Below are 72089 nucleotides of genomic sequence, written 5' to 3'. Positions count from 1 at the left end.
AATGTTAATCCCCAGGACCATGGGAAAATGTCTCCAGGCCATGTAAGAGACCTTCACCGTAGCCCCTCGTATCACAGGCTTGGAGACCCAGGAGGAAAAAGTGGTTTCATAGGCCGGTCCCAGTGTCCCCATGCTGTGTGCAGCCTAGGGACTTGGTGTTCTGGGTACCAGCTGCTCCAGCCATGGCTGAAAGGGATCAACATACAAATCAGGATGTGGTGTCAGAGGGTGGCAGCCCCAAGCCTTGGCAGCTTTCATGTGGTGTTGAGTTTGCAGATGCATGGAAGTCAATAATTGAGGTTTGAGAACCTCCACCTACATTTGAGAAGATGCATGGAAATGCCTGGATGCCCAGGCAAAAGTTTACTGCAGGGGCGGGGCCAGCATTGAGAACCTCTCCCAGGGCAGTGCTGAAGGCAAATGTGGGCTTGCAACCCTCACACAGAGTCCCTACTGGAATACTGCCTAGTGGAGCAGTGAAAAGAGGGACACTGTTCTCCAGACCCCAGAATGGTAGATCCACCTACAGCTTGCATCATGTGCCTGGAAATACCCCAGACACTCAATGCCAACCCGTAAAGCAGCTGGGAGGAAGACTGCACCCTGCAAAGCCACAGGGGCGGAGCTGCCCAAGACCATGAGAACTCACCTCTTGCATCAGCGTGACCTGAATGTAAAACAAAGAGTTAAAGGAATTATTTTGGAGCTTTAAAATTTGACTACCCCACTGGATTTCAGACTTGCATGGGCCCTGTAACCCCTTTGTTTTGTCCAATTTCTCCCATTTCGAACAGTAGTATTTACCCAATACCTGTACTCCCATAATAGCTAGGAAGTAACTGGCTTGCCTTTGATTTTACAGGTTTATAAGTAGAAGGGACTTGTCTCAGTTGAGACTTTGGGCCATGGATTTTTGAATTAAAGCTAAAATGAGTTAAGACTTTGGGGGACTGTTGGAAAGGCATGATTGGTTTGGAAATGTGAGGGCATGAGATTTAGAGGGGCCAGGGGCAGAATGATATGGTTTGGCTGTTCCCCAAAACAAATCTTAGCTTGAGTTGTATCTCCTAGAATTCCCACATGCTGTGGTGGGACCCAGGGGGAGGTACACGAATCATGGGGACAGGTCTTTCCCATGCTATTCTCACAATACTGAATAAGTCTCACAAGATCTGATGGATTTTTGAGGGGTTTCTGCTTTTGCTTCTTCCTTATTTTTCTCTTGCTGCCACCATATAAGAAGTGCCTTTAGCCTCCCACCATGATTCTGAGGCCTCCCCAGCCATGTGGAATTGTAAGTCCAATTAAACCTCTTTTTCTTCCCAGTCTCATGGGGGTATATCTTTATCAGCAGCATGAAAACAGACTAATACACTGGATTAATTTTAAAAACCTGTCTTCCAGCACTGAAATTCTTTCTTCTGCTTGCTTTATCCTACTGTTTAAAACTTTCAGTTGAATTTTGTAATTCATTCCATATATATATTATATATTACTTATATAATATAATATATAATATATATTATTTTCCTGATACGTTAGAATTTTCATTTTTGTAATAACCCATTGCATTAGAGCTGATGTAATCCCTTGGTGGGTCTCATAATACCATTTGTTACTACTTTCAGAAATTTTACACTGTTTTTCTCTCATCTGGAGAAACTTTCACTTCTTATTTTTCAATTTACTTTTACTTGGACAGAACATTTTGTCCTCCCTTGAGGATATTACTGAAATGTATGTTCTGTATGGTTGTTTGGCTTCAGTTCTAGGTACTTTCAGGGGGCCAGTTCTTTGGTTATAGATAGCCTTTGTTTGGTGGCTTTCTAAAATGCTGAATATAGTAGCAATGTACTGAGCAGATGAGCAGGCTCACACCCTTCTGTGGGACTGGGATTGTGGAGGTCTCAGGAAGCTTATACTTTTCCCCAACATTGTGCACTTCTGTTAGCAGCTTTGTATTGGGTTGTGCAGTTCAAGCTCCAGGCCACTAAGTTATACTTTGGGTAAGAACTGGCTGCAGCAGAAGCAGTTGGAAATGTACTTGACCTCTGTATACCGGGAGGTGCTGTATATTATTTCAGATGATGGGCTGGTCTGTGGAGTGCTTGGTGCCCTGAGTCCCTGGTTCAGCCCAAATGCTGGAGGGAACAAAGCTGAGCAGAGTACACCCTTGAATATTTCAATGATGAGTGTCTTCATGGAGGTCATGGAAAGAGCTCCTCATTAATTGTGCTGAGCTGCTCTAAGTGGGGGAGGGAGCTGCACCAGCTTGACATCCTAGGCTTGACATCCTAGGCAGTCAGGAATACCATTTATTTCCTTATCACACCACTGTCTTGGGGCTCGTGACTCCCAATTCATTTTATCTGCAGGCCACAATGTGACTGAGAGCCATAGATAACACTTGCCCCCTGGTTCTTTGTGGAAATGGTTTTGGCAAAGAACCTCTTACTTCAGTTTAAAACAGGCAGGTTTATGACTTGCCTGTTCTCTGGTGCAGGAATGCTGCTGCTTCTCTTAGAGAGCTGTGGAGCTCTGTCTTTCAGTGAGTGTGGGTGAGTGCCATCTCTGGTGGTGTTGGTCGGCTGGGTCAACTGGACCTTAGACTCTTGGAGGAGTGATCAGGTTCCAGTAGGGGTGGACAAGGCTTGTCAATTCCATGTTCCCCATCTAGGGCCTCGATGACCACTTGGTTGGCATGCAGTAGTCCTGGAGGGACTAGACTGGTATCAGACCTGAAGGCTTGTCATCAGTACCTCAGGGTTGAGGTGCTGGCTATGATAGGGAGGAGCAGGTTGGTCCCCAGGTCACCAGTGGAATGCTCAGTTGGATGCAGAACAGGTGAACTGTGAGCCTGCAATGAGGGAGTGTGGGTAATTCTCAGCAGGAGCAAAACAGACAGGCACCTGAGTGGTTCATGGCCTTCTTGTGCCTCCATCCCACAGCAGCAGCAGCTTGGCATGAAAAGGTGCCTGGTCTCTCTCCCTGTCTCTCCCTGGCCCACTGGTGGCAGTGGCAGTAGCAGCATCCACAGCTCCAGGGCAGAAAGCAGGCCTCCAGGAACTGGGCTTTTAGAATAATGCCAGGCTGCAGCTGAAATGCTGAGGTTGTGGCAGAACAGTTGTACTGTGACCCTGACAGTGGCGATGGTGTGGCCCCTCAGCAGGAGCAGTGCAGACAAGCAATCATGGAGCCATGGAGCATTTTACCTATTTTTAATAAAACCATATTTTTTAAAAAAAGAATTGCCCATAGTACAAAAATAATTTCAACAAAAAGTTAAAGCTAGATTTTCTGAACTTTTGTTCATAAAAATGTAGGGGTTCAATAAAAGTAAGATAATACAGATAAAATATATGAACGATTTTAATGTTTGTACAGAAAGGTCATAATCAAATTTTGATGTAATTACCTTCCAACATGTATTTCTAACTTCAAATTCCATTGTATCTTTTGGTGAAGTTTCACTTCATCCTTAGACTGAATTATGTTTTCCTTCCTCCTTTCTTATATCTATGTCTTTGTGCTGTCCCCTTCCCATCAATTCCCCCATTACAGTATATCTTAGCTATAAACAGTAACAGTATCTGAAGAAAATAGTTTAATCATCAGGGTCAAGAACAAATAGCAAAATATTAAGTATAAGACATTTAGTAAAGCTACAAAATCATTTTAGGTTTATTTATTAATCACTATATAAAACACGAAACTATAACCCTACTTTTATTTTAAGGGAGAATTAAAGTCACATAGACAATCGGTATAACAAATACAACTGAAAATAATGATTGCAATTTATGCTTAATGCTCATGACATTCTAGAATAATTTCAGGTTTTTAAAAATATATTAACTCATATCATCTCTGCAATAACTAATTCAGTAAGCAGTAGATCTATCCCAAGTATATGAATGAGAACACAGAGACAAAACAGGTTAAAAAAAATAATAATAACTAAGCTTCATCCAAATGTATGTGGTCCCTGCAGTTTGGCTGTAGAGTCCTCTCCTGTTGGAATACTAATAAGTACATTAGTTAAATAAAGCCATTATATTTTATTGCTACTGCTAAGATAAATTAGCAGTATTAACCATGCTGAAGTTTCAGTCATGAGACAGAAAATAAAGACAACATATATGCAGTGAAATTGTGGAAAACAATGTAAATTATAAAATAAAATGAAAAAAGCTGAACAAAAAATGGTGCTTTTAGAAGCCCATATTATCATGAATTGAAAAAGAAAAATATGAGAAAAGTAAAAGGTCAAAATTACAGAGCTCACTGTCTTAAGGGAATTCAATGCTACTGTATTTGGTTAGAATTATATGTAGGGATAAATTATAATTAGATATATTGGTAGAATGATTAAAGCAGCATGCATCCTTTTCCAAATCTATATGGCATATGAAAAAAGTGAAGCAGTATTTGTTGAGTGACTATAATCTGTCAGAACTATGAAATTTACTAAGATAGCAATTCAAATAATAGCAAGAGTATATGTGTGAATACCCATATGCATGTATATGACTATCTATAAAGAGATAAAATTTTAAGGGTGAAATCTTTCTTTTCCTGTCCTGATCATTTATTAACTAATTTTATACTTTACAGATATCCTCATTTTTAGTCAAAAAATAATTTCCAAATACATTATTATAACTCTAGTAGTAATTTTAATTAGTATCTTCAAATAAATGCAGATTTTACTTGAATGTATATTGACATCTCACAATTATTACATTTATTAATAATTCCTATGAATCCAACAGCATTCCAAAGAATAATGAGCAATGAATGGGTACATTTTAGATATTTTCTAAGAGATCTTAAAGAATTTCCATAACTCTCTGAGATAAAAGAGTAAGTAGTAGAGGATTAAAATGTAGAATTGTTCAATAAATTACATTTTGGGTATTCTTATCTCCTGAAAACAATGTATAAAATGGCTTTGGAATTTGAACCAAAATGAACCTCCATACCTCTCCTTTCATCTCACCCTTATTACTGCTGTATATACTGTATCTATTGATGCATAACAAATTATCCCAAATTTATCAGTTTGAAAAAAATGCCTTTTATCTCATGGTTTCTGTAGGTCAGAAGTCCAAGTCACACTGAAATAAGTTCTTTACATTAGAGTTACTTTGAAATTCTGAATGAGGGTTTTAAATCCTGAAATAAAAGTGTCATTGGGCCTACCTTTCTTTCTGGAGCTAAGAGCCTATCTTCCAGTTTATGTGGCTGGAGGTAGCATTCAGCATTTTGCTGCTGCAGAACTGAGGCCCTGTTCTCTGGTTGGCTGTCATACAGGGGCTACTCCAGCCCTTGTGGGTTCACCACATACAACTCCTTCTCACGTCACCCCTTCCACAGTCCCTTTCACACTACTAAAGTCTGACTTCTTTTACAAACTTTCACAAACTTTAAAAAGGCATATCTGACTAGGTCAGATCTGCTAAAACCATCTTCCTTTTGATTAATTCAAATTGGGCTGATGTGCAATCCAATCAAATAAATGATAGTCTATCATGTCCACTACACCAGGAGGTGGAAACTTTGGGAGCAACTTTAGATTTTTGCCTAATACACAGTTCAAGCATCTTTGCTATTTTTTGTTTTGACCTTCATGACTTACCCATTTGTGCCATTATATCCTATAGATTTTAGGTAATGTGAACGTTAGCAAGAATTACAGATGGTAAAAAGAATGAAATAATAGTATCTTTAATATCATATGCTTTACCAGCAAATAAATTGAACACATTAAAACATTAATTTATTTTGAAGTGTTGGTTTCTATAAATTATCTTTGAAAGCATCATAGGGTAGAAGTCTTTAGAGCAGAGTCCAAACATCCTTTTCTTTAAGATTATAGTAAGAAGTCAATAACAAAAAAGTTTTTAAGCTTTATAACAATGTTTATAAATTTTAGTTTATATTATTTCTTTCTTAAAGGGATATTAAAATCTTAAATTAAGCTGAATATAATTCTTTTGTTAAGTCCATAAATAATAAAAAACAATCGTTCTCTTTTTATGGATCTTCATTTTTCTTATAAAGCCAAATGAACAAAATGTTTTAAAAGGTTATGACAGAAAAGAGGTTGGATTTCCTAATTAAATGCTGCTCCATGTTCCTAGAGTTTTATATGTCAAAGCAGATGGCATTTGGCATGCAATTGCCTGAAACTTACATGTGTTCACCAGAGGTTCTACTAGAAATATTTCTGTGAGTGCAGAGGGAGAGTCACTTGTTCACGACAGCTATTCCACCGTAAGATCATGTTAGTCAGCAAATCGTACATGAAAGGGTACTAAAGAGGTTAATAAGCAGAATGTCTGTGAGATCCCCCGAGGAATATATCTATAAGAATATGAATAAGAATAAGAAAGGCATAGTGTGCCTCGACTTTCAAAAGACTGCCAAAGGAGAGTTAGTTACTATATCCTGAATTATACACAATTACTTTAACACATTTCTACTTTTACTTTTTTTCCTCTGAAACCATATGCCTTTTGCTCGTACTCTCTAGAATTGTCATTTACCTTTTAGCATTTTTGCAAAATCTGTGTTGATATTTCATAAAAATGCTCATACCTTTTTCTTTTTGCTTATGTATAGATCAGTCAATACATTTTTATTCTTAAAATACAAAATATGCTTATAAGATAAACAGTTCCAACTACCATCCTCTTTGGAGATTATTTTGATTCTAACTTTTGGTACTAGCACAAAAATGTTATTACACAAACTAGAGAGCAATAATAATGATATTATGTTTACAATGCTTAATCTACATAGAATACCCAGAAGTATCATTAAAATAATCTCATACAGTCCTCTAGGTCTCCTTCAAATACAGAGGTTCAACCAATAGAAATTATAATACAAGTCATAATTTAAATGATTCATGATATTTAGACACATTTTTGATCTCCAAACAAAACTGCACCTGTATTACAAAACACATTCACCAGACCAAATGAATACCACCAGTGATGTTGAAAATATAAGTGAAATTTAAAAACAAAATCTTAATACTTGAATTTTAATCAATTAAAATTTAATCTTAGCCATGTTTAGTCATAAGTGTATATTTTTCATTTATTTAAGAGAGATTCCAAAAATAAATTAAATAAAAGGCTTATGTTCCAAGAATATCAACATAATATCTCTATTTATATCTTTGCTTATGCCTATTTATACATAATCACTATGTATATTTAATTATATGTCAACTATTTCTATATAAAATACTTTTATACTCAGATGGTAATTCAAAGAAAAAAAAGCAATGAAGTCCATGCCCTGAGGCATCAGCCAAATACAATGGCACTAATGATTGTCATTTCTAGAGGCAGTCTTTGAAAGGTTTAATATGGATTCCTATCATATGAAGGTTCCATATCATACCATGGGCATAAGGATAGCTGAGTCACACCAGGGGTTCACATCAACAACTTCTATAAATCAATAGAATATTGGAAATATTAGAATAAATCAATGATTAATTTGCTATAACTTGTCACTTCTTAAGCATGTTTTAAAAATAAATATATATAGTGTTTCAGTAACAAGAGGAGCCATATTGTTATTTTATTTATATGTTGGTTTATATTAAAATACTGACTGAATTATTTTTATTTTAAAATGTACAATGTGTATTGTAGACTATAGTCACCCTCTTGTACTGTCAAATACTGGGTCTTATTCATACTATCCAGCTCTATTTTTGTAAATATTTTGAATATTTGTGAGTTTAAAAATTGAGTTTGTAACTTGACCCTATGTCTGTTAACAATTTATAAAGTCGTGGAGAAAAATGAAATCTTGGAAATATATTGCAACTCCTGTGTGTAAATTTGACAATTCTTCCAACAATCTTGAAATAACTCGGTTATGAGTGAATTGTTTTCCATACAATTTTACCATACATTGTGTTTTTATATAACTAGTTTCTAATTATCTTCTTAATATAATCATGAAATTAATATCTTTGTGAATTCATAAGTATAAACATTGATGTATTTACTAATATCAACAGAACTGAAAAAATGTTTTTCTCAGGACAGATAACAAATTAACAAATCTTAATTTCTTTGGATGATGAGAAAGACATACAAATATAAAAAATGAAAACAATTTGTCCTCACTGTAGCTTTGTTTACTCATTTTGCTTTTATATTATGTCTTTTTTTCTCTCTTATTTTTGGTTTCAAAACTACTGAAAATCCATTACATAAACCAAAAATAAGAGACAACAAAAAGACACAACATAAAAGCAAAGAAGACAGGAAAATAAATTGATATAACTGTAACCAGGTCTATTATCTAGAGAGTTTCAAAATGGTTTGTTACTTGCATTTATCTATCTTTTCATTTTGGTCTTAACTTCAAAGTTTCATCCTCATGTAGGCTCAAGGAGGAGGTCAAGTCTTGATTGAATACCTTTCTGAAATGGGTTGGTCTAGGGTCATCCATTGTTCAAGGATTCCCAGAGAATTTATTCTTGTCTGATATAAAGTCTTGCTCTATTTTTTTACGGTCATAGTCAAGCTATCACATTTTGTCCCACAGCAGGTATAAGTTGGCATTCCTGGACTAATTTCTTACCTACCAGAGGTTGTTTCCTGCCACCCTTATTCTAAGACTAGAACAGGTTATTTGATAAATGCGTATGTAAGAATACTTTGATCCTTTTTTTTCTAGAGCACTTAAATTGTTTAACATGATTAGTTTTTAGTATTTGACCCTGACACCAAGGCCGAGTCAGGTTTTACTATATAAAATTCTCTGTGCTAAGGATTTTTAACTCATATAATGCCATTGTATTAGTCTGTTCTCACACTGCTATGAAGAAATATCCAAAATTGGGTAATTTATAAAGGAAATAGGTTTAATTGACTCACAGTCTGCAGGGCTGGAGAGGCCTCAGGAAACCTACAGTTATGGCAGAAGGTGAAGCAAACATGTCCTTCTTGACATGGTGGCAGCAAGGAGAAGTGCTGAGCAAAAGGGGGAAAAGCCCCTTATAAAACCGTCAGATCTTGTGAGAAGTCACTCACTATTACCTATACGGCACAGGGGTAACTGCCCCCATGATGAAATTACCTCTCACCAGGTCCCTCTTATTTCACGTGGAGATTATGGGAACTACAATTTTGGATGAGATTTGGGTGAGGACACAGGCAAACCATATCACCCAACAAGTGGTAATTTTAGCAGATCAGAAAACTGAGGAAATAAAAAGTTAAGTTACCAGCCCAACATCGCGGAACTAAATGATGGAGTTGGCTGGCTGAGACAACAACATTAATCTTCATACTACACTGGCTTGATCCTGAGCACTCAGTTTCAATGGGCAGGATTCTTGTATTTTTGTTTGCATTATATCCCAGTATATATCATGGTGTGTACATTTAACAAGCAGTAAATAAACGTTTTTGTTGAGTAAACTAATAAATGATATTGTCACAATTTTCTACATTAAATACAAATATCATTACTTATTATACATTTTGAGTTCCTAAGAAAAACCATGAGGGACAGCCTAGAAAAGCAATTAAGAATGAAAGATTCAGAGATAGACTGCCAGGGGTTGTATGTCTCCTCTACCAGTTGCTAATCATGTGATCTTATGCAGTTTGCCTATCTTATGTCTGTCTACATGTCTCATATGTAACTTGGATATGAGGACATAAATATAACTTACTTTATAGCATTGTAGAGGAAATCAATATTCACAGTGTCTGACATAGATTTTGTTCCCAATTGATGTTGAATACTATTTTTGTTGTTAATGACAAACTTATTTATTTTAAGACCCCCAGAGGATGCCTAAAACCATGGATACCACCAAAACCTATATGTGCCCTGTTTTTTCCTATATATACCTACCTATGATAAAGTTTAATTAATCAGGCATGGTAAGAGATGAACAACAATTAATAAATACAATAATTATAACAATTTTCTTTAATAAAAATTATGTGAATGTTCTCTCAAAATATCTTATTGAACCAAATTCAACTATTTTCAGGTAACTAATTCTTGAGAAAGCAAAACCACATGTAAAGGGGTATGACTGTATTTAGACTGTCTTTTGGTAGCATAGCAAAGTTGAATTCTCTACGAAATAATTTATTTGTATATATTTAATGTAATCCTTTATTCATTTAATCTACAAATATTTATCAATCACTAATCATATTCATAGGCATTTTGTTACTGAGACATCAAAGTGAGAAAAATATCCATTCTGGACCATAGAGTCTAGTGGAATAGCAATGTGAATATGTGTTACAAAATCAATGAGACATAGGACAGCAATTGTGGGGACAGGTACATTATTTATGTCGTTAAAATATATTAAAAGTTACAATTACTATAATATATTAAAAGTTACAGGAATAATAGACTACCTGTATGTTTCCAGAATACCATATAAGAAAAGCAGTAATATCAATTTAAAAGAAAACTCTATAAGAAGACAGGGCCAGATCACTAGGGTCTTACAATTTATGTAAGCATTCTTGACATTTATTTCAAATGCTCTGAGACATTACCAAAGTCAAGGAGGAAACTGAGACCTTAACAACTTCAAGTTTGCCCTGGCTCTTGTGTTAATCTTAGATTATTCTGATTAACAGAGCCAGAAACAAGCCCTTTTTTAAAAATTAAAAATGAAATATATCTATATTCTCTGACTTATCCATTTTATTTTCTTGAAAAGTATAATTTGAATAAAACTATATGAAAATTATTTGTATGCCTGATGTTCCTTTTTCTTTACCTTCTAAATCTATTATCATATCATCAATAAATGGACCTCAGCCACTTCACATTTTCAACTGCTCAGCATTTCAATACCCACTTCCCCAGGCAACATTGCTGACACAAATTTTCCTGACTACATTGCAGATTCAGTTATCCTCTGTTTTCTGATCTCTCCTCAATTAAGGGTCCAGTGTTTCATTAACTATATTCCTTCTCTTAGATTCTCCCACTGTAAATTCAGTTGTTTACAGAACTAATCATACAGAGCGATTCTACCCTGCTCCCAAATCTCCTTAAAGATGTGCATATTCATAGCTATCACTGCATGTAGGAAAAAACCCTCTCGTGCCCCCTAATAATGTCTTAGAAACTAGTGAAAATTATAGATCATAATTTATTATTACACACATAGAGACATACACACAGACACACACAATGCAGATTTGATTCTATCATTCAGACAAAATAGTTGTGTTGTACGAAGTATAAAATACAAGATTGTCAATTTCCTTGTTATTAGAATGGCCTCTATTTTTTCATAGTAATTATTTGGGATATTAGATTAATATTTGCTTTGCATTTTAACTAGAGAATAGTCAAAGGATATTACTATTTTAAACTCTCAGACCACCTTAATGTTTATAAATATTTGTAAAAAAGGGTTTGTTTAAGCTACTATATCAGAAGTGCTAAAAAGTAGCTGCAGGCATTGAACATTGATAACTAGACATATATTGCTCTGAAATAGCCCTTGGTTACAATTGACTAATTAGTCTGTGACTGATTACACTCCTCTAAATAGTTTATTTAGACATGTCTTACAGATTAGATTCTGTTAAAACATTTCAAATAAAACTTGTTTTCCCTAAGTTTCAATAAGTTTTTTTTTCATTAATAACAACCTTAGAGTAAAAAAATGTGCAGGTTTTATCTAAGGAGTAATGAAGGGAATACGTAGAATTAACTATAAAGCCGATGCCCCATTAATCCAAATAACTATCATTCCAGATACCCAGAGACACAAAGACAATTATTTTAGGAACATCACATTTTAATATTTCCTCAATCTACGGTTAATGGTAGAAATGAGATAGCAATTCCCCAGAAGAAACCTGAAGTGCAGGTAGAGTGTGATCATGAACTTTTTTATGCTTATCATTAACTGTAATATACAGAACACCTAAAACGTACTAAAAGATTCTGAAAGATCTTTCCCTTTGGAAAATAAACATGATCTTATTTCACCAATCATTGAACAAGCAAACAAAAACAAATCTTTATTAAGCCCTTTGACCTTACCTAAAGTTACATCTCTTTCATTTCTTTGACCTTTAAGCTTTGTGCTAGTGTTTCACATTAAAATTCTGTTTTGTTTCTCTTCTCTTTCTCTATCTTCCCATTGACCTCTCAACTCATCACTACTGAAATCTTCTTTCAGAGAATTTCAAAGATGAATATATTATCAAATTTATTAGATAATTTTGGGTTTTTATCGCTTTGAACTTTCTGAGAATTTTGGTAATAATTCGAACCATCCCTCTTGAAATTCTCTTTTCCCTTAAAGCACCAATTTCTTCTGTTCTCCTGATTGTCTTCTATCTCTATATTCTCTTTTTCCTTACAATATTTTGACTTATTTTTCTTTTCTTTTCTTTTCTCTTTTTTGTTTTCATAACGTTTAAATGATTTTATAAAAACTATTTAATAGTCCTTGGCAAATTGCTGTTGTTTTTACACTCTCTCAAATTAAATGCCTTTACTACTTCTCATTTCTTCCCCAGATCCACTTTGGATGCTGAGATGTAGGACTTTATTCTCAGTGCATCCATATTCTTTAGAGACCCTCAGCCATTTCACAAAGTTAATTACCACTATTGTACTCACTCCAATCCACCTTCCATCAAGCTGTAAAAGTAGAATAATTATTTTGTAATGTGAAAATCACCTAGTCAAAATTCAAGAGTTTCACATTTTTCAGGAAAGATTTCAAACTCCTTACCTTTGTATGTACGAAATTCAGACCCCTTCCACCAGTTCTACATATTTTTTCTATCCATAAAAAGCTCTTTAATAAAATCACATGATTTTTCTTCTTTATATAACATTATTATATCCAGTATTAAATTGAGTACCACATGTTTGTCAAGCACCTTTTTCAAACTCGGGTCAACAAAGAGGAATACAACATAAATTCTTTATTATTTTATTTTATTTTTTACAAGAGGGCTCTCCATCTTCTAGAGTGAAGATGCCAAGTAAAAAGATAATAGCAATACTGAGTGTTAAGCATTATAATGATAGAGAGAGGTGCATATAATACATAAAAGAGGATAGCTTAATTTAAACTGGCTTGGGCCATGGAAAACTTCTAAGAGAAGAATGTCTTAAGTCTTAAAGAATTCAAAACTTTAGGTGAAAAACAAGGTGAAAAATGAAGTATTGAATGTCAAGAACCATTTTAAAACATGTTTTCCAACTGTCTAGCAATGTATGTTGCTAAATGTTATCTCCAGGCTTAGACTTTCCCTGATCTATGGTTTTTGTTTTTAACAGCTTTCTCAGTATCTACACTTGACTGTCTAATATTCATCTAATTGTTTACTATACATCTTCTCCCACTAAAATGTGCTTAGGAAGTGACACATATTATTTACTTAATAAATATTTGGTAATCAGCATCATAAACATAGGATTTCATTTTCAAACCATATAAGTCTTTTGTAAATGCCAGTACTATTGAGAATTTGGAAAGTCAAATGTGGTATAAAAGAAGTAAAAAATGCACTGTAATTTTTTTTTTTTTTTAACTATTCTAAAATAACTAAATAGGTGCTAATACAGTTCTCCCATTAATAGGAGACTTTTTGGATCTTGCGCTGTTTTTTCTTCGGAATAAAGATTAAATAATCTTTATCTTCATATATTTGTTTTCTTCAAAAACTTTTAACCCGGGACTATGTTAAAATGTTTACGTATCATTACATGTAATGTTTGCAACTAACATCTAAGATAAGTTCAGTCATTTGACTCAAGATTTAGTGAGATTAAAAAGCATGGCTAAATTGGAAGACAGAGTGAAGATTTGACACTGAGAAGCCTAATCCCACATCATACGTTTTAAGCTACTCTCCTCTCCATAGTTTGATGGATGTAAAAGAATTTAATAAATAAAGAGATCTTTATTCTTTCTTTTAAAATTAAACTAATTTGGATTATTTCAAAACCTCAATTCTGTGAAAGATAACCAAATAGCCAGACTTGTTTTTTTAACATAAGTAGATTTGATCTAGTATCAGAGAAAATGCAGACCAGTGTTGTATAACAAAATTACATATATGAGTGTATGTGTTATACATATATATCCACACAAATACATAAAAACATATCTATAAATATTTGTAAGTATTTGATGAAAAATATTTATCTACAAAGTCACAGTTATTCCTTTTGCTCTCTTTGATAATGTTGTGCAAGTATTTGTTGATTAATTTTTAAAAGACACACAATGTATATTTCAGTGCAGGTAGACTAGCTTCCTTCATTTAGTTTTCCTCAGTAATTTATACCAGCTCTTTGCTACCACACTTGTTATTAATTAAAAATGTCCCTAGTCATGTTCGACCTCTAGTTTTAAATAAAGACATTTTAATGGAATGAATTTAAAGTTTACTCTATAAAAATATTCAACCTCTCTTTTTTTCCTTTGTCTTTGTAATTCGTCTTCTAAAACTCCTTTGATAATCTCTGATGCTAGAGCGCTATGTAGGTTTATTATTTCTAACTGTTTCAAAGAGGTGAACTTGTCTCCTCTGGCCCGGATTTAATTAAATACAGGTATAATTTCTAATTTCCCATTAAACTTGTTTAGCAATGTTATATTCCTGAGGGGTAGTTTGATTTCTCCCCCGCCCCTCGCCGCTTTTTATGGACAGTTTGTGTCAAAAATTAATTCTGATTTCAAACAGATGAAAGTTTCTCTTATCCAGTGTCCTGAACTATCCCAAGACCTGCAGTGGGCAAGATGCAGTTAACTCTTCTTTCTGATGATTCTTGTCTTAAACATTTCAAACAAAAAAGTTCCCTCCTGAGAAAATTATGTTCAGTCACTATAACCTTTAAGAGAAAGGATTTGACTTCAAATGTTCTGGGATCTTTTTTTTCTTCTTTGTGAACAGTAGATTATTATTCTTTGTACTAAATTAATGTCTGAGCAAAGTGAATGTCAGAAATTTGGCCCATACATATTCCATTTTCTTGTCAGTATATACCAGGTCTTTTGGCAGAAGCAGAAAGGAATAGCAAGCCACTTTGAATAAAATGTGCTGAAATAATCAAAGGGAAACACCAACACATTAATTTTGCTGCTAAATTGTTAAGTTATAGCCATAGCAAAATATGGACTTAAAACTCTGCTTTATAACAATGTCTTAATAGAACCAGTGCTTTACCGAAATGTTAAACCTCTCATGTTTGTAATTAAGCAGCATACTTATATCGAGGTACTCTAAATTATTTTTCATTTATAAGCAATGAAGACTTTTAAGTACTTCTATTGAGTTTCCCCATAGAAAATAACTAAAACATGTACAGGCAGATGGTAAAGCATATTTTGAAGCCAGAATGAGAGAGTATTGAATCTCCCACATTTTCTGATAATTTCAGCATTGTACATGTGTATACAATACATAATAGGGTGTACTGACTTGTTGTTGCACTGCAGGCTAGCTCCATTTTTCCCACCTACAGAAAAGTGTTAGGAGTTTATTTGTTAGGTTAATTTTGTATCTTGGCTATTTTGAATAGTACTGCAACAAACATTTCTTTTCACTTCGATTTATCTCATGGTTAATTCAGTTTACATAATCTTTTGAGAGTTATAATGCATTGAAAAAAGGTTATCTCTTTAAAGTAGTTCAGATGAATTGAGCAAACCTTGAGGCAACCAGTGTAGGTAGCAATCAATGAAAGGCCCTCAACTCATGGATTTACTATAAACCCCAAACATAAGTAATGAGTGATTGCTCACCCGCATGGAGATGAACACACTGCCTAACTTGATTTGTCTTCTATTAAGTCTTTACTGGTTAGCTTTTGACACACATACACACATACTTTCTCTCTCTCTCTCTTTCTCTCTCTCTCCCTCTCTCTCTCCTCTCTCTCTCTGTCTCCAAAATTTAGTAGCTTGAAATACAAACCTTTTATTTTATTTTATTTTTTAGTAATACATAATAATTGTACCTATGTATGGGGTAAACTTTGATATTTCAGAACATGTAGAGAATGTGTAATGATCAAATCAGGACAACTAACTTACACATTACCTCATTTATTATTTATTTGTGTTGGGAGCATTCATAATCCTCTCTTTCAGCAGTTAAAAGATACATGATGAATTATTGTTAACTATAGTCTCCCTACAATCCTATAGAAAACCAGGAGTGGATGCTCCTATCTAGACGTAGTCTTCTATCTGTTCATTAACCACTCCATATCATCCTCTCCCTCCTACCATTTCCATCATCTAATAACCACAATTCTACTCTCTTATTCCATAGCTCAACATTTTCAATTCCCACTTTGATATGGTTTGGCTCTGTGTCTCCATCCAAATCTCATGTTGAATTGTAATCCCCAGTGTTGTGAGTGGGGCCTGATGGAAGGGGATGGGATCATGGGGGTGGTTTCTAAGGATTGATCACTATCCCCCTAGTGCTATTTCATGACAGAGTTCTCACAAGACCTGGTTGTTTAAAACTATGTAGCACTGTCCTCTTTGCTCTCTCTCTCTCTCATGCTCTGCCATGTGAAGATGTCCCTGCTTCTCCTACACCTTCTGCCATGATTGTAAATTTTCTGGGGCCTCCAAAGCCATACTTTCTGTACAGCCTGTGGAATTATGAATCAATCAAACCTCTTTTTCTTCATAAATTACCCAGTTTCAAGTAATTCTTCATAGCAATGTGAGAACAGACTAATACACACGTATGGGTGAGAATGTGAAGTATGTTTTTTTTTGTAACTGGCTTATTTCACTTAAGAAAATGAGCTCCAGTTTCATTCATGTTTTCACAAATGAAAGGATTTTATTCTGTTTTATGGCTGAATAATATTGCATTGTGTATATACTATATTTTCTTTACCTATTGATCTGTTGATGAACACTTAGGTTAAATTCATATGTTGGCTATTGTGAATAGTCTGCAGTAAACATGGAAATGCATACATCTCTTCAGTATACTGATATTTTCTGTGGTAAAAAAATTCAGTAGTGGATTGTTGGATCACATGGTATTTTTAGTTTTAGTTTTTTGAGGAACCTGCATACTGTTGTCCATAATGTGTATGCTACTTTACATTCCCAACAACAGTATATTAAATTCCCTTTATCTTTTTATCCTTGCCAGCATCTGTTACTTTTGTCCTTTTGATAATAGCCAGGTAGGTGGTTGAGATGATACCTCATTGTGGTTTGGAGTTGTATTTCCGTGATTAGTGATGTTGAACATTTTTCATACATTTGTTGACCTTCTATGTCTTCTATGTCATATATCATATGTCTTCTATGGAGAAATGTCTATTCATGTCTTTTGCTCATTTTTTTTTTTTCAATGTGTTTACTTGCGGGGAGGGGGTTGGTGTTTAATTGTTTGATTTATTTTTATATTCTGGATATTAATCCCTTCTCAGATGGATAGTTTGCAAATATTTTCTCCCATTCTACAGTTGTCTCTTCACTTAGTTGATTGCTTTCTTTTCTGTGCAGAAGCGTTTATGTTTGAGGTAATATCATTTGTCTATTTTTCCATTAGTTGCCTGTGCTTTTGAGGTTTCATCAGTAGAATCTTCAGCCAGACCAATGTCTTGAAGCACTTACTCTATGTTTCCTTCTAGTAGTTTTATAGTTTCAGGTCTTACGTGTAAGTCCTTAATCTATTTTGTTTAATTTTATAAATGGTGAGAAATAGGGTTGTAGTTTCATTCTTCTGCATATGGTTATTCAGTTTTCCCAGCACCATTTATTGAAGTGGTTATTCTTTCCTCAATGCAGATTCTTTACACCTTTGTCAAAAATAAGTTGACTTTTAAGTGCACGGATTTATTTTTGGATTTTCCATTGAATTCTATTGGTCCGTGTATTGGTCTGTGTGTCTATTTTTATGCCAGTATCAAGCTGTTTTGGTTAATGTATCTTTCTATACAATTTGGAATCAGGTAGCATGATGCTTCCATCTTTGTTCATTTTGTGTAGCATTGCCTTAGCTATTTGGAATTTTTTTTTGTTGTTCCATAAGAATTTTAAGGTTTTTTCTATTTCTGTGAAAAATGTCATTGGTATTTTGATAGGGATTTCACTTAATCTATAGATTGCTTTAAGTAATATAGATATTTAAACAATATTATTTTTTTTCTAATTAATGAGCTTGGGATAATTTTTAATTTTTTGTGTCTTCAATTTTTTTATCGGTGTTTTCTAGTTTTCTTTGCAAAGCTCTGTCACTTCTTTGGTTAAATTTATTTCTAAGTATTGCATTTCTTTTACATAACTATGGTAAATGGGATTGATTTCTTGATTTCTTTTTCAGCTATTTTGTTGTTGGTGTGTGGAAACACTAACATTTTTAGAATGTTGATTTTGTATCCTGAGAAATATCCTGAATTTGTTTGTCATTTCCAAGAGGTAGTTTGGGGAAACTTAAGGTTTTATAAAATATGAGATCGTGTACTTTGCAAACAAAAATAGTTTGACTTCAAGGTGCATATTACCCATTTGATTCTTAACCTGTGATACTTTGGATAGTTTTAGGTGTGTTTCTCCTGAAACACTATCTTTTATTGAGAAAGGGTTCATACTTCAGAGCACTTTGTTTATCCAAAGTCGGCCACAAGGCCCTAAACCTGAAGATAGTCAACCTGTTTGATGACTATTTTTGATTATAATAGTCCATAATCTCAATATTATAGCATGTAGAAAGTTATTTACAGTACAGTGTAAGTGAGGAGTAGTGATGAAGGGTAGAACGATAAAGCTGGTAATGTTAATACTTGTTTCAGTATTAGCATCTTCTGATTTTTTTCATTTTTTCTAGAGTAAGGCAAATAGGCAAATGTTATATTATAGTTTATTCCTTCCATTCCTCCATCTTCCCCTAAATAACTGAGCTATTTGTGGACTAGCAATGTAACACCCCATCTTAGCCCATCTTACAGGAGAGAAATCAAAAGCATAAAGAAGGAAAGAATACATAATTTGCAAAAGCACTCATTTTTCTTGAGCTTCCCCATTATTTCCAAGCAGCCAAGGATTGCTTACTCTTCCTATTAATTGTTTTGAGCACTATTTTGTATTAATAGTCAAAACTCATAAGGTTTGAATAGAAATAATACTCTTCAATGGAAGAATCAAGTTATGGCAGAAAATTAATCGAATCATGTTCTAAATTAAAGATTTTGGTGCCCTTGATTCTGTTCTCCTTAAGACCTTGGGAAGGTTCAGCTGACAATCTGGTTTCTATTTCAAAGCATTAAAAATGAAATCCTAGGGGAGAAATTCTGTGACTTGATTTGTTCTTGAGATTAAAATAAGCATGGAAGGAAACAGAGCAGTATATGCAAAGAAGAGTTTAAATTAACAAATAATTGCAATAATAATAACACAGTGTAAAATAAACACAAAAGTATTACCTGATAATTGTTCTTGATGAAAAGCACAGGTTTCATATCATCAAAACACTTTACATTCCGATGCTGTTTGGAATTAATTGTATATCCTAATCAGAAAAGAATTGCAAAGTAAATACATATTAATTTAATTTGTTAAATGTTAAAAATATATGTTTTAGTAAGTACTAAAGTTATGGGTGCATTAAAAAAATGCAGCTCATTCAGCACAAAGTGTGATTCTTTGCATAAATACCAGAATAGCTAGTGGGTAAATCTGACCTGTTACTAGAAATAGCTGGTTTGAAAGCTAATACTAGGGCTTGGTAATGTGCCTTCCTCAAAGCACAATGCAGATTTATCATGCTTTTCCTTTGGGGTAGATGAAGTGCTGACATAACAGTTCATTGTAGAAATCAGCCTGTTCAAATCCAAAAGGACAAACTACTTCAGAAACACTTTACCTCTTTAAAGGCAGTTTTTAGAGCTGTTGTACTCTGGAACTTTGTCCGAAGTATTTCCTCGTTTAAGAAACCACCTTAAATAAATATATCTTGTGACCTTCACTTCTCATCCCCTCTGGCATATATAACATGTTATTGAGAGAGAAAAAAGTCTCCTCTTTTATTTAAAATTGCGTGTATATATACTTATATCTACCTTATTATAATTTCTAACTAACTATCTAAATGTGCTTTACATATGACCTCTTTCGGGAAAACAGAAAAAAAACAGAAAACTAAATAACACCAGATTTATCTCTGTATCTTTTGGAGAAAATATTGTTTCAAAAGTGTACACCCATGCATCCGCGCATACACGGGCACACATGGACACACACACATACACACATACACACACACAGACACACATACTACTTTAAAGTTATTCTCTTTGATATCCTTCCAGGCTACGCCAGCATTCTATTTTCTTAGACTAAAGCAATTGACTTATGCTGATCCTTCTGTCTTCAGCAGTTTAATTACTATTTTGAATTCTCTAAACCCACTGTTAAATATTTTCACCAAAATCTTGGTGAAAGCACAAAAGTGTTATTTTTGCACAAATATATAATGCAGTGATATTTCTGTTTAGAAATGTTTACTCACGTTGTTACAGTTTCTTACCATTTAACATAGAATTCAAAAGCCTCCAGTTTTCCTGTATGCATCTTCTGAAAGGCAGTGTAACTTTGTTTTTGGAGAGCTCAGGATCTGTAGCCTCACTGTATGGAACCAAGGCACAACACTGATGCTTACTTATGAAAAGTTAGACAAATAATTGTATAGTGCTGGGCCTCATTTTCCTTATCTCTAAGATAGGGATAATAATCACATTTTCCCTTTATACTTGTTTTAAGAATTAAATGTGTTAATATAGGTAAAACACTTAAATGGTACCTGGAATATAGAAAATGTTATTTATTATTTGCTATAATTAAACACTATATATATATAAACACTATATATATATGTATATATATATATTCAGATAACACTGGTTTATTTGCTCTAATTTTATTATACTCCAGTTTCTCCAAAATTTGAAATTTTTGTAAACCCACATTGCAACCTCCCACACTTTCTTTTGACATCTATAAAATGTTTTGCACGTTTCTAAGTATGTTCTGTACCACATACAGTTGTAAGTGCTTCAACTAACCAAACCAGACAGGTGTGCAGGAAATATTGTGAAAACTAACCTATCAATTTTTCAGTGGTGACAATGAGAGTTGACAAGAGGAGAGTGATTATTTTTAATGATGCATCTGGAGCTTCTTTGAAAATTCTAAATGTTAATTAAAATAACATGTTAAAAGTTATGGAAAATGTATAAATGCCTAAAATTCATAAAAACAATAATTTAGAAAGCAACAAAACTCTTGAGAAACTGTAGAAGAGATATCAAGGAAGAAAGACCAAATCAAAGAATAAAACTCTAAAAGCCAAATCTATTAAAATGTTAAAACATGACAAAGGGCCAGGTGTGGTGGCTCACTCCTGTAATTCCAGCACTTTGGGAGGCTGAGGCAGGCAGATCACCTAAGGTCAGGAGTTTGACACTAGCTTAGCCAATGTGTTGAAACCCCGTCTCTACTAAAAATGCAAAAATCAGCTGGACATGGTAGCGGGCACCTGTAATCCCAGGTACTCGGGAGAATGAGGTAGAGGAATTGCTCGAACCCTGGAGATGGAGGTTGCAGTGAGTCAAGATTATGTCACTGCATTCCAGCCTGGGCAACAGAGTGAGACTTCATCTCAAAAAAAAAATTAAAAAATGACAAAGAACAAAAAGAGAATATACAGCAAGTGGGAAGGGAGCCATGCATAGTCATGTAAAATGTACATATGCATAGTCATGTAAAATGTACATAATTAGCAAGATGTAATCACCTTGGAAAACCACAACTTCAGAAATAGTTATTACACTTTTGACTATTGTAAACCTATATATTGTCAATAAGAGTAAAAAGATAGAGGTAAGTTCTATTGTACCTCATTGACAATTATTGGCTAGAATAGTGTATATATCTAGGAGTTTATCATTATTACTTATAGATTTTTATAGAATGCTTTGTAAACATATAGTAAACAAAAATATATGTTTCCACTCTCATTATGCTGTGAATTGTTAAATATTTGCCTTAGCAATTGTTCCTGATATGAGGCACTTAAAGATTCATTGAATTGAACTGAATTCTAGCCTTTTAGTTACAATGTACAAATTACTACTAAAAGAAGTTAGTAGCACAATCTTCAAGGAGATTTCTGCTCATGGAAATACCTCTGATTAACTGATATACCTTGATACTCTGATGACTCATATACCCTTGACGGCAAAATGGTGGGACAAAATCTGGAGGGGCATAAAGGAGTGATGAGTGAAACTGCCTTTTACTAATGATATTACATATTTTCTATACCATAATTTAAAGAGGGAGTCAATTATTTTTAAGATTTATATTAATTTTAATTACTTTTGGATGTCCTATGAGGAATTTTCTGGTTCTTGAATTGTTATGCTGAGTTTTTCATTCATCTCTTTAATTTAGAGCTAGAACATTAAAAAAATAAATATTCGAAAGAAATGCAAATCTCTTTCAACAGAAGAAATCTTTGTACTCAAAACAAGCACTGATTTAGGAATTTGAGAGTCTCCAATATTTTATTGCTGAAAGGAATTTTTATATATCAAAATATCTGAGCACTTCAGATCCTTGGTATTAATGTAAATCTGAATAGACAAATTATTTTTGAAAATAGACTAAATTTTCCCAGCAATGAGACAAAGTTTACTTTTCTTAAAACTTTTCAAGATGGCATGCATATTAACAAACTTAATAGAACTTGATTGTAGTAGGACAACCCTTTTAATCTTCTTTGAAGCCACAAAAGAATCAAATCTCCTCGCATTAAGGTGGTATCTCGTTTCATGTGTTGGAGAAAAATACACTTTTTAATGAAATGTTTGACTAGACAATTTTCATTCCTCTTTGAAAGTAACTTTTGAACAGAAACTCAAATTCTTGTTCTATGCCCACAGTACTACACATTTTGTAACTATTACATCAAATTCTCTTTTGTAATTTCTACCTTGATGAACGTGGCCTTCCTTTTATCCAAATGGAATGTTTTGAAGCCTGAGGAATGTTACATTAACTTACAGATATTGTTATATAATATATCATATCATATTATATTATATTATATAATAATATAATATTTATATTATATGATATATTATTTTAATATCTTTATATATTATATTATATTATATTAATATTATATTTATATATTATTACATAATATATGTTACATAACCTTATGACCTACATGTACTTGTATATATATAAATTTAGAATTCTGACCATTATACATTTGGAAGCAAAATTTCACATGCATGATATGTGTCATTTGCAGTTATCCAGACTCTTTTTAATTGTGTTTAAATAAAATCTTCTATGCATAAACATTATATAACATTAATTTCTTGAGATTATTAGTAAAAATATTTCTGACGTTACTTCTTTGAGTCACAATTTTGTTGTCTTATTTCCAGAGTTCATAGAAGCTAAATTCTCCTAGGAAGTGCATCTTTTTTTCACCTTGTCTACTTTTCCCTTTTTTGAAAGACAGTACTCCACGGTCAAACCCCAATGGATGTATTATGAAACTGTAATTTTTGATGGATGTTCCAATGTGGGAGCAAAACTTGTCATTGTATTATATAATCCATGCACATTTTCTTTTCCATCATTTCTTCTTTGAGATTCAAAACGTACTTCAGATATTATGATGTTTCCAAACTGTCCTCAGGGATCGCCTTGCTGATTGTCAATTGTTTCTGAAAAGGGAAAAGGAAATTCAAAATGGAAAAGCTTTGCCAGTTTGTGCTTTTATATTGTCTTCTATGTAGCAGAACATTAAATCTATCATTTCTAAGGCTGTTCTGAGAATCTCATAATTGCAGCACTTAGATTTAAGAGACACAATTTATCATCATTCTGTTTGCAATTGCTGTAGTGTTTCAGTCAAATTCAAAAGTACTTTTCTAATTTTGTTTCTGAAGGTTATATTGACCTTTCCTTTTATATTACATAAATAACCTAAGCCTGTCTTTCATTAGTAAAACTAATTTGTGTTGCAAAGTTAAGGGTTAGCGTTTTTTGCATTTCTATATACTAGTATATTTAAATGTTTTTGTTGTTGATAAAATATTTTCTATTTATTACTCCTTCCAGCATAAATTACAATTCTTCTGGCCTTTTATTTCAATTTATATCATGATAAACATTCTCTTAAAATATTTTCGAGTATAATCAACCTACATTTTTGTAAAACTTGTGTTAGTTATACCTATCTAAGTAGATGTTTAGTTACATGTGTGGAATCGGCCTCATATGGCTTTGCACAAGCCGACTTGTAATGCACAGGTTGACAAAAATATTTATGTTTTCACATGTAGTAAACATTGTATTTTCATTGTTGTATTTCTTATAAACTCAGATGTCCTTGAAATTGTTGATGGATTAGTTCCCTTTCAAGCAAAAAAAAAAAAAGTAAATTGTGTAACAACTATTGTATATTATTTTTGTGTATATATATATATATGTACACACACACGTGTGTGTATGTTATAGCTGTTTTAGATAACAACATGCTGATTAGCACATTTGAATAAAATTTACCCCACTGGAAAAAATAAAATAGCATCAGTGTCAATTAATTTCTTCAAACACTTGATTATCTACTTGTATTGTTTATCAAATCCCTTCTTTCATTTTCACTCCAACTTTCATCATCCTTTCTTTTCCACCTACCTTTCTTTCTTTCTTTTTCTTTTTTTTTTTTTTTTTTTTTCTTTATGAGACGTAGTCTCGCTCTGTCACTAGGCTGGAATGCAGTGGTGCGATCTCGGCTCACTGCAACCTCTATCTCCCAGGTTCAAGCGATTCTCCAGCCTCAGCCTCCTGAGTAGTTGGGACTACAGGTGTGCACCACCACGCCCAGCTAATTTTTTGTATTTTAAGTAGAGACGGAGTTTCACCATGTTGGCCAGGATGGTCTCAATGTCTTGACCTCATGATCTGTCCGCCTCGGCTTCCCAAAGTGCTGGGATTACAGACGTGAGTCACTGCACATGGCCAGAAGAAACTTTTATCTCTTCATAACATTTAAAAAATTCTTGGTTCTGTATTACTCTATGGATGACACTTTTTGTTGCTCTTCTGGTAGCCTAGCTTCATATGTGAATACTTGTAGCTTTTCTAATCTTCGTGGAAAACTCTACCTATGTAATTTAGCTTATGCTACTTTCTTGCGTAATAAGGACCAAGATTTTTGATCAAATTTTATGGCTGATCTAAAATTTTATTAAGAATTATCTCATCATTTCATTAAATAGTTTGTTCTATGATTTTATATTCTTACTAATGCTTTCCAAGAAGCCAGCTGAAATCAGGTGATATAGAAATAATTACTACATTTATCTAAATAAAAATGTCATTTGTTTATAACTCTTGAATGAAATGAGTCTTAAGTTGATGGAAACTTAAAATTACTATTAGTGAAGAGAAAAATGGTTTTCATTACCTGGGTGTGTGAAATATGTAATTATTTTTCTTGAGAGAATGGTTGGACAATTATAATATTTTAACAAAATTAATGTCCAACATAAGGATCACTTGAGGAAGAAATATGAATCTTTATTTCCTTAAAAATCTTATCTTGACAATTTATGATAATATCAAGAAGTGCCAGAATGAATGTCCAAGAGGTGGAGAAAATCCTAGGACAGGAGAGAAACACTGCATTCAGAAATATAGCACGAACCACAGTCTTCATTTCACAGAGGATGAATATTCATGGTAGAACATGGGTATAACTGATGTTGATTTAAAAAATTTTAAGAGTAGACTTCTGATTGTATATAAATTTTAGGAAATACACAACAATTTATTTTATGTGCACTTTTCCATTAGGTTGGTGCCAAAGTAATGGCAGTTTTTGCCATTGAATGTAATGGCAAAAGCACCATTACTTTGACACCAACCTAATGTAAATGCATATGTAAGTAGATAAACACTATGCCAGAAACTGTTTTAAACCATTTTATATACTTTAACTAACTTAATCGGTACCATACCTTAAGTATTACTTCAAAAGTTTTACAAATATAAAGGATGTGAAAAATGCATGGATTAATAAATATGAGGTGTCTAAAACAATGCCTGGCCCATAGTAAGTATAAGATTCTATTATTGAATTATTTTAAATTTAGAGATGAGGAATCTGAAACAATGAAGTACTTAAGTAACTCCTTAAACTACAGCTAGCACATAGAAAACCTATAATGAGAGACCAAGAATTGTAGCTCAAGGTCTTATGTTATTAAAGACTACCCTTTACTGCCTTTAAAACTAGAGATTCACATAAATAGTCAATGTTTCCTGTGTAGAGGATGGATAAGTCAACAAACATGTAAAATGAAATATGTAAACTATAGTGTGCTTTAAGTGTTATGGTATAGAATCTACTGTTACAATGCGAAGAAATATCACCTGTACCAAACTTTAGTAAATAGTCAGTAAGTCTTCCAGTTGGAAGAATTACCTAAGGTGAATTTTAAAACGGAAATAAAGGTTAGATAATGTCTTGGTCATGACAGTATTGGAAGAGGTTTCCCAGCACAGTCATCTTATATCATTCTCTTTCACACTTGATATTCTCTCTGCCTAGAAGATTCTTCTTCGAGTTATAAAAATTAATGCCTGACCTCCTTCATATTTTTATTTAAATTGTTCATCTGTGAGGTCTTCTCTGACTAATGTATAAAATATTATGACCCACAACAATACATTTTATATTGTCCCTCTTTATTTTTCTCTTTCTTATATAATATCATATGACATAGTTTGGGTATTTGTCCCCACACAAAGCTCCTACTTTTTCTACGTGATGAGCTTCCCCCTCTTCACTTTCTGCCGTGATTGTAAGCTTCCTGAGGCCTCCCTAGAAGCCAAGCAGATGTCAGCACCATGCTTCTTGTAAAGCCTGCAGAACTATGAGCCAATTAAACCTCTTTTCTTTGTAAATTACCCAGTTCCAGGTATTTCTTTATCATAATGCAAGTATGGCCTAACATTATACCATATACCTTATAAATATTATACAATATATTTTACTTACTCATCTTGATTTTTGTTATCCTCCTCCACTAAAGTGTAAAAGAGTAAGCACAGAAATTTTTGTCTGTTTTGCCACAGTATTCCCAGTGCAGGATGGAACACACATGGTTCCATATTGTTTGATAATACAATGCTTATTGAGGACTGACTGTGAGTATGTGTGTGTGTGTGTGTGTGTGTGTGTCTGTTGGGGGTGCGTGGGGATTATTTTAGGCAGATAAGTAGAGGTTGTGGTATGGTAAGTTGTATCAAAGTGTTTTTGTATTAACATTTTGGCAATGAGAAAAAAAATAAAGGATTTTCATTATGGAAGTGACATATTCCATCTTTAGATTAGAAATGTATCTACTGAAACCATTTAGAAATAAATTAGAGGTGTTTTAAGAGAAGGCTTAGACAATAGCTGTTGCTGTTATCTAGGTTATTAAGATAAAAAGTTAATGAGAACTATTGAATTGAGTGCTCATTAAATACTCTTTACCATACCAGTTAACGCTGGGTTCTGATGCTGCCCAAGAAAGAGCTACATTAAAGGAGAAGATATAAACCTATACATTTTTACCTAATATCCTACTATGCCCAAATTACCCATCTTATGTTTAAATGACTTGGTTTAAGAATTCTGAGTAACTAAATCATGAATAATAATTTCAAAATTGTATGATATGTACCATAATATTCAACCTTTGATTATTAAGAATATAGTTAAACTATTTACCTATATGGTAGTCACATGCTTAATTTTCCATCAATCTCTCTCACTCAAGCATTTCCTCACATTGTACATTCTTTTACTAAGTTTTAGCCATTTCTAGAACCACAAGTTTTATCAAATAGAATAAAGTGACTTTTTCCTAAAAAATAAATATTTCCTATTTTAACCTCTTTGTAGCTCTGAACTTTCCAAATTGTTTTGCTTAATGTAATTCACATATAAATGCATTTTCCCCAAAGCGTCTTTTGGCGCTTTCTTAACACAGAACATTAATGACTCATGAGATTATTGTGGGCAATAAATTACAAACTAAAATGTAGTTGGGGAAAGAAAATACACTATTTTTTTAGAAAATAGTGTATAATATATTTGAGATCAAATATTAGTGCTCTGTATTGTTTGCTATTGTCATTGTCATCATGTTTTCCTTAGTAAATTTGAATTTTTATCATAATGTTTTGCTATTGTAGTACATGTATGCATAATTCAAATCATTTTAAAAGCTTTTGAAGAATATATTGTTTAATTTTGTCCATGTAATAGGAGTAATTAAATGATCTACAATGATGGCTTGTGGCATTGACACAGCGTTAGGCAAATGGATCAATGGAAGAAGATACACACCTTTACATATATATGGAAACTTGGTGTTTGACAGAAAATATATTGTAAAACAAATAGATTATTTTTATGAATAGACTATCTGACAAGTGGCTATAGGAGGATTGCCAATTGAGATAAAATAATTTTACTCCATACATGCTACATATATCATATGTGGTATTTTATAATTTACAAATGTGGCATCTTACTGTGTAGTAAGAAAATATTTCTTCAAGACAAAACTGTTGCTAATTGGGCTCCCAGGAATGAAACTGGCCTCCTGCATAGGTGCATGGAAACAAGCTTTTAGCACAGCATTGGACATTGATCCCTGTTTTACTACAGGGTTTGGACTACTCCCTTCCCTAGCCCAGTCTCCATTACAAGAAAAAGGGTAAGGGACAGAACTTTTCCCAACCACAAGCAGAGATGTGGCAAATAATGTCATACCATTCAGCTGCAAACACAAACTTTAGACCCCAGCTCCTGGATTATGCCACTGAAATGATTGACACTGGTCTGGCAGAATAAGGCTAGAGCCAAAGTTCTTCATGTTATGTTATCATACGTGCACTGTCCTCTGATGACATGAGGTAGGGCTGGTTCATCCCTGATTATGCAGTTTCAGAGCTCCGCAGCCAGAAGTTGGGGTTTCTTTAAAAATTCCCCAAGTGTCATGTCTGGTCCTGCTGATAGCTGTGTATTGTCTCAGAGGATGATGAGCAATAGGGAACCTGTCCACCTGCTGCTGATACAGACTCTGAGATTTCCAAAGTCCATGCTACTCCAGGCCTTGGACCAGGACTGCTTTGCCACTTGCCCTTGCCAAAATGATATATACTATACATAGGCAATTAAAGGATTCATCATTTATCTTTTAAACATCACACTGTTTCGAAAAATAGTTGCAAGGATATTTTTTGAAAAGTCGCAGTATAGAAGAATATGTGGTCATATGCAAGGAGATGTTGGCAAATAGAGTTTAATAAAATGGAGAGTTAAGCATCTACCCTTTTCTAAGTACAAATAAATGTTCAGTTAATAATTCTTCAGCTATTGTAGAAATATATCTTAATATGACAAGATGTAAGTAAAATTATACATATAATTGAATTGTTAAAAGAGAAAGCATAAATTTTGGGATTTAGCCTTGTATTCATGCTACTAAACATTAATCAGGAATCTTGATGTTTAACCTCCAAAAAATATAAGGAAAAATAGATGAGTGAAAATAAGAATGATGGAATCACACAGATGAATCCACCAGGTTTTCCTTATGCTAGTATACAATAGCAAGCTGGGAAAGACACCATTTTTAACCTATAAATTTAGCTTTGCACTGGAACCTATTACTTGGGAAATTTCCCAAGTTTTCATATATTTATTTAGAATGGCAACTATTTGGAAATAGAATGCAATTTAAAAATATGTTCCTCTCCAATCCCACCATATCTGTTATTTTCCACCCCAAACTCACCACATCTGTTTGCCAAGCAAATACTTTCAAGGCCCAGTTGTGCACCTGCAGTCATTAGCATTTGGCAAATGGTACAAAGCCAGTGTGAAATGGATAATGTCACCTTTATAAATTTATTCTCACTTGGGATTCTTTTTTTATGTGTGTGTGTGAGATGGAATCTCACTCTGTTGTCCAGGCTGGAGTTCGGTGGCATGATCTCAGCTCATTGTAACCTCCGCATTCCAAGTTCAAGCAATTCTTCTGCCTCAGCCTCCTGAGTAGCGAGGATTACTGGCATTTGCCACCACACCTGGACAATTTTTGTATTTTTATTAGAGACAGGGTTTCACCATGTTGGTCAGGCTGGTATTGAAATTCTGACCTTGTGATCCGCCCACCGGCGGCTTCCCAAAGTGCTGGGATTACAGGTGTGAACCACCGGGCCCGGCCTGCACTTGGAAAATGTATGCACTTTTATGTCCTATCCCAACAGTGCTCATATTAATCCTATAATGCAAAATGTCTAATTAGAACCAATTTGATAAGCAGTCAGTTATCTGCATTAAACATATGTATTACTATTCATTGTACAAGTTATCCTATTATTTCCAAGAAAAATCGGAGTCATTAGATCAGAAAGGCTTACTGAAATAGAACTCTTCCAAGCAAAATTAAGGATTTCTATTTTAGAAGAAAACATACATATTATTTCAAAGTAAATGACACATTAATAGACATAATTAGCACCATAAAGTGTTCAAGAGTCTTGACAAAATTAATATGAGCATTGGGTTTGAATGTGGTAGATTGCTTCAGAGGCCATCTACATATTCTATTACGAGCAGGTTTTAAGCATGTTAATGCTTTAAACAGGCTTATGAGGAAATAGATATTCTTTGAAGCAAGAAACTGGAAAATGAATATAAAGTGAGAATCGAACTCCTCAAATTAACAGAGATTTTTTTACTAAATAAGCTTCCTCCTTTTTTATCTTTGTGACAAATTAGTGACTTACATTAAGAAAAAAAATTTTCATCCAAATTTGAGTTCTATAGTAATACCTGGATGCTTCTCAATTTCCTGTGTGCTCTCTGCTTATAGTATTGTACAGGAATTCACAGATCTGATTAATAAGATTTCAACAGAATGGTAAGGTTACAAAAGTGACCAGAATTCTTGTGAGATTATTCATAATTCTATTGATAGTTAATGAATACTATTTTAGCATCTCCACTGCTGTTTGACATAATTACTTCAAATATGTAGCTATTTATCATTCTCATCAGTCATATAATAACATTCCATTTTGAAACAATCGCTGTCCATAGGATGTTCAGAATAACGTTCAAATTCATTAGATAAGCTAGCACTTAAGATATTCTACCATCTGTCTTCACTTCCTTTCTTATCTTTTGTTGTAACTTATTCTATTTCTCAAGCATTCAAGCTCCACTCAATTAAATTTTCCTGAAATGTTTGTAGAACATCTCATAGGGTTTGCTATCGGTCTTGTCCCTTCATCTTCCCTTACTTCCTCTCACTAATCCTAAATGATTCAACTCAGCCATATTTCCCAGTATGTTTCATCAAAATCCTCTGATGTTCATTAAATACACTTGTTCCCATTTTACTCTCTGCTTGCTATGTTATGACACCACTCACACCATTGTTAATTTTTCATTTACACATTACTCTCCACCTGTAGATTTGAAAATATTCAAAGACCAAATCGGAGTTTATTTAACTGTTCACTCCCAATATGTAACATTGTTTTTGGTTTGATGTGTGAATGCTGAATTGTTTTTGAAAAAAATGACTCAGTATTATTAAATCAGTTATACAAAAATGCAAATCATATCAGCAAAAAAGATCAAGCCAATAGAATACTCATTTTAATTGTATTCTTCTAATTTAAAGTAACAAAGTAGTTCAGTTTATACCAATGCCAGGCTTATTGATTGATTTCTTTGTTATTCATTCGTTCAATAAATGCTTATTGATCTCCAGTATACCAATGGTATATTAGTAGTGTAAGATTCCCTAGGGAAGAGTGATGGGACTGGTCTCACATTTCTCTACCAGAAGTTCCGATTGAATCAGTTACACTGTGTATTATTTTACCATTTTCTTGTAAACCTCACTTTCCTCTGTTAGAGAGTTGACCTTTCTGAAAATTGGACCATTCTTATTACCAAAGTATCTCTGGACTTCGAATCAAATAATTTTGTTTATTTATTTTATTCTTTCTCAAGACCCAATTTCTGATCCAGTGAGGCAGTAAATCTATATATTTTTCTTAAATAATCTTATACACCCCCATAAGCACTCAGATAAATGCTTTCAATTATGACTGCTAAAAAAATAGCAGCTGACTAAAATGAAGTAAACACTTGTAGGTGATGGTGAATGGACAGGTAATATTATGTAATATTGGGCAAGTCAATCAATGTTTCCAAGCCTGTGTTCATTCTTCTGTAAAATAGAGGGAAATGCTTCCTACAATGTTGATAGAATAAGTTAATAGAAATGCTTCCTACAATGTTGATAGAATAAGTTAATACATATGAAGTGCTTACAATCCTTCCTGGCACATAGAAAATGTTTCATAAAGAGTAACTAGCCGGGCGCGGTGGCTCAAACCTGTAATCCCAGCACTTTGGGAGGCCAAGACGGGCGGATCACGAGGTCAGGAGATCAAGACCATCCTGGCTAACACGGTGAAACCCCGTCTCTACTAAAAAATACAAAAAACTAGCCGGGTGAGGTGGTGGGCGCCTGTAGTCCCACCTACTCAGGAGGCTGAGGCAGGGAATGGCGGCAATCCAGGAGGCGGGGCTTGTAGTGAGCTGAGATCCGGCCACTGCACTCCAGCCTGGGCGACAGAGCGAAAACCCGTCTCAAAAAAAAAAAAAAAGAGTAACTAATATCACACACACATATTTACATATAAGAATGGGTGAAGAACAAAGGAAATAAATAGAGAAAGCAAACCTAAGAATATATCTATTTTTTAGTATTCTGGTAAAATATTTTGGGCTCAGCTATATGTTGACTCTTTTGATTGCTTCAAAATTATCACCATACAAAGGTAGAGCCTTTAATAAACAATCTTCTAAATTTAGTACTAATTTTACTTTCTTGGGTATTCAAGTTTTGAGCAACTAGAGAGGTGAATGATTACTAAAATTTCAAATACGATTTTCAACAAGGGTACTTATATTGATAAAAATAAGAAAATTAGGATTGTTTTCAATAAGCAACATTAATCTAGAAATTAATTTCCCAAAGCTTTAATCAACTCTTTAAAATTTTGCTGAGATCAATGTATTTGGAGAAGAGGTGATAATGACCAGTGCAAAACGTAAGTGTTGGAATGCAAGCAATGATATTAGAAAAGTTTTCACCATGTGCACAGAATAGTATATAGGGCATGTTTTCAGTTAATTTCTGAAGTGGTTTCCTTAAAATAAATAAGAAATACATGTTTTAGTAAATGCTTGTAGTTTTATCTTGCCTTGGCATCATTTATTAAAAAAATTTCCACTTTTAGATTCTAGGGGTACACATGCAGGTTTGCTAGGGGTACACATGCAGGGTATAGTATGTGATGCTGAGCTTTGGGGTAGGGCTGCTCCTCTTATGCAGGTAGTGAGCGTGGCACCCAATGCTTCGTTTTTCAATCCTTGTCCCCTCTCTACTTCTGCTGTCTAGCAGTCCTCAGTGTCTATTTTTGCTATCTGCATGTCCATGAGTACCCAGTGTTTAGCTTCCAGTTATAAGTGAGAACATCCACATTATTTTTGAATGGAAGTTTGCTTTCTTGTGCCAGAGTCAGGGATCAGTCATCTTTGAGGCAGTTTCCAGTTCCACACCACCCCACATGGCTCAAGTTGGTGGCTAGAGATAAGAACTTAGAGACATCTCTCCCACTTAGCACACCAGGCTCCCAGCTTTTCTGCTGCTTCCTTTAGTAGGACCATTCAGGCATTTGGTTCCTTCAGAGGGACCATTCAGGCATGTTGACTCTTCTACTCTCTTCAAAATTATCATGATACGGGGCAGAGATTTTAATAAACAGTCTTCTAAATTTAGTGCTAATTGTACTTCTCTTAGGGATTCACTTAAAGTGACCCAAGCCCTAGTCCCTTATCTATACCGCTAGTTGCCATGCTCTCTTCTGTCTCCATCAGCACTCTGACCTCTGTGTGTAGCATGCTGCGTACCGCCCAGGGTCTGGAAGTACTAACAGCTCTTCAACTTTCACACTGTGGTGTGCCATTGAAGCTGTGCCCGCAATCTGACCCCTGACAGCAGGCCCCTGAAGGGACCCACCATGTGGATCCCCTGCTAGTGCTCTTTTGTCTGGCCCTCTGTCAGCAGGGGGATAGTAGCTACCAGCCAGTTGATAGAAAAACTCAAAGAGCTCCATTCAAAACACATATATAGAGCTCATATACCAAAAACTTGCACCATTTTCGTCCTGTTTTATTTTCTAGAGTGTCTGGCTATTACATTATCAAAACCTTTAAAGAAAAATAGAAAGGAATATTCCTATTAAAAAAGTCAAAATTCTCCACTCATTTGGTGAAAAAGGGATGAAACGATTTTTATCAGGGTGGTTAATAAAATCAGATTCTTAATATGTTATTATTAATCATTCCCTGCTTACATTCTTCCTAGGATTCGTAAAATTATTTAGTTTGTGTAAATATGCTACTAAATTGTGTGCTTAGTTGGCCCTTATGTGCCTTCAAAGTCTACTAGAACTCATTTATGTACCTGCTACATGTCACAGATTAACAGTAAGACTAGTGATCCACATTTTCAGTGTGAAATATGCCACTCCAAAAATCAGTTATAACAGCCAATAATTGGAATTTTTATTGTCATTTTAGATTTATTACAATGCCTAAATAGCAGTGAAGATTTTAACCATCAAAGTTTAATTTTTTTTTTTTTTTTTTTTTTTTTTGGTGAGACGGAGTGTCGCTCTGTCGCCCAGGCTGGAGTGCAGTGGCCCGATCTCAGCTCACTGCAAGCTCCGCCTCCCGGGTTCACGCCATTCTCCTGCCTCAGCCTCCCGAGTAGCTGGGTAGCTGGGACTACAGGCGCCCGCCACCTCGCCCGGCTAGTTTTTTCCATTTTTTTTTAAGTAGAGACGGGGTTTCACTGTGTTAGCCAGGATGGTCTCGATCTCCTGACTTCGTGATCCGCCCGTCTCGGCCTCCCAAAGTGCTGGGATTACAGGCTTGAGCCACCGCGCCCGGCCCAAAGTTTAATTTTTTTAAAAAGAAACAAATTGCACATTTCTTAGATTGGTAAAACAAATAATTTCTGTGTTGGGACATGCAAAGTTATGTCCTTCAATAAAATTGACTCTTATTTTCTATTATTTGAATAATCTATTATTTTCTAATTTATCTCTATTTTATTTTATTTTATTTTTTATTTTATTTTTTTTGAGACGGAGTCTTGCTCTTTCGCCCAGGCTGGAGTGCAGTGGCCGGATCTCAGCTCACTGCAAGCTCCGCCTCCCGGGTTTTATGCCATTCTCCTGCCTCAGCCTCCGGAGTAGCTGGGACTACAGGCGCCCGCCACCTCGCCCGGCTAGTTTTTTGTATTTTTAGTAGAGACGGGGTTTCACCGGGAGAGAGAGAGAGAGAGAGATTCCCCAGGATAGAGGAAATAATATTATTATGAAGGAGTTATTCTTAATGTGATTGAGGATGGAATTGCTATTTAAAAATAAGAAACATCAGTCTGTTGAGGTTTTTATTTACATATTCTCACTACATTCTCAATTTTTTTTTAAATAATAGACTTTGTTTTTTAGAGCAGTTTCAGGTTCAAAGGAAATTGAGATCTACTCCTTTTTAAATTGTAGATATACATAAAATTATAATTTTATCATTGTAAAAAAACTGCCAGAATTATGAAACTCAAGTTAAGGATGAGTGTCTAAAAAACATCATATAAATTTACAGGTAACAAATGATTATATTTCTAAGTTTCAACTTAGATTGCATGTAAACCGATTTATGAAAACACTTCTAAGTCAACCCTATATATTTTGCATATATGGGCCATCTTAAAAGCAGCTACTTTTTTCCAGTTGAATATTAAGAAAAAGAGGTATCAGCTTTTTTGGCTCCTAATGCACAGGAGAAATACCAACTGACAGTTAAAATTTGTAAATTATTCAGCAATATTTAACAATTTAATATAGGGTATGAAATCCAAGGAACTTTTTTATTATTATTAAAATGCTTCTGCGGGTATCAGGAAAATCTTTTAGCAAATGCCACTATCTACTTCAAGTGACATTTACAATCAAAATTACCTGATATTTTTTACCTACACTATTTATTTAAAATGTTAGAAATTATAACCTTGCTATTCAGTCCCCATCTTTCTGTTTCATAAGCTTAGTAATTTCTCACACTTTAGAAAATTGGAATTTTACTTATGACATATGAAGATTGATTTCTGAAGAGCAATTATTAAAATATTTTCCAAAGGCATCTTATACATAATCATTAGAACTGCTGAACTTATTTTGTAGTAACAAAGATATCATATCTATTAAAAGGAGTGAAATAATGCCATATTTATTCTGCAAAAACATTTTCTTTAATAATACGACGAGGTAATGCTTATTCCAAGAAATTTATAGGATTTCTAGTATGGACAAGTTAGCTTTTATGACAGTTGCTGCTTCGTGAAAATACATAATGTATTTGAATATGCAAATATATTATATATTGTAAAAGGAAAAATATATATGAGGAAGTAGCAGCATTACATTATAAACATCAGGAAATACTTTTGGAAGAAGTAGAATTAAAAATAAATAGTATTCTCACAATCTGAATTAGTAGAGAGGCCTTGTAAGACAGGACAAAATGCCATAACATTCATGTAAATGTAGAATTGTGAAAATATTTAAGAAACAAAAATATCTTACTGGCTGAAACAGTGGTAATTACTTACATTTGTTTTTCTCTGTTCTATCTGTTCTATCTTTCCCATAACAACCAATGTAAACACCCTGTTGTATCAGTATTATTGCCTGTTTTTTAATCAATTTACCCCAATTTTGGGAAAGGAGTGCTGAGAAATGAAAGTCTGGTGAGGTAAGTATGTTTATTTTTGCTGATGAGCAATAGCTGATGAAATAATTCCTCAAACTGACAGGAAATTCAGAATTGATAATTCTCAGACCCTAGTCACCCGCCTTGTGATGTTTTCTTTGTTGCATTGATAAGGGAAATAAATGGTAAACAAGACTTACAAACTTCGTGGCTTGGGGATTTTGAAGGATGACATATGAGCTGAGTCACATTATTGTATCAGCATTTGTTACCTTTCAAGGTCCAAATACTGACCAATGGCAATGATAGCTCGAGATTGCTGAGGTCTCTGAGGAAACCCAGCAAATAGCAAACCTCTTTTCCACCTGGGTTCTATACAAAGTAAGAAACAAGGGCTGGGCATGGTGGCTCACGCCTGTAATCCCAGCAATTTGGGAGGCCGAGGCGGGTGAATCACCTGCGGTCAGGAGTTCGAGACCAGCCTGACCAAAACGGAGAAACCTCATCTCTACTAAAAATACAAAATTAGCTGGACGTGGTGGTGCATTCCTGTAATCCCAGCTACTCAGAAGGCTGAGGCAGGAGACTTTCTTGAACCTGGAAGGCGGAGGTTGTGGTGAGCTGAGATTGTGCCATTGCACTCCAGCCTGGGCAACAAGAGTAAAACTTTGTCTAAAAGTAAAAATAAATAAATAAATAAAAATAAAATAAATAAGGAAAAGTAATAAAGTAAATAGAAAATAAAATACATGTATAGTTTTATTGTGGAAAAGTCTAGGTTAGAGGAGATGGAGTTTATGTTCAGGTAGCAGGTTTCCTAATACCGAATCCCAGACTTATACAGAAGGGCACACACCAAGTCATGCTGGCCTGGGACAAGCCTTTCTACCTGGAAGGGCTGCAGCAGAGGGTCAGAGGAAATCTCAACCTGCCTTTAGGTAAATGATTCCAGACAGAGAGGAGGAGGTGAACAGAGCATGCTCCATCTTTTCTTCTCAAACGTACCAATGACTTAAGGAATACCAAGTCCTCTGGGCAGAAAGGCCAAGAGGGTTATACAAATGGAACTCTCTTCACATGAAATAAAATGCAAATGGGGAAAACACATTCCATCCCACAGAGGCATTAAATATTTCAGCACAATTAATGGAGAAGGAGATTAGAGAACTTACTGATCATCTCATTTCCCAGGCTCTGTAGTGAGTGTGTTAAGTATAATTATTTAATTCCATTAAAACATACAGGGTAATTAAAAAAAATATTGTCTAATTATAGATGAAGAAGCTGAGAATAAGTGAAACTAAATGAATCCTCCAAAATCACAGTGAATAAATTACCCTCCAGGTAGGATGGACAAGTTTTGTATAGCATGATTCCACCAAATGAATTCTTATTTTAGCCTTTCTTACACAAATTCAAAATCTAGAACAGGAGATCACTCTTATTCTAGGCTTTATTAGTGACATCATTTTAATATTCAGTGATAATCTATCAGTTTTAAAGCAAATTTGAATATTCAGTAATCAACACGGACAAATTCAATAAATAAGAGATACCTTTTTCAAGATACCTTGAGAAATATGTGCTTGGCCATTAAACAAAAGGATGATTAATGAGCTGAGTCATGTTCTAGAAAAATCTTGGTGATTTTTCATCAGAAATCAAGAAGCTATAGAGAAATTAAAGACAAAGCATATTTTATGCTAGCAATAATTGTCAAAGATAGTGATATGACCTTCTTTTTAATGCCAAGTTTTAAGTACATACTTTTATAAAGTCTAAAATTGTCTTATTCTAGTATTGATACAGTTCAGGGACTTATTAGCAGAATTTCAAATTTGTGGTTGTATCAGTGCCTTATTTGAAAGTTTTTTTCATCTACTCACATTCTGCTACTCTAATTACAGCTTCTATGCAGAGTACTATGCTTTCTGCCATTGTCACCTGCATTTGCATCTAATTGTAAGTATACATTTTGAAACATATTTATATTTCTTAATATAAGATAGTAATTATCAAATAAGTGTTCTCACGAGTTATTTTATAAACAATGTCTGACTTGGTATCGATGCAGTAAAATTAATATAAAAGATCTTCTTAAATTTTATTTAATTAAATTTAACTAAATAATGGTCTTAACTGAAGTAATCATCAAATAAAAACAGATGACATATTCACTTTTATGGTAAATGCATTTTGAAAACATACATTTGAGGAAGGTTGGTAAGGTGGGATATGTGAAATGTGATTGAAAATATGCTTATTACTAGATTATAGTATATAAAATATATGCTTCTGAAAATTGGGCTTAATCTAACTTTAGCATAATATACAAACACATCAGTAATATTTAATAAAGAAAGTTTATTTCTGATCAACATATTTCTATAATATAATTTAAAAGGTAAAATGGAGAAGACTTCCACTTCATCAAATCGAACTGAATTCTCAGTTTTAATTTTACTGGACGTTTGAAGGTTGGATGTAGCTGATCATTTTAAAAGTTATCTGGGAATTGTGGTGTACTCCTGTAGTCCCAGCTATTTGTGAGGCTGAAGCAAGGGGATCACTTGAGTCCAGGAGTTCAAGGCTGGAGTGAGCTGTGATTGTGCCACTGCACTCCAGCCTGGGTGGCAGAGCCAGACCCCATCTCTAAAAAATAAAAATAAATAGTAAAATTCAATTAAAATAGTTCTGCTTTTAGCATTGTATTTGTTTTGGGGATTTTTTTGTTTCGTTTATTCACTCCTGTGTTTATTCTACATAAGACTTTATTTATAAAATTAGGTTTTCTTAATTTTAATGTTTTTCTGATTTTTGTGACTTCACTTTTTATTTTTTGTCCAATTCAGATTTATCAGTGTTATAGACTGAATGTTGTTGGCCCTTCCAAATACATAGGCTGAAGCCCTATTTCCCAATGTGATGGAATTCAGAGGTGCACTCTTGGGTTTTAGTTAGGTTTAGATGAGATCATGATGGTGGGGGCCACATGATGGGATTAATTTTTCTATAGAGGATGGAAAGAGACTAGAGCTCGCTCTCTCTCTCTCTCTCTCTCTCTCTCTCTCTCTCTCTCTCTCTCTCTGTTATGTGAAGACACAGTGAGAAGGCAGACATCAACAACCTGGGAAATGGGACCTTACCAAAGTCTGACTATACCAGCACCGTGTTTTCAGACATCCGGTTGCCAACCTGTTTAAAAAAAAAAAAAAAAAAAATTCTCCAGCACTCTGGGAGGCTGATGTGGGCAGATTCCCTGAGCTCAGGAATTCGCGACCAACCTGGGCAACACGGTGAAACCCCATCTCTACTAAAACACACACACAAAATGTAGCCAGGCGTGGTGGTGGGCGTCTGTAGTCCCAGCCACTCGGGAGGTTGTGGCGGGAGAATCGCTTGAACCCGGGAGGTAGAGGTTGCAGCGAGCCTAGATAGCGCCACTGCATTCCAGCCTGGGCCGCAAAGTGAGACTACTTCTCCAAAAAAAAAAAAAAAAAAAAAAAAAACGAAAGAAAGAAATTCTATTGTTTAAGCTACCCAGTCTATGATATTTTGTTATGGCAGCTCATGCTGATACAATAATGTTACTTTGCGGCCTTCATTATATTTTCAAGGTCTTTCAGCTTACTTGAATTAGTACATTACAGTTGTAACCTGAATAATGGGAATTATATTCTTATATTCTTTCACCTTTGGTAAGAATATTATTATGATTGTTAAGATTTAATCTTAATACTTTTATATTGCTTTTTTATGAGATTAGTCCAAAAATCTTTAACAGGTTTGGTTTAGATGGCTTTTGTAGTTTCACAAATATCCTCTTCTGTTGTTTTCATGTGACATCCATGGTGCTTTGTTTTCTGAGGTTTTCATACCTTATTCTCCCCTCATTTTCATTTAGACCCTCTCTTTCCTTTACCTCTACTGTAACTATCTTACTTTACTGTGATTACTCCTCCAGAAGTCTCTTCCCGGTGTGAAAAACTGTCTGGGAAGATATATCTAGAAACTAAGTTTATAGGCACTTCCTTAAATGCTCAGGAATTTACTGCAATAATAATAATAATAATGATAATAAAAATAATAACTTGGACTTACCCACTAATGCAGTCTACAGAATTCCTGCCAATTTCACTCATTGCTCTTGAATTTGCTTGCCATGATTACTAGTGCCGCTGACTTGGCTATTTTGAGATTTTCTCTCTCTTTCTCTCTCTTTTAATCTTAGAGTTAGATTCTATTTTGCAGATCTGGTTTCAATTTGCTTTCTTTTTATTTTTTTCTCTTGACTTTTATTTTAGGTTCGGGGGTATATTTTCAGGTTTCTTGCATGGGTAAGTTGCGTGTCACTGAGGATTGGTGTATGAATGATCACATCACCCAGGCAGTAAGCATAGTACCCACCGCATATGTAATGTAATGATACATATATTCATGCATACATATATAAGTATATGTTACATATAATATACACTTCATTTTTACATGTAATTGTGATAGAAACTGTATACATTTGGGGAATTGAATCATTGTAACATCTAATTTTGTGCATTTGCTTTGTTTAAAAAATATCCTAGAATTTAAACTATAATAATACAAAAAAAGAAAAATCTTGTCTTCTATTGGTACAGATATCAAAATGCAGTATATATTCCTCTACAGGTTATCACAATGTCAGAGAATTAGAGATCAACAAATAATACTCTCTACAATATTGTATTTTTTGAATCCCAAAAGTGTTTAATCTTAATAAAATAGGCAGATCGAAGTGAAAGAAGAATTCAAAAAAATCATATTTAAAAATCATTTGTATGTAACAAATTAAATATTGATGGCTAAGTCCATCTCAAAAATTGTGCTACTTATATAACCTGCCTCTCTAAACTAATTTTTTAAATAGACAAACATCAGTATTAATAAAAATAAGGATATTCCTATATTTGTAGCTTCAATAAGATGAGACATTAAGTTCATTCAGAAGTAGATTAATCCATCCAAAGAGAATTAGTCTTTTCCATGAATAATTTACTCAGGCTGCTTTTAAAACCATTCAAGACATAAGTTTGCCTCTCTTGTAATCTACCAAAATGAATATGTCTTAGGATTTAAAGCAAATATATCTTACTTTTATTAGTCAGAGAAAACACAAAGACATGCCATCTGCTTACTTCTGTGTAGACTAATGAGTTTTATTTCTTAAATAAGTAATCAATACCACATATTAAATTCTGTTCAGCCTTTCTGATGAAAATCAAGTAGTGCTGTACAAATTATTTGGTCCTCTTTATCTCAAAAAGTCATTTTCTATAATAGAAAAGACTTTCATTTACACATATTTCTAGTGCTGACTATGAGATTATCATCATGAATGATATGGTATAAGATTTAGATAGAGCTATAACTCAGTGATAATGTTTTTCTTCTATTTGGCAATTGATGAATTGTAGCCTGATTTTTTTAGGTTAATGGCCAATACATTAGTACTGTAAACATTTCAATGCTATCCCCCTTCATATTTTTAATCTATGAAATTGCCTGTTAATAATCATTTATATCTTTCAGCAAAGTAATCAATGCTGGTTAATGTAATGTTTAAGTTGACATTAATCACTCTTTTGGAGACAGCATCTTTCTATCCCAGCTTAGAATTATAATTGTAATGTAATACTTATTTAGTCAGCATATTAATATCAGCTTCTGTAGCCATGGCATATCTAATTTTACTTTTCTTCCAAATAAGCTGAGAAGGCAATGTCTATAAATCCAATGTCTAAAAGTCACATCTGTTGAAATTACAAGTTGTTAAAGAAAAGCTTGGCTGATCATGCAGATTAATCATGTATAGAGAAGGTAAAGCACATTGCATATGCACCTGCCAATAATTGCATAGCACTTGCTCATGGTCCACTTGTTATTTATGGACGTTTTCCTGTGCAATTTCAAATAACTTTCAAGCTCACACTAGCTTTGTACATCAAAATTTATTGTAGGTGCAGCATTGTAGCCCATTGCAAAAGTTAGAAATAGAGAAAAAAGACACACTTAGAATGCTGCAGACAGGTTCTCTTTTCCTGACACTGTCAGAATAGCCTATTTTGTGCTTTTCATTAACTTCCAAGAGACAGTTTTCTCATGAAGTATAGAACTAATGATGCAGAGAAGCTTAAGTCTTCATTTAAAGGCCCATAGATGCAATGAATCAAGATCATTAAAATGAATGGTCTGATTTGTATAATAGAAAATAGTACATATTCCTGACATTCAGCAGAATCGTCTCAGAAAAAATCACTGAAAAATACTTGTTAAATGTAATTTGGTTAAAAAATAGCCAACACATAAGAGAAAGTCAATATATATATTTTCATAAAATTATTTGATTTTAGGAGGAAAACTTTTCAAATGTTTAAAGAATTGATAGAATTGAAGTTAGAATATACTTTTATAGATATAGAAGGCCTAGTAGGGATTAACAAAAGAACGCTGCAGACAGACAGACTTTAGCCCAGTGTGAACAAGAATTCTTTACTTCTATTGCTGTAAAACTGATTAGCTGCTGTCTTCCTTCATAAAAACAGGCCGGGCGCGGTGGCTTATGCTTGTAATCCCAGCACTTTGGGAGGCCAAGGCGGGTGGATCACAAGGTCAGGAGATTGAGACCATCCTGGCTAACACGGTGAAACCCTGTCTCTACTAAAACCTACAAAAAAATTAACCGAGCGTGGTGGTGGGAGCCTGTAGTCCCAGCCACTCAGGAGGCTGAGGCAGGAGAATGGCGTGAACGCGGGAGGCAGAGCTTGCAGTGAGCCGAGATTGCACCACTGCACTCCAGCCTGGGTGACAGAGCGAAACTCCTTCTCAAAATAAATAAATAAATAAATAAATAAATAAAATGTAAAAACATAAGTGGCAAGGTAGCCATCAATTGTAAATCATATGTACATGATTCCTGAGTTGGTGGAGGTAGGTGGGATTATTGATCAGGTCGAATTTGCTTTCCAGACTCTTTGAGTTTTACATTGTCCATATGGCTGAATCATTATATCCTCATCTCTAAAGTCAGATGCCATCAAAACATTTACTATAACTAGTGTGAAGCATAGTGATGTGAAAGATAAGAACTTAACTTCTGGGGCCTCACTCTTTGATGCCAGTGTGAGCTCTACAACTTACTAACTCTGACATTGAACAGATAATTTAATATTTCTAGGTCTCTTAATTTCCCCAATTTATCCAACAACAAACTGGATAGGATAGGTCCTACTCATTAAATTTATGAAAACCAGTGAAGTGTTATATGTAAAATATTTAGCACATTCTAAATAGAAAACTCATGTTCCTAATCATTAATATTCAATTTTGAAAAACATTAATTTGGCTCATTGCATCCCCCCAAAAAATCAGTTTTGAAGTCGCAATTTTCAATTGAGTCCTGTATTAAATATTCCACTAAATTTATAATCTCTCTGTTTCTTTACTTTTTATTTTACTTTTAGTTTTTTTTTTTTTTTGAGACAGAGTCTCACTCTATTGCTCAGGCTGGAGTTCAGTGATGAAACCTTGGCTCAATGCAACCTCCATCTCCCAGGTTCAAGCGATTCTCCTGCCTCAGTTTCTCAAGTAGCTGGGATCACAGGCATGCGCTATCACGCCCAGCTAATTTTTTTTTTTTTTTTAGTAGAGACTGGGTTTCACCAAGTTGACCAGGCTGGTCTCAAACTCCTGACCTCAGGTGATCCACCTGCCTCAACTTCCCAAAGTGCTGGGATTACCAGCGTGAGACACTGTGCCTGGGGCTCTCTGTTTCTTTAATTGGAAAACGTTTTCAAAGACTTATCTGTAGTCTCTCTTTCCATTTCCTGTGTTTTTTTGCTTCTATTCCCACCACACTACTAAGGTTGCTTTTGTGAAAGTAAGAAATCACCTCACACATTGATGAATCCAATGGCCATGTCTTCATTCTTTTCCCACTTGATTTCACAGGAGCATTTCCCAAAGTTGAATACTCAATCTTTCATGACATATTATTTTGGGGGGTTTCTATTACATCATACTCAGAAGAGTTGCTTATGGTTCTCACTTTTAAGTCTTTACTGGCTCATTCTAATCCTCCCTAAATTTTGAAGTGTCTTGGGGCTGGTTCACCCTTGGACTCTAACTGTGCTTTCTATAAGCTATCTTGTGATGTGGGCTTTAATATTTTCATAATGCCTAGGTCTGCATCCCTATTTTTGATTTCTCTCTGAGCTTAAAATTTACATGTGGTTTTGTTATTACCATTTGGCTACCTATAAAGGCATCCTAGACTAATGCAAACAATGAATTATTGATTTTCACAATCAAATCAGATTCCCTACTATTTCCTATCATAAATATTCAATATCTACTCATTTTCTCACCCCAAATTATTAGGCCTATAATTTCTTCTCTTTTACCAGTATCCTGTATCTAAACCATCGTAAAGAATTATTGATCTTACTATGAAATTTTAATAATGCATTAACTTTCTTAATTTTTTATATATTTACATGAATATAGATTATATTTTCTGAAGATAGCCACAACAATATCTGTCACCTTACATGTTCTGCTTAAAATATGACTCTGACACCTCTTCCATTGAACAGTAGTACCTACTTTTTGTATTGAAATTTTATATAATGTAATGGCTGCCTCTACCAATAGAGTGCGGCACATGTAGCCCTAAGTAACCTTCAAAACTAGTTCATAAAAATACTATGCATTATGTTTTGTTCTTTTAAGATATTTGCTTTTCGAATCCAGTCATCATGCTCTGAGGAAGTCTAAGCATCCATACAGATAGCCAGTGTTGTTGCTTCTCAACCAAAAGTCCCAGCTAAGGTCCCAGTCAGTTGCAATCCACACGAATGCAGGAACCTTTAGATGATTCCAGTTCTCAGCCATTGAGTCATCTTGAGACTTAGAATCATGCTTAACTGAAGTCTCACTGTGGGACAGAGGAAAGCGAAGACCACTATATGTTTTGAGAATTCTTGACCCACAGAGTAAGTGAACATATTTATACTCATTTTGGTTTTAAGCCACTGAGTTTATGATGGATTATTACATAGTAATGGAAAATGAAACACTTGGATAAAGTGAACTCATTTCTCACTTAAAATACTGTAATATTTTTTATCATGTCTCCCTTCCTTTATTTGACTACATACAATCTTTCCTGGATGAAACAAAGGGAGTAATTTCTTAAGACCTCAACATTATATTATAATATGTCAAATACATGAAAATATGCAGAATTATAAAGTGAATAACCCTATGCACATCACCTGGAGTCTATAATTTATTTATACTTGTTTTATCATTTATCTGTCCATAGATCCATCTGTCAATCCATCTTTTTGTAAAAAAGACATGTATTTCAAAGGACATTGCATCTATCAGTATTTTATTTTACAAACACTTCAGCATATCTATAATTATAGTTATATATATGTATATACACACACATATATATAAAATGCACTTATAATGAAGTTCAAGAATCTAATATATACTATGCAGTGAGACTGTATACATACATCTGTGTTGCTCAAAATCCTAATAAAATACATAATTGTACTATCAACTCTATCTTCCCTTCACAGTACAGATGCTCCTCAGCTTAAAATAAGATTACATCCTAATAAACCCATCATACGTTGAAAATATTGTCAAGTCAAAATTGTACTGAATACATTTAATATATTTAACCTGCCAAACATTACAGCTTAGCCTAGTCTACTTTAGATATGCTCAGAACACTTATATTAGCCTGCAGTTAGGTAAAATCATCCAACACGAAGCCTATTTTATAATAAAGTGTTGATTTCCTCATGTAATTTATTGAATACTGAACTGAATGCTTATCACTTTTGCACCATATTAAAGTAAAACAAAAACAAAAAAAATGTAAACTCTACCGTCCTAAGTAGGAGACCATCTACATATGAACACATTCACTACCTCAGAGGCATCAATATTCTAGTTCATTCCACCACAAAATTCTTTTGTCTATAATTTAAATAAAAGACTGTAGTGTGTACACTGGAAAGTAGACATCTCTCAATGTATTATTGTTATCAATTCCCCATGTTCTTTACTTATAGATGTTTATTTTTGTTGTTGAGAACATTATATTATAGAAATATAGCACAGTTTGTTATTCTCCAATAGCTAGACATCCAACATTTCACCAATAAATATATTAGCGCTCATTTTTTATACATGTCCTTTATTAGATTGAGAAGTATTCTTCTGCTCACTAAGCACTTTTATCCTGTGAGTGAAATTTTGTCCAATGTATTTTCAGTATTTGTTGAAATGACTCTTTGTCCTATTAAAAATAACAACTTCTTTTAAGAACGTTAAATCCACCTTTTTCTACCTGGGATAAACCTCACTTGGTCATGGTAAATTATCTTACAGTATTTGGGTGGGTTTTATTTGACGATTTTTTTAATGTTCATAACTTTCTGTGAGAAAAAATTGTCCTATAATTTTCTTTGAGTGTGTGGTTCTCTCTCTCTCTCTCTCTTTTTTTTTTTTTTATTTTTATTTATTTATTTATTTTTTTTTTGAGACCCAGGCTGGAGTGCAGCAGCGCGATCTCGGCTCCGCCTCCTGGGTTCACGCCATTCTCCTGCCTCCGCCTCCTGAGTAGCTGGGACTAAAAGCCCCCACCACCACGCCCGTCTAACTTTTTTGTATTTTAAGTAGAGACAGGGTTTCATCCTGTTAGCCAGGATAGTCTCCAACTCCTGACTTCGTGATCCACCTGCCTCGGCCTCCCAAAGTGCTGGGATTACAGGCGTGAGCCACCGCGCACAGCCTGATGTTTCTCTTTCTTATAATGTGTTGGCAATAGAAAGACGATGGATATATTTTCTCTTCCATTATTTTTAAGACTTTATTTAAAATTACATTAATTCTTCCCAAAAATATAGTAGCAAAAGCAACTGGGAATATACATTTTTTAATAAAAAAGAATATATTTTATTTCTTGAATAGATACAGTACTATAAACACATTTGGTCTTATGTCATGTTTTATAAGCCAGATGATTCAAGAAATTTCTCCATTTCATCTATAAATACAAAGTTGCTCATTTCAACATTAATATAATTTAATGTCAACATTTATATAATCCGTAGCTATAATAATCTCAACATTTATACACTCTGAAATAATATAGTTACCATTCTTCTTTTATTCCCAATATTTGCTATTTATGTCTTCTTTTCCAATCAGGTAGTTAGCTCAATATTTTTAAATATTTTCAAAGCATAGCCTAAAATATCATTTTCATGTTCTCTAAATTGTATTTATTCAGCCTTGTCTTTATTATTTATTTATGTCTTATTTGAATTAATTTCTATTTTATAGACTATAAAGTAGTTTATTTACTTTTTAAATTTATTTTTCCCAATATTAGAATTTAAAGCTTTAATTTTTTATTTAAACACAATTTTATCTCTAATTTTTGACATGTCGAATTTTTATTACAATTCATTTGAATTTTTATACAATTCAATTCAAATTATTACAATTTCTTTCATCTATTTTCTAATTTTGTTTCTGATTTAGCCTTTGACCTAATAACTATTTAGAAGCATGTAGTTTAGTTCCCTAACATTTGGGTGGTTTCTGGGCTTCCTCATTTTATTGTCTTCTATCTTCATTGCATTGTGGTAAAAAACAATCAGTCTGTAACATTTTATCCTGTATTAATTTATCAAAGTGTGTTGCCCAAGCATATGATTTAAATCAGTAAAATTATCACATATTCTAAAAAATGTGTGTCTGAGAGTCAATAATAATCCTCTGTAAACCATTAATATGATTTATTCAGGGAAGTTGATAGTTGGTTCATATCTCTTAGGACCTACTAATTTTTGGATCTACTTTTCTAATCAATTACTCTTAATGGTTTACTGTATTTTCTAATTATAAAGTTGTAGCTATTCCATGAATATTAAGCACTATACATTTGTGTATGGTATTTGTTCCTGAAGAATTATCAATTTATTATCATAAAGTTGGGTGTCCACAGCAGCACTTCATTGTGAAAGGAAAGTTGTATATATGAGGTGGGCACAAGTAGACCCTGAAGGCATAAATAAGTTGTATGAAGAAGTGGGTCAAATGCCCATGGTCCCTACTTTTGCCACACTGCCTTTTCTCTCCCAGCCTGCAACTATGACTTCATGGGAAGCTCTTCTATGATCAATACTTGATTGAGGAAAGAACACTTGGATCTGGTTTATAGATGGTTCGACATCAAATCCTGGAACCACCCAGAAATGGACAATTGTGGAAATACACCCCTTTCTGGGAGAACCTTGAAGGACAATGGTGAAGGAAAATTCTCTTAGTGGGCAGAATTTTGAACGGTGCACCTGGTTGTTCTTTGTGCTTTGAAGGAGAAATGCCCAAACTTGCAATTATGTACTGATTCATGGGATTAAAAAAAAATGTTGGATGGGTAATAGGACTTGGAAGGAACACAATTGAAAAAAAAAATGGTGATGAGAAAATCTGGGAAGAGGTATGTGGATAGACTTCTTTAAATGGAAAGAAAAAAATGAAGATATCTGTGTCTCACATGGATGCTCAAAAAACATGACCTCAGCAGAGTGTGTTTCTAATAAAGTGGATAGCCTGACTTGTTCTATGGATTCCAGTCAACCTCTTTCCAAGCCACCCTTGTCTCCATCCTATGGGTTCATGAACAAAGTGGCCATAATAGTGGAGTAGAGGTTATATATGGGATCAGTAACGTGGACTTCTGCTCAACAAGACCAACCTGGCTGTGATTACTGCTCAGTGGCCACTCTGCCAGCAGCAGAGAACAATGTTGAGTCCCTAATATCGCACCCTTCCCGGAGGTAATCGGCCAGCTACATGGTTGCAGGTTGATTATATTGGACTCCTTTCACAATGAAAGAGGTGGTGTCTGGTACTTACCATAATAGATACTTATTCTGGATATGAATTTACCTCTCCTGCACACAGTGTTTCTGCCTAAACTGTAATTCACACATGCATTTATAATATGCCTATGAAGGGTCATGGTATTCCACACAGCACTGCTTCTGATTAAGGAAATTGGTTTACAGCAAAAACGGTAGCAATGGGCCTAGGCTCTTGAAATTCACTATCTTACTAAGTTTCCTACCATCATGCAGCAGGTGGTTTGACAGTGTGGTGGAATCACCTTTGAAGACACTGTTATAGTTCCAGCTACATATACCTTGTAGAGCTACAGCAAGGTTCGCTAGGGTGCTGTATTTGCTATCAATCAGTGTTCAGTATTTGGTGCTATTTCTCCCACAGCCAAGATTCACAGGACCAGGGATCAAAGCATTCAAATGGGGGCAACACCACTTATCATTACCCCTACTGATCCATTAGCAAAATTTTTGTTTCTGTTCCTATGATCTTATACTCTGCTGGATTACAGATCTTAGTTCCAAAGGAAGGAATGTTTTCATCAGGAGATACAGCAATGATTTTTATTAAGTGTAAAATTATAACTGCCATTAGACCACTTTGGTCTCCCTCACCTCTGAATCAACAGATAAAGAAGGAAGTTAATACGCTGGTTGGGTGACTGATGCTGACTACCAATGGGAAATTTGGACTGCTACCCCAGAGTGAAGGTGAAAAAGGCTATGTCTGGAATACAAAACATTCTCTATGTTGTCTTTTAAGATTACTGGGCCCTGTGCTTAAACAAAAAACAAAACAAAACAAACAAAAAACCCTACAACAATCTAATTCAGGCAGAATGCCTAATGGCCAAATCCTTCAGGAATCAAAGCTTGAGTCACCCTACCAGATAAAAAATCGTGAGCAGCTGAGATGCTTCCTGAAGGTGAAGGGAATGCTGAAATCGCTATTGGAAGAAAGTAGTTATGAGTACCAGCTATGAACATGTGACCAGTTACAGAAGAAAGGACTGTAATTACTTCCTTATTTCTTCCTTATTTTGTTTTGAATGCTTGTGTTTAACACCTATTGTTTTCTTCTCTCTCTTATCTTCTTATTATGTAGCATAAGAGGTATTGACTAGTATCATAGTATTAACTATTGTTAAATTTCCTAGTATTTAAGTTATAGTATGACTATATATATATATATTCATAGTATTTAAGTTTTGGGATATCAAGGAGAAAAGTAAACATCATCCAAGAACTTCACATTCTCCTCTGGGAATGGTTTAGTGCATTTTAATTTGCACACAGGAGAGTTGTATCAGGTTAGGGAGAAGTGTGACCTTTTTATTGTCTTTATTTGGAGATGATGTATGATTTAAGATGTGTATGGGTGCAAATTTAACAAGAAGTAGACTTGCAATGCTCTATTTTATGTGTAACTTCCTGGGCCATAGGGTAAGCAGATATTTGGCCAAATATTCTGGGTGTTTTTGTGAGAGATAAACTTTTAAGTTATTGAAATTTGGGTAAAATAGATTGTCCTCTATTTGTGTGGGTGGGCCTCATCTAGTCAGTCGAAGGCCTGAATATACCAAAAACACTGGCCTCTTTTGAGCAAAAGAGAACTATCCAACAGGCTACCTATGGTTCTTCCTGGTTGTAATAGCAAACTGCCTTTCGATTCAAAACGGAAGACTGGCACTCCTCATTGCCCTGCTGCTGGCCTTCTGACTGCACAGCAGTATTGGCTTTCCTGGGCTGTTGGCTGCTCGGCCTTTGGTTGGAAGGGCGGCATTGGCTTCCTTGAGGCTGCTGGCCCAAAATGTAGATTTTGGACTTGCCATAACTTGAACAGACTCCCTAAATAAATGTTACACACATACACACACACACGCTCGCGCGCGCACACACACAAACCCTATTAGTTCTGTTTCTCTGGAAAATCCTGACAAATACAAATATATTTTCCATTGCTGATAGAAGCGTATTATATTTTCCAATTATGCATGTGAGAAGTTGTAACTGATCTATGTATATTCATGTTTGCTACATATTTTTGTTGAATTACCCATTTATTATTAATATCCCTTATTACATCTTGTAATATTCTTTATCTACCTTATCTAACACTGATACAGGCACTGTAGTCTTATTATTTCTATTGATTATGCTTCACAACTTTTTCAACCACTATTTCAGCTTATCTGAGACTTCTGGAGCAAATAAGACTCTGTAATAGCATGTAATTGTAATTTTAATCTATTCAGACATTCACAACCCTCAAATTGGAATATTTAATCTAATAACATTTTGTATCATTATCAATATAGTTAGATTCTGGTGTAACCTTTTATTATTTATGTTTTGGTCTCTGTTTTATTCCTGTTGCAACATCCCTGCCTTCTTTTATAATAAAACAGTTTTTGAATATAATTTAAATCCATCCACTGACTTTTAAGATATTCCTGCTTGCATCATTTATCTTTTCCTAAATTTTTAGATAATTGATATAGGGATCACAATACACATTTTCAACCCCATACAATTTATCAAGAGTTAATAATTTAACACTTTGCATAAAATGTACAACTATTGGAATAAAACAGCTTTTTACTTACATATTATATATTTTATATTTTATTTATTCATTATATATTTTATAAAAAGATTTATTTTTTATGTGGTACAGTTCTAGAATGCTCTGAAAGTGTATTAATTTACCTTTATTCTTGATAGAAGTTTTTACATAGGTTAATGTGTACATATATATACACACATATATATAATGTGTATATATATACATATATATGTATGTGTGTATATATATAATCTATTCTTTCTGTTGGTTATAGTTTTTATGTCAAATTATTGGCCCCTCAATGTAAAGTGTCATTTTTTAATGTGTGTTTCAATACTTTTATTTTACTTTTTCTTCTATCTTTGAATAACTGTGATGTGTTTAGATGTGATTTTCTTTATGTTTTTCATACACAGTATTCACTGAGCTTTTTAAGCTTCTAAATCTATATCTCTCAACAAATTTGGAAAATGTTGGACCATTATTTCTTAAAATATTTTCTGTTCTAACATTTCTTAATTCTAATTAGCTACATACTGGAATATGCACACTTTATATGTGTTTGTGTGTCTGTGTATAAATATGTATGTATGTATATGTGTCACAAGTCATGCTGTAGTACTTATTTTCCAATCTTTTTTTTTCTTTATATTGTACTGATTAATTTCCAGTGATTTATCTTCAAGTCCACTGATGATTATTTCATCTTTCTGTTGTTAATTCCATCCAGCTGAATTTTTCATTTACCATTATTTTTTAGTTCTAGAATTTCCCTTTTTTGGTTTCTGTGTCTCTGCTGATACTGTCAATCTTTTCATTCCTTTGTAGTAGATTTTTCTTTACATTCTTGAGCATAGTTATAATGGCTGCTTTAAAATACTTGGCAGATAATTCTGTCATTTGTGGTTTCCTGCAGGTATGTCTCTGTTAATTTCCTCTTCATTATAAAAATGGGTGATATTTTCTCATTTCATTATATTCTAAAAAATTATATTGTATTCTTCATCTCATAAATTACATAGATACTCTGAATTCTGTTATATAGTAATGAAGGGTATTGATTTTGTTTTTTGTACGCACTAAAGTTGGCTAAACACAAACTGCGAATTTTGACTACTGCCTGGTCATTAATATCTGAAACTTCAGTTCATATTATTAGCTTTAGCTGGACTCCTTGGAATACTCTTCATGTGCAAGCACGTTTCAGACATCAGCTATCAGCCAAAGATTTGGTCAGTTTTCACACTGAATTTCAAGTTCTTTATTCTTAATTCATCTTTTCCAATATACCTCCTTTTATTTTCCAGTGGCTTCAGTTACATGAACTCTGTCCTCTAGTTCAAGTCTGTAGTATTGTGAGTTCTGTACTGGTTTCTATACGACAGTGACCAATAAATGTTATATTACCAGTATCAATTATTTCTTACTGAATTAATATATTTGCTTTGAACATCTTATCTTAGACGAAGGTATTTTTTTCTTCCTGCAGTGAGTTGTATTTCATAGTCAGGAAGCAAATGTAAATACCCTTGTCAACTGATTATGTTTAAGAAAATCTGCAACCCATTCTCAATAAGAAAAATAAAGGTGAAGTTAATTCTTTTGACAAATAAAAGTTCACTACGCTTCTTCTATATTACTCCTCTATTAACTTTACCTTTCCATTTGCCTTTCATAAAATTCTACTGGCGTAACTCTTATTAGACACAAAACAAGTATCTACCTATTAGTAAAGCTTTCCCTTTATTGTCTTTTCATGAGCACTCTTGCTAACTGCTCTTCAAAATATGTTATAGACGTAATCTCTTGAAATTTTTACAGCTAATCAGTTACATGTTAATAGTATAAGTGATAATAAAAGCTTACATTAATCTCTTCATGCAGTAAAATATATGGTTGGAAATCAAGGCTATTTTTGGGTAGATTAATTCATTAGATAGGTCAGCTGATATGTATTAACAGAGACCTGTGAAACAGCGTGGTAAGCTCTGGAACCAAATGTTTAAGTGAATTTTAAATTAATGAAAATGAATACCAAGGAAAATGTATGTAGGATATCAACACAAATTAAACTAAAGGGAATGCATATTTCATGAGAATATACAATTATGAAATATAGAATTTTGCATTACATGGTAGGCAACAATGACTTTGCAGATTTTTTCAAGTGTTCAGTTTCTTTCAACAGCAGTGAGGAAGACACAGAAAAACAAAAATATTGCATAAGCACTACCGTACAAGTTGTGTGGTCTTGACAAAATCACCTAAAATATATGAAACTCAGTTTCTTTAGATGTAATATGAAAATAAATATGCCTACCCTGCAGATTGCTCTAAGGATTAGTGTTAATTTATATGCATATATATACCATGTCTGTGAACTTAGTCTATATTTGGCATGCATTTTCGTACCATGGAGTGTAACTTTACAAAGTATCGTGCCCTCAACATGTACCATGTCCTTATTAAATCTAACAAGAAACACCCAAATAAATTATATTCCTTCCATGTATATCTGACCACTTTGCTTAATTAATGAGTAAAGGAATGATGGAAAATGACCAGTTCGAACTTATTTTTATTTGAGTGCCTCAGCTATTAAAGGAGTCATACATTGTATTTTTTTCTAAGTAGCATTTCTACATGTTGGAATAGTAAGATTTAAAAGAAAGTTGCCATAAGTGACGAATTTCTTTTTGGACAGATTTAGGTGGCCAAACTTCAATAAGAAAGAATAAGGCCCACAAGCAAAGAGAAAACAAAAAGAGAGAGAGATATAGAATTCCAGTAATATCTGACAGGATGGTTCTAGTTTTCCCTGTGTCCCAGGCGCATCATTGGAATGTATTTAGTTGTTTATTTTACCCTTTTTTCACCCCATGTGTAATAAAAATTTTTTCTCCAAACTGTGAATGTTAATAATCAGCAAAAGTAGGGTACAGAAAGAGGATGTATTCTCAAACATAATTACTCTTCTGAATGAATCAGGAACACATGTGCGTACACACACACACACACACACGTTTATTTTCCCCCAGTGTAGGTATTCTGAAACATAATATGAACTCCTCATATGAGGGTATGTATGAGAAAAATAGATATTAGATTCTTCCCTGCTAAGTTCAAAACATGTAAATCCCAAAGCATTAGTTATTTTTAGTTATTTCTGCAGGGTTTTGTTTTGGTTTTGGTTTTGCTTCCTAATTATTTGGCATATTATACTAGTTTATTTTTTAAAATTTCACATATACTGATAATGAAACCACTCAAGTTTAGGAATAATTTGTGTTCTCCATTATTTCTATAGATCTTAGAACAATGCCTGAGGAGAGTAATATTTCAACACGTGTTACTACACACATAGTTAAATGTATCAATATATGAATAGACAGTGTTGGAGAAGTTATAGGAGCATCTAGAACTAGATTATGTGGTCTTTTGTTGTCTTTCCTATTCCCAGAGTGTTTGAACAAATGTTTCAGAATTGTCTTCCTAGAATAACCTCAAAGCTAACAAGTTTATGGTTGTCTCAGATTCTTCCTGTAAGTGGTTCTGTAGGTGTTAGCAATTATTCATTATCCTAAGACAAGCAATCCTCAAAAGGTGAAGTATGTTGGTAATCTCTCTTCCTTTATGGCCATGGAACCTGGTATATAACATGAAACCTCAATGATAATATTTAGAGACTCTCCCAGGAAAGCATTACTTTTCAGCTAAAAGAATTACAGGCATGTAAGTAAGCTGCAGCTTATCAATTATTGATTTTCACTGAGTGATATTTTATAAATATTCCTTGAGCTACGTGTCATGGGTTGCCTATGCATGCTAACTTTATTTTCTTCTCATCTTGAGTTTTAAAACTGTACCCATATTGTTTAATTTTTATTATGTAAACACTGCATACATGTAACAAAAACATGCAAGATTCCCCAGCCTACCAACATAATTCACTAATTTGGTAAAACAGGCTACATAAGTAAAAATTAAATATGGATTTTACGTGCATGAAATTATCTTATGCCTAATACCCCCATTAAGTAGAGATATGCAGGATTTCCATTATATAATCCCAACTTCTATGTATTAGTGTGTCATTTACTTGATGTATTCTTCAATTCTGAACTAATTTTGAAACGTCAATCAAGTTTGTGAACTCTCTCCTGGTCATGAGGTTAAGACTGACCCACTTCTTATTGTCAGGCCCATATCTTTATTTTTTTCTTCTTCTTAATTCCCAAATTTAAAAAATATACCTGCCTGTATGCAATACCTCCATTAATCCAATGAGGTATATTATCATTTCTTTTATTACATACTATTAGAAATAAATAAGCTAAGAGAGTCTGCCTCTGAAATAAATATCTCAAGACTTAGACTTGTTCTTGAATATTGTGAAATATACTACATTTAGAAATTCTAATTAAGTGACCTTTATTATATATTTTAAAATCATCTATCCTAAGGTAATGTGCAAGATTTGGGCCTTCTTTCCTCCAAGGCCTCATGTCAAATTTACTTTAGTAGAGGGAGATATGTTAATCACAAATAATGATTTGGAGGCTTCCCAATGCATATAGAATTTTTTTTTCTGTAAAATGTTATTCAGCCTCCAAAAATATACACATAGTAAGCCTTAACACTTATATTTATCCTGCCAGAATACCTGAGAATTCTTTGGATGGCTGGTCGCATTATGATAGTTTTTAGAAATTTCTCTTTTATGCACCCATTGGCCAGCATCAAAATTTCATGAAATCTGAATGTCTGAGTTGGCTGTAGATTTCTTTGGAGTAAGAATAAAGCAAAATGACCTGGAGCTGAAAAGTGTATGAGCATGTGCTGTGTCTCAAGGAAAAGTTACAAATTAAAATAAATTCACCTGGCCAAATATATCTCTGAGCTCAGTTTATACTTGTTAAAAGGCAGTAATGCAATGTTCAGGATATTTTGTTTTACATTGTAGTGTCCGCTGCACTAAGATAGAGGTAGTATCCTTATCCTGTTATTTAGGGTACTTATTCTGTTTGACACTTCATTTTCTGCCAGAATGTCTGAATATTCTATAGCAAAGCATCAGCACTAAGTAGACTTTCTTCTAGAAACAATAATTACTGACATTATTTTTTACTCTCTTTTTACATTCAACTCCCAGCTGATGTCAGTGACTTTTGGCCTCATGTCCAGAAAAATAAATTCTGCATAAAGAGTAGCAATGGACTGGGCAATTTTTCCTAATGAATAAATGGATTATAATAGTTACATTAAAAGCCCACTGACATACTTCCTGAAATAAGCACCAGGTTCTTTGTGGATTATATGCTATCCTCAGCACTCTATTATTAACCCTCTCTAAGAGACTCACCAAATATTGTTGGAATATGGCTGACAGGAAAATTTGCTTATGTAAAAAGGGAAGAGATATTTAAATATGCTAAGTCAAGGAAGTCTGTGAGCTTCACTTGTGTTTGTAAAATAACCTTTGTTTGGAACTAAATTAATTAAATAAATAAAAGATTTGCTTTCAAAGTTCCAGGCATGTTGCCTGCAATTAAATATAAATCTCAAAAAATTTACATAAATTCAGTTATTTGCATATTACTATAAATAATTTTAGCGATATCTGAGTATTGTTTATATTATTACAATCTTTATATTTTAAATCAGCTTACCTTTTTTCTCATGTAAACTATTTTCAGAAGGAAATTTCTATCATTACTGTAAAGTTAAATGCAAAGCCACTCACCCTTAATGAAAGATATGTGTTTAAGTCAAGGCTCTTTTAACAATACTTACCCTTAAAATTTAGTTGATTGGTGTATGAGTCAGCCACTCAGTTCCATGAGCCCGTAATTACACCTAAAGTGGAATTTTACACACATCAATATTTTCTTTTTGGGACACAACTCTCGGCTTGACACGGGGAGGTGATGGAAACTAAATCACTACCCATGGAAGACTACATGATCATGAGACTTGAAATGAGTACTATCTATTTCATAACACATAAAATTAGAGGTGCTAAGTAATTCTCCATTGTTAAGGGGAAGTGGTATATATGATGTCAGGCTTGCTCAGGTTGGGAAAATGCAAGTATTTTCATGAGAAGTTGGCTTTCATTCAGGTCATACTGTTTTTATATTGTTGCTTCTCTGTTAATTCCTGACTCCACAAATAATCTCTTCTCTAGCTTCCGTGCTACAAAATGTACTGCTTTGCAGATGTTCTGCATGATATGCTGCTGCAGGCTAGAAATGTGTTGCTTCTGCCTCGTTGCCCCTAACAAAGCTTGCTTAGAAAGACAGGGAATTCTCCCTGCAGGTAAAACTTTGTGGAGTACACCTCAGGCTTCACTTTGAAAGGATGGAGGAGTGAATCGAGGTAAAGATTGAAGTATCTAATGTCTAATCGTTTATCAAATGGTTTACCACAATCACCAGTAACTTTGACAAAACCTAAGATTGGAAGACTGCAAAGTACAGGTTCTCAGGTTCCTCCTCCAGCAGTTGGATTCCCACAGCAGACACCTTTTCCAGGTCAGAGCACACTGGTAGCTGAGTAATTTTTCTGGGTCTCCAATTTAATTGTTGTATTATTTATTTTGCTTAACCGACTTAGTTTTCCGTGTTTCTGGATAAATTGTGACTGACGTATGTACAAAACTAGGAAATGCCCATCACAGAATTTTATTACTAGCTCCCTTCACAGTTCTTGAAGATGAGGAATGCTGCCTTACACAGATTCTCAGAATTGGTGGTGCTTACTGTTTAGGTCTCCTGGTTCTGCTATCCCATGACTTCATCCAACCTGGGAGCACGGAGAAAGCTCACCAGATGTTTGCTCTATTAAGCCCAGATGCAGTAGTATCTTCACATTCTAATAAAATTGACATGGGGAGTACAGAGCTGTGCATAGGTATATAATTTATTTTTAAACTTTGTTATAAGTATTCAAAGTTCAAGTGGTACACAATCCATAGTCTATCTGTTTATACATAATAAACACAGAAAAAAACATATATACCTCATGGTCTTGAAACATGCCATGGATTATAATATTAAAACAATAAATGTAGTGAAAAATCAAGAATTCGTACGAACTTTATTCTCTCTAAAGCCTCAGAAAGCAGAATTCTTATTTAAAGAAGGGAAAATGACAGAGACATTATCATGCGTTAATCCTATCCTCAGAAACAATCAGGAAAATTCATTGGTAAGAAAGTAGGGGCCAGGAGCAGTGGCTCACACTTGTAATCCCAGCACTTTGGGATGCCAAGGCAAGCAGATCACTTGAGGTCAGGAGTTCGAGTCCAGCCTGGCAAGCATGGTGAAAACGTACCTATGGCAAATACAAAAATTAGCCAGGCATGGTGGTGCACACCTGTAATCCCAGCTACTCAGGAGGCTGAGGCAGGAGAATCACTAGAACCTGAGAGATGGAGGGTATAGTGAGCCAAGATCATGCCACTGCACTCTGTCTGAATGAAACTGAAGTACATCAACTTCAGTTTGCAAATAAATGAATAAAATAAAGTAGAGCTCCCTTTGATGGACTTTTAGCTGAGACATTTAAACTATATGTCCCATAGATTGTATATGGTTTATCTATCCAACAAGGTTCCTATAACAATAATATAAAATAATGTGTTTCAAAAGGATTGCAGATTTTACTTTAAGAATATTAATTAAAAAGTATCAATTAATATTTCTGGATCGGACATAGAGTCCAGAACTATAATACCTTTAAAATACTAAGATTACTACTGGATTTTGTGTGCACTGCCCTTCACTATCTCTCCCGTGTGTCCCACCTCTCCTCCCTGCCCTCCACCCCTAAGCACATACTGACTTCACTGTCTTAGCATCTCTTAGGTGAACCTTATAGTTTAGGCTCTGATACTAACGTTTTGTTTATTTAGGAATTGTACAAGAATAGTTGATACCAAAGTCTCTGAGTTGATAAAGAAGTGTGTGTTTCACAGGCCATGCTTAATACATACATGCTTGGCTTTTTCGGATGTCCGGGTCCCCCATACCATTCTTAGACTCCACTGCAAACCCATTCCCAGTCACCCTCCGTCATCACCTACATGACTTCAAAGATGAATTTAAAAGAAAAGTGCCATCTACATTCGACCCCACTGTTGATCAAGAATAACTATTATTCACAGTTACTGGATAAAATGGAGGTAAACCTGTGTAACAGCTTGGTATTATGACTGGGCCAGTTGTAAAGCTCCCTTTGTAAGCTTAAAAGTGGTTGTGTTTTGAGACAAATGCAAAATATTGTTTTTACCTCATCTTAACCAGGGAAGAAAGGTAATTTATTTCACAAGATAGCTAATTGTCTTTACACTCATACTGCTAACTCCAATGACAGCAGAACGTTAAAATTCATTGTTCATAGATGAAAGAAAAACTTGATGACTTCAGAAAAATAAGGCAAAATTGAAAGGCTATTCAACTAGTGAATTCAAGCAGCTAAAATTGGTAATCATAGTTATTGACAAAACCTCATTTTAATAAACATCAAAGTCTTGGCTACCTCCTTTTGTTGCACTGAATGTTATGTTGTATATTTAACATTCTTGAAATTAGGAGTACATCAACTTCAGTTTGCAAATTATTTTGTTGTATAGCAAATTGTATGATAATAGAATGAAATTATGGCCTATACTATAGATTGAACTATGTCCTTGTCCATAAATTCAGTGTAATTTAGAATTCCATTACATCTACATATATCTGTGTGCCAAATCAGACTGCAAATTGGAAGATAATTATTTTAAAAATAGTTCATTAAATAATATTCTAAAATTTGTTGAATTCTGGTAAGATAATTATTGTGTAATTAGGTTAAATTTTTGACTTATTTTGAAAATTCATTTCAGTAATTCTGAATAATTTAACCTCTAAGAGTCTAATGGAGGTCAATGACACTTCAAAGGAAAAATAATGATGCCAGTTAGCAGAGTCTAGCTTTTCAGTATAGGCAAGCCATTCATCAGCAAGCAGAAAAGGCAGTGGTTAATTAAACCTTTAGCTTAGAAGATAGAAAATAAAAATTATTAACAATATTAATTTAGTCACCCAGGTAATCTCTTCAGGGTTGGTAGTAAATTCTCAGTCAGTTACTCAAACAATGGGCACACCATTTTTTCAATGACTAAAACATAGATTAAATAAAATAACTTCCTGCTAGAGGATTCTAATTGGTAGCTTAGAATCAAAAAGTGTTATGAAGAATAAAATGACTTGTCTGTATTCAATTATTTTCTATCAGAAAGGCGAAAGTTGATGGTGAAGGAAAAATAGAATAAGAAACTGCTGACTGCTGTCCACATATACTCAAATGTAAAAAAGTAGGAGCTAGAAATACAGGTATTCTCTTAAAAAATAAATTGAGGTTAATTGTGTTTCTTTATAGGTTGAAATGAGTAGATTGGAGCAGAACCCATAAATTAATTAAAAGCTCTGATTTTAGACTCTTCCTCATTGTCAAATGAAAGCCATTGAGAAATCATGGGATTATAGAATTAGGATGATGTAATCTAGTGAGCAACCTTGTCAAGCTTGTGGTACTTTGAGGTTTCCCAAGTCCCTTATGATAGCATCCATCACTGTTCTTTGATTGGATTCAACATCTACACTGAAGAACACAGTATGTCTATAGTACTTATGTTTAGCAATTTCTACCTACAGGTGGTGTTAAAAAATTATTTGTCTAGTTATACTTACCAATTTTTAGTTCCAGTTCTTCCACTGAAAAAAAAATAGACTATTTTATAATTTGACAACAGTAAGTTATAACATGAAATGGAAATTGGTGTTTTCAGGAACAAATCAAATATCAAAAATAGTATTAGTAAAAAATATTTTTCCGATTACATATACTCTGTGTAGATATGAGAATGCATAGGTTACAGTCTTTCTGGGCAAACATAGCTGATTTGGGGATGATGGAAACATTCTGCAATCTAATGCAAATACAGAGCAATGGTTCTGCAATAGAAAAGCAAAATATTTTATGAAATATACAAGATTTTTTTTAATTAATACAAACAATTCTGGATAACTGAAAAGCCATCCACAATGAAGTGATGACATTTACAAGCATAGTGATGTGATGGGAATTTCAAACAAAAATGATTTGAATATAAACAGTGAATGAAGCCACTGAGAAAATGAGTAAAGATTTTAAAAATTTGGCAAAAATAAAAAGATATATTTATGCTGTAAAATTTGGTAGAATAAGTTGTTTAAATATTCCACATGATTTATTCTGTATTATTTTTAAGATTCTACTTTATAGGGCACAATGGCTCACACCTGTAATCTCAGCACTTTGGGAGGCCACCATGGGCGGATCAGGTCAGGAGTTCAAGATCAGCCTGGTCAACGTGGTGAAACCTTGTCTCCACTAAAAATATAAAAATTGGCTGGATGTGGTGGTGGGCACCGGTAATCCCAGCTACTTGGGAAGCTGAGGCAGGAGAATCATTTGAACCCAGGAGGCGAAAGTTTCAGTGAGCCAAGATCGTGCCACTGCACTCCTGCCTGGCCGACAGAGTGAGACTGCATCTCACACACACACACACACACACACACACACACACACACACACAGATTCTATTTTATAATTCAAAATACAGTTAGCATTTTGCTAATTTTTAAAGTTTCAGTTTGTTTCTAGATAAATTCTGAACTATTTTGTAAATCAAGCATTTTGAGATCACTCAGAAATAGAGATTTTTTGTATAGACAGTATATACATTTTGTTAAATTAATTTTATACAGATATGTATGCATAAAATATTTTTTTAATTTTTGTAACTGAATCTCATTTTTCAGATTGTATTAGTGCTGCTGTAAAGAACTGCCTGAGACTGGGTAATTTATAATGAAAAGAGGTTTAAATTGACTCACATTTTCTCATGGCTGGGAGAACCTCAGAAAACTTACAATCATGGCAGAAGGAGAAGCAAACACATCTTTCTTCACAGGGCAAGAGGAAGAGAAGTGCTAAGTAAAGTGGGAAAAGCCCCTTATAAAACCATTAGATCTCATGGGAACTCAGTTACTATCATTTGAACAGCATGGGGGAACCACCGCCATGAGCTAATCACCTCCTACAAGGTTTCTCCCCCAACACGTGGCGATTACAGTTTGAATTATAATTCAAGATGAAATTTGAGTGATGACACAGAGCCAGACCATATCACAGAGAAATTTTATATTAAGTACTAACATAACATTTAAAAGAAACTTGTTTCAAACCATGTAAAGCAATCTAAGTCTCATAATCTTAAGCACTGGCAGTTCATGAAGTAAAGTTTGAAAATGAATTAACAATATTTAATAATATATATCTGGCATAGTGTATTTAACAACTTTTAGAGTAGTATATTTTTAAAGTATGTGTACCATTTACAAGGATGCAACACACACTTTTACTCATGAAATAATTACACATTTTTCTCATTGGTCTATATGTAAATTCTGAAAACAGAAAATGTTTCTTATAGTATGATTTTTTAGGACATTCGATATATATTACCAAATTACTTTCTAGTATAATTGCAAATAAATACACAACAAATTGTGTTTTGTTGAGGTGTTACACTGTCTATATTGTATAAGGATGTCCATTATTTTCACTCTTACATAAATTCTTTTAATCGCAACATTTCTTTTTGATGGGGAGGAGTAGGAAGACATTATCCTTTTTAAAATTGGTTTTGCTTTTATTTTTATTAAAGTTGTTTCTTACACGATTTATGGAAAATATATATTTATAAAGCTATCATATATATTTATATTCATGCATACATATATGGATATATGCATGTCCATATATCATATGCAATATATATAAGATGGGTGTGTGTGTGTGTGTGTGTGTGTATGTAAAACTATAATACTGCACCTACATTAGAATGTAAGCTTCATAACAACAAGGAATTACCTCCTCATTGCTAAAATATAACTTCTTCCACATAGTTGGTGATTAAGAAATGCTTATTTAAATAATATGAAAGAAAAAGTAAGTTTGAGTAAGTCAGGAAGCTATTTTCTAAAAAATATAAATAAATAAAAGTCAACATGCTTATTAAGGATTCACACTAATAATGCCAAAATAGACTTGGTGTGATTAGCAATATCCCTGTGATTAGCAATGTTCCTTAATCAAATGAGCTGATTGTCTATATATGGGATTTGTTAAATCACTGTCATCAAAAACACTTGAAAACCCTGTGTACGCCAAAGGCAGAAATCACAGTACAAACATTGCTACTTCAAATAGCATTTGAAGTTAGCACCACAGAAAAAAATAGAGGCAGAATTACCACTTAGACTCACAAAGGTCTCTCGTATGCTTAACAAGGAGGATTAACTTAATTATAAGTACTATTGAATAAAATAATTATATTGCCACCTGAATAAAAGTTATTTGGCAAAAAATATAAAATGCATATTGCAGACCACACAACATAATCTGCAAGATAATATTCTGGATTATGGTGTCCAGAACAATACCCCCATCTATGTGACTTACCCCAAATAGAGTTTTATAACCACTAACAAAACTCTATAATTGTTCGTGGAAAATATGCATGAAAATTTCATTGATCAATAACCAAAATGAAGTGCTTTAGGTACAATGCAATGTTGCATGTATTACTCTATTTGTGTAAATGTATTTTAAAACAAGCCAATTGATTTTTGGTATTATTGAAACTCCCTACATGAATTTATTCTATTATTATTATCTAGGTTTTTGAACACACTAATTTTTAGATATAAATATACAGGAATAGTTCTTGAACTATTTTTTTCAACTTCAAGCTGTAAGCCCTGCGCTATACTACTAAGTAACAAGAAACAGTATTACTAAAGATGTGTGTGTTAGTCCACTCTCACACTGCTATAAAGAACTTCCCTGAGACCAGGTAATTTATAAAAGAAGTAGGTTTAATTGACTCACAGGACTGCATGGCTGGGGTGGCTTCAGGAAACTTACAATCATGGTGGAAGGGAAAGCAGACATCTTCTTCATAAGGCAGCAGGACAGAAAGAAGTGCAAGCAAAGGAAATGCCAGATGCTGATAAACGTCAGATCTTGTGGGAACTCACTCACTACCACGAGAATAGCATGGGGAAACTGCATGATTCAATCATCTCCCAGGAGGTCCTTCCCTTGACACGTGGAGATTATGGGGATTACATTTTGGGATTCTATTTTGGTGGAGACACAGAGCCAAACCATATCCTTCCCCCCGTAAACCATTCCAAATCTCATGTCTTTGATTTCAAAACCAATCATGCCTGCCCAACAGTCCTCCAAGATTTTAAATCATTTTAGCATTAACGCAAAAGTCTTCTCTGCAAAGTATCATCTGAAAGAAGACAAATCCCTTCTGCTAGGAGCCTGCAAAATCAAAAGCAAGTTAGTTCCTTCCAAGATACAATGTGAGTATAGGCATTAAATAAATGTTCCCATTTCAAATGGGAGAAATTGACCCACATCAAGGGCTACAAGCCCCATGCAAGTCCAAAATCCAGTGGGGCAGTCATTAAATCTTAAAGCTCTAAAATGATCTCCTTGGACTCCATGCCTCACATCCAGGGCACACATGCAAGAGGCTGGTACTCACAGCCCTGGGCAGCTCCCTCCCAGGCTGTTGATATGTGTCTGTGGCCTTTCCAGGAACATGGTGCAAGCTGTCAATGGACCTAACATTCTGTAGTGTGGAGGACGCTGGTCCTCTTCTGACAGGTCCATTAGGAAATACCCCAGTGGAGACTCTCTGTGTGGGTTCCAACCCCACATTTCCCTTCTGCACTGTCCTAGCAGAGATTCTCCATGAGGGGTCTGCCCATGCAGCAGACTTCTGCCTGCCTTGTGTCCATACATCCTCTGAAATCTAAGTGGAGGTCCCTGAACCTCAATTCTTGACTTCTGTGCATCTACAGACCCAACACCATGTGGAAGCTGCCAAGGCTTGGGGCTTGCACCCTCTGAATTCATCATCTGAGCTGTGCTTGACCCCTTTTGCCATGACTGGGACAGAAGCCCCCATGTCCTGAGGCTCCACAAGAGCTCTGAAATTCCCTGGAGACATTTTCCTCATTGTCTTGGTAATAAACACACAACTCCTTGTTACTTATGCAAATTTCTGCAACTGGTTTGAATATCTCACCAGAAAATGAGGTTTTCTTTTCCACCACATGATAAGGCTGCAAATTTTCCCAACTTCTATGCTCTGCTTCCCTTTTAAACATAAGTTCCAATTTCAAACCATCTCTTTGTGAATGCATAAAACTGAATGCTTTCAGAATAATTGAGGTCACATCTTGAATGCTTTGCTGCTTAGAGATATCTTCCACCAGATACCCTAAATCATCTCTCTCCAACTCAAGGTTCCACAGAGCTCTAGAGGAGGGGAAAAATGCCACCAGGTTCTTTGCTAACGCATGGTATGAGTGACCTTTACTCCAGTTCCCAATAAATTCCTCATCTCCACTTGAGACCACCCCAATCTGAACATCATTGTCCGAATCACTATCAACATTTCGGTCAAAATCACTCAACAAGTCTCTAGAAAGTTCCAAACTTTTCCACATTTTTCTGTCGTCTTCTTCTGAACCCTCCAAACTGTTCCTACCTTTGCCTGTTACCAGTTTCAAAGTTGTTTCTACATTTTAGGGTATCTTTATAGCAGTACCCCAATATCTGCAGTACCAACTTACTGTATTAGTCTGTTCTCACCCTGCTATAATGAACTTTCCTGAGACTTGGTAATTTATTAAAAAAAAAAAAAAAAAAAAGAGTTTTTTTGTTTGTTTGTTTGTTTTTTATTGAGTCTCACTGTCTCCCAGGCTGGAGTGCAGTGGCGTGATCTCGGCTCACTGCATGCTCTATCTCCCAGGTTCATGCCATTCTCCTGCCTCAGCCTCCCTAGTAGCTGGGACTACAGGCGCTTGTCACCATGCCCCGCTTATTTTTTACATTTTTAGTAGAAACGGGGTTTCACAGTGTTAGCCAGGATGGTCTCGATTTCCTGACCTTGTGGTCCGCCAGCAGCGGCCTCCCAGTGCTGGGATTATAGGTGTGAGCCACCAAACCCAGCCAGGAAAGTTTAATGAACTCACACTTCTACATGGCTTGGGAGCCCTCAGGAAACTTACAATCATGGGGGGCAGAAGAGGAAACAGGCACATTATTCACAAGGAGGTAGGAGAGAAAGAAGTGCAAGCAGAGGAAATGCCAGACACTTATAAAACCATTAGATCCCATGAGAACTTACTCACTATCACCAGAACTGCATGCAGGAACCACCCTCATGATCCAATCACTTCTCATGAGATTTCTTCTTGACAAGTGGGGATTATGGGGATTACAATTCAAGATGAGATTTGGGTGGGGACACAAAGCCAAACCATATCAATATAATTACACTGCTGTAATTATTGTACTTAACACAACTTTGGAAGATAAAAGTTTATAAGAAGTTTCTATAATTTTGTGAAAATCTGTTATAATAATTCAAATCCATGGTTCAAAGTTTCTCTGAGAAATTACTCTAAAATAGGTATCAGTTTTAAATATTTTATACATTGTTAACCATAGACATATATTGTTATATTTTCATATTTATATTAAGGAATCAATAAGTATTTATATAATTATTTCCTGTGATTTAATATAATTTCTCAAATAATCTAGGTTTGAACTATAAAAAGAAAATAATAAAAATTTCAGAAGGAAATGATAGTTTGTTTTATGTAGTAAGGACAGTGACTTAGGAGTCTTGGTGTTTCTGTACTATTTCCAGCTCTGGCACTAGATAGCATCATGTGTTTGATCATTTTACTTATTTCACTTACACTCCCTGACCTAAGTATTCTCTCCTCTCTGAATCTGTGTCAGATGAATCGAATCAGAATTGATGGCTCCTTCTTTTGTAACACCCCTCAAAAGTTTATAGTGCTTTTACTTGTACTTATCCCATTGCCGTGAATATATTTGCTTGTGTGTGTTTCCTATATTAGATTTATACTTGAAGTTTCATTTATTATAGCTTTCACGGCATGTAGCACATTATCTGGCTTACAATAGGTCTGTTAGTAATACTTATTTGAATTAAATTTTACTGATAAAATGAATACTGAAGCTTTTTATGTATAAGCTTATAAAATTTCTATAACTGTGTAATTAAATCAAAATATCCAAAACATAGTGAAACATGATAGTCACCAATATACCTGTCCATTTTTCACTTTTTACAATTCTGTTTATAACAATAAATATATCCAGAATATTAGCAACTTTACATGGGATTTGGGGCATTGTTTTTGATAGTGCTCTATCTCATCAAGCTCAATTTAAGTATCCCTTTTTAACAATAGTGGTATCAAATATTGATCCCAAAGTATTTTGAAATATCATATACTTCAATTCTTTATGAGATATCAAGTCCAGTATATCAAGAAAAATGTCTGGTTTCATATGGCATCTGACAGCTGTATCTACTAATTAGTCTTTCCCAACTGCTCATTAAAATTTCAAAGTCAAAAAAGTCAAAAAAGAAAACTGAACGTTTAAACATGTAAAGCCAAACTATACATACAATTATTGGAAAATCTCATTAAGATGATGAACAAAGCCAATCTGAAAAAAAAAAAAAAAATGAGTATCACCTATAATTTGCCTCTCAGAGGAAGGAGTATAGTTTACCTATAGGTAGGTAGGTAAAAAGCTATTTAGTCCCACCAGTCAGCACTATAAAATTTTCTTTGATAGAATACCATAGATAACAGTAGTCCAGAGAGTCCAATTAATAACAGAACATGAAAGCTGGTGGTGTTTCTTTGTTGATGGATGACCTGTTATTAGTAGACCAAGATAAGTTATCTAGGAAAAGGCAGAGGCAGGAATAACCCTATTATCCTAGAATGCTGTTTCACCAGAAAGCACCATAGTTCAAATGCCAGAAAACAAGCATGACCTTATGAGTAGACTTTTATCTTGGTTCAAAACAAGTGCACTGTTGAAAATCTACCAGTCTGATCGGGGAAAGAAGATAGAATGTACAAAATCATGAAGGTGACTTTTCAAAATGCACGTACTTGCTCTCCACCCATTTATCTCATTTTAAGATACAACAATTTCCAACTTTTATTGTGCATAAGAATCAATGAGGAGAACGTATGTAAAATTCAGATTTCCCTAATCTATATGCAGAATTTTATTTTCAGTCTATGGTAGATTTCAGAATTATATTTATTTTAATTAAAATATTTATTGAGTACATACTTTGTCACAGAAACAAATCCGACCATTTCTTACCCTCATGGAGGCTACATTCTAGTGGGAGGTAAGGCAGAAACTATAAGAAACAAAGAAAACAAATTATAAATTTATAAAAGTTAATAATGGTCATGAAATAAAAACAAAGACAGATAACAGGGTAACATGGACCTGGGAAAGTCAGGGAGGCAAATGTTGCAATAAAAAACTTGATGTATAGGGTAGATCTCATTGGAAAGTTTGGCATTTGAGCAATTTGAATACCCTCAAGTTACATAAATATAAGTAATCATGGAATACACTCTGAGGGTGCATTAGGGGCATTTTATTTTTACCAGAAAATTCTCAAAGACTCTCTTCCCTTCTTTCTTCCAACTTTTACCTACCTACCCCAGAACTCTGGGCATATGATAATTACAAGATAAAGTGGACCATGAATATGACCTACAAAGGATAGATTAAAAGCTTATAACAAAACTGTTTATGTAGAGATTGAGAAGTTTTCAGAAAAATTTTCAAATCTACAGTAAAAGATAATGTATAAAAATGTAACATGAATGAAAATGGACATACAAATATAAATAAGTAGAGTTTAACTGAAGTAAAATAATTAGATGAAAGGTAACTCAACGATATAAATAAGCACTAGGAAGAATGTAAAATATTATTGACAAAATTAAAATAAGTATACAGAAGAATTGAAGATTATTGTAGAAAGCAATGTTGAGACACTTTCATAAACAACTGAAGAAAGAAAAAAATGAAATGAATGTATGAAAAACATTGTATATATGATATATATTGCATTATATAATAGAGTTTTAAAAATCTATTATACTAGAATTTTAAAATCAAATTTTAAAATCAATTCTATGATCTTTTATTACATTTTAAAAAATGTAATAATGATATGTTTTTTTTAAAAACATGTATAATCTGGAAAATAATGAACATAAGTAAGGTGATAAATTTTCAAAAGAATTACCTCAAACTTATTTTTATTGATTGGTTAAAATAAATGAATTAGCTAAAGCAACTAGAAGAAAATACTACAAAGCAAACATAAGAAAGAATAAGAGACTTTGAAAATCAAGTGAAAAACACTGCAGCTAATATAAACTATATGCACAGTGTTTGCTAAGTAAATAAACATAGAATATTATTAATTTCTACTAATAAGCAGAAAACTTCATGTGATGGTTAATACTGAGTGTCAACCTGAATGAACTGAAGGATGCAAACTATTGATCCTGTGTGTGTCTGTGAGGGTGTTGACAAAAGATATTATCATTTGAGTCAGTGGGTTGGGAAAGGCAGACTCACCCTTAATCGGGTGGACACCATCTAATCAGCTCACAGCGAATATAAAGTAGGCAGATGATTGTGAAAAGGCTAGACTGGCCTAGCTCAGGTCTAACTTACAATGGGTCCAGTGGGTCGCCAGACTCATGCCGTGGTCATTTCCCCAGTACCAGAATGCACAATTGGCATAGAAATACTTAGCAGCTGGCAGAACCCCCACGTCGGCTCCCTGAGTGGTAGGGTGAGAGCTACTATGGTGGAAAAGGCCAAATGGAAACCATTAGAGCTGACTCTACATAGAAAAACTGAATCAAAAACAATATTTCATCCCAGGAGGAATTTCAGAGATTAGTGCCACCATCAAAGATGCATGGGTCGTGATTTCTACCATATCCATGTTTAATTCTCCCATTTGGGTTATGCAGAAGACAGATGGATCTTGGAGAATTACAGTGGATTACTGTCAGATTAACCAAGTGGTGACTCCAACTGCACCTGGTCTACAGATATGATTTTATTGCTTGAGCAAATTAACACATCTGCTGGTACCTGGTATGCAGTCATTGACTGGGCAAATGCCTTTTTTTCCATTTCTGTCCGTAAGACCCACCAGAAGTAATTTCCCTTCAGCTGGAAAGATTGGCAATGTACCTTTGCTGTTCTAGCTTAGGAGTATATCAACTCTCCAGCTTTGTGTCATAATCTTATCAAGAGAGACCTTGGTTGCTTTTTGCTTCTGCAAGATATCCCACTGGTCCATAACACTGATGACATTATGCTGATTGGATCCAGTGAACAAGGAGTGGCAAACACACTGGATTTATTGATGAGACATTTGTGAACCAGACGATGCAAAATAAATCTGAATAAAATTCAGGGACTTTCTACCTCAGTAAAACTTCTAGGATTACAGTGGTGTGGGGTCTGTCAAGGAATTCCTCCTAAGGTGAA

This window comes from Piliocolobus tephrosceles, chromosome 3 (genome assembly GCF_002776525.5).
Source record: "Piliocolobus tephrosceles isolate RC106 chromosome 3, ASM277652v3, whole genome shotgun sequence".
In the NCBI taxonomy this organism is placed as follows: Eukaryota; Metazoa; Chordata; class Mammalia; order Primates; family Cercopithecidae; genus Piliocolobus; species Piliocolobus tephrosceles.
The sequence above is the reverse complement of the archived record's forward strand: the minus strand, read 5'-3'. Positions refer to the sequence as shown.